The sequence below is a fragment of the Ovis aries genome, chromosome 1 (assembly GCF_016772045.2).
Source record: "Ovis aries strain OAR_USU_Benz2616 breed Rambouillet chromosome 1, ARS-UI_Ramb_v3.0, whole genome shotgun sequence".
Lineage (NCBI taxonomy): Eukaryota > Metazoa > Chordata > Mammalia > Artiodactyla > Bovidae > Ovis > Ovis aries.
In genome coordinates, this window is record NC_056054.1 from 156,468,771 (window position 1) to 156,540,859 (window position 72,089).

The window sequence follows — 72,089 nt, forward strand, 5'->3', positions numbered from 1 at the left end:
ATTGCAGTTTAGAATTCTAAATAACATTTACCATTTTCTATTTTTAAGGAAGCCAATATCTATTAAAATACTGTCTAAATAGTTAGAAAATATAGTCTCAAAACTCATTTATACAAATGAGTTAATAGCAAACACCAGTACATTTACAACTGGTAAATAACTAGTAATAAGGGACTAGTAGTAGTATTATTACTAGTAATAAATAGTAAATAAGGGATTGCTATTTCAATATTAAATATTGCCTCGATGTATTTTAGGGAGAAAAACTGGTTTCCAATGCTAACTGTATCTAAAGTTGGAAAGAATGACCTTATAGAAGAATGTCTGATTATAATCTAAACATCTGTAATGATGACTGAGGCACATATCCGTGCTTGTTTTTGCTATATAGAGTCAGATTGAACATTCCCAGAAGCTTCATATTTAAGTGCAAAGAGTCACTATTCTAGATTTATAATGCATTACATTTGCTTTTATTTGCAAGTTTTAACAGCACGCATGCATGTATTTTTAGGAGTGTTGGTCTGTATGTACATTTTGCTCTGCCTTTTACAAACTAATGAATCACTTCCCCAACTAATGCATGTTTTAAGCAAATGAATTATCAAGAGAAAAGTTATAAATCCACACAGCTGAATAATTTGGAATTAACTCTTATGAAAAGTCTTTATATATACAAAGTATACATAAATATATGTATATATGTATGTATGTATCTGTATATTATTTAACACCTCCTGGGTAGTAGATGTGTACTTAAGCATGGATTATCAGGCCACTGAAAACTGATTTTTTTTTGGTTTGCTTTTAATAATATATCAATGTTTCCAGCTATCCAATTGATGTTAATTATGTGCACACATGTATATATAATCTACATATATTATGATCTGCATAATCCTTAGTCTTTATTAATATTACAAAAAGCAAGAGACAGGACAGTATAGTTTATTTAGTAAGCATTCTAAATAAAGAAATTTATCTGTTCCCATTTTTTGTTATATAAAATAAGTTAGGTAAACCTTGCCAGCAGATTGACATTCAAAACACAAAACAAAGTCGCTATTTGATAGTGGTAACGCATCACAGTTTGCTTCTAGCTACAAGTTTTAAAGAAGTGCATTCTTTTTTAAATTGAAGTATAGTTGATTTACAATATGTTAATTTCAGGTGTACAACTGATTCAATATTTCTATATATTCCATTTAAAGTTACTATATACTATTGGCTATATTCCATATGCTGTACAGTGGTGCACAGTCTTATTAATTAAATACATGTTCCTTAAGGTGCAACTCCCTGAATTGAAAAGCTCAATACAGCAAACTTTTTCATTAACAATTAATCATATTCTAACTAATTAAACCAAAAATGATCCTCTTTTCTGATGGGACCCCAGATGATTTTCTAGGTTGTGAGATTTCAAAAATGAGCTCTGGTATTAAATTTGACTCTCTTCAAGTTTGTAGCCACTGTTAAGAGTAAAATCCCTTGTTCATTTAACAAAGATTTCTTTCCACTGTGAGCAAAGGCTTTCCCAGGCACTGGAGAAATAGCAAGTAAGCTAGACATCTTCCTTGTACTTTTATAGCTTATAGAAAGAGTAGTGTGGGGCTCAAGAATCCATAAAGCATATTTTCCACAGCTAAACATCAAAAAGCTAATGTCTGGGAAGAATAAAAAGATCATAAATTAATATTTCTACAAATTTCTTTTGAAACACTTCTTTGGGCTCTGTGCCCTAATTATTACTTCAAAGGTGTCGCTTCTGATTAAGATTTATTCCTAAATGCAATAATAAAATTCTAAGGCACCTCTGGTTCTTAAGTGCAACACTTTTAGTTCAAACAAACTATTAAAATTGATGGCAAGCAGGGCATCAGGTAAGGAATTTTCTAATTGGATCTTCTCTACTGATATTCTTTATGTGACAGAACTGGCCAAAATATTAAAAAGCAGATATACAGCCTTTGCAAAAAGAAAAAAGACCACATGTGCATACTCGTGTGTGTGTGTGTGTGTGTGTGTGTGTGTGTGTGTGTGTGTGTTAGGGAGAGAGGGAAAGATATAGTGAGAGAGACAGAATCATTGTTTTAATCCTATTAGTTTTTGGCTTAAAATGTACAATATGCCTTCTGAGAATAATTCATCAACATAATTTAAATTGTATTTGTTTTTAAAGTAGAAGAGAAACACTTCTGCAAACATTACTGATGTGACGTTTGGAAGCTAACCAAATAACTGATTTCTACTTTGGCTGGAGAAGGGAAAGGAATGGAAAGCAGAAAAGCTCGCTGTTACACAACGGGAGACCTATCTGCATTCAAGATGCTCCTTAGAAATAGGAAATAAACTCTGATTCAGGCTTGTTTTCACCCGTTTTTCTCTCTGTCTTCGGTTACAAAACCAAACCCTCACCACTTCTTTCTCCAGGTTTAGTTCTTCAGCCATCCTCAGGATCTCCTGAGAGGAAGGCTTATTCTGTTCTCCAAAGTGTCTCTCCAGGGCGTCTTTAGCAGCAATACTGGGAGATGGGGAGTTGGCAGGAAAGAAGAAGGGAGATGATCAAAATCAAGTTAGGTTAAATTTCCTAAACATTAGTATTAGCATTAACGTAAAAAGGAAACCTAAAGACTCTGAAAACACCTTCCAAGCTCTTCAACAATAATAAATGTGAAGTTTTTTTTGAACATTTAGATGCTTGTCTCATGTAGGCTCCTTTTACCAGAGTCACAGGAAGAAATTAAGGAGGGCAACCCAGACATTGTTTACCCACTTTCTGCCACAAGAGGGCACTGACTTACTGAGAAGAAAATAATTCTGCATGCATTTCTAAATGTCCCCCAGAACTCAGGTTATTGAAGTGTTTAGTGTACAACTAACCAACCAAAACAAAACCTGTATTTTAGCAATTCCTCCATGAACCTTATGGAAACTACAAAAAGATAAATAAACAATCTGGCTTGAAGTGCTAGAAGTCACTTTGAACTTTAAGCAACTAAAATACTAGTGACCAGTTTTGTTAATTTGTAATAACATAGATAACATATTGACTTCCCTGGTGGTTCAGATGGTAAAGCATCTGCCTACAATGTGGAAGATCCGAGTTCAATCCCTGGGTCGGGAAGATCTCCTGGAGAAGGAAATGGCAACCCACTCCAGTATTCTTGCCTGGAAAATCCCATGGACGGAGGAGCCTGTAGGCTACAGTCCATGGGGTCTTTCCCGAAGCAAGACTTATGTCTAAACCGACAGTAGAAACAGCCATTCTTTTTAGCTGTGATTGTACAGCTTCTGTTTTATCCAAAGCCTGCAGAGCAAAACTGTTCTTGAATCAAACAATACATATTTTTTCCATCAAATTTTAAATGTCCAGCTGTTTCTCAGCAGTACTTTATTGAATGTTGTGCTTTTTCACCTATCTTATTTTCTCAATTGGCTCTATTCATTTTCATGTTATATTGAACCTATATTATACTCAAATGCTCATTCCATTTTAAAATATCATTTTCTTCTCCACTAACTTTTAATATCTCAAAAGTATACCTGATAGTTGTTCTCCGTTTCCTTTTTCTTTCATTTGCACCAACTTTCTCATTGTATAAAGCTGTGTTGCGAAAACAGTGAATAATTACAAAAACAAAGCAGGTTTTTTTTTTAACTATCAGATTTGGATTTAAAGTTTCTTTATAAAATAATACAAAATAGAATTATCATACATTTTTGTTTTAAATTTTGCAGTACACATCATTTTAGATTAAAAGCCCTAGGTTAAAATGTTAACACAGAAAAAAAATACTAACTTTATAAATATTAACAGTTGTCTTTAAATCATACCCTATCTTTGTTGAAACAGTTGCTCTAAACGCTATCAAACCTTGCTCTTTAGCCAGCCTTGACATTAATATAAGTAAATAATTTTATCACATTAAATTGTTCATCTAGTAATTGCTTGTTATTCACTAGAAAGAACGGTGTGTGCGAATGGTCTGGCTACACTTATATTAGGTTATAAAAATGATTCATGAATAATTACTACAGTATATAGCACAGCAGGAAAAAACCTGGATACATTAAAAAGAATCATTTCACCACTTTACACCTTTGCCACATTGTGTAGAAACTTTCCCTATATATTTTATTCTCTGATTATTTACCTTCTCAATACCTTTATTTCTACACTTTCGCTGGCCTTGCTTTTCTTTATAGTGTGATGAAACAAGATACTTATTTTTCATGTCAAAGAGAAAAATCAAACCAAACTTCAAACCTCTCGCTTTAGCACAAATTCAACCGAGGGAAACCATTGTTTTCAGGTTAAAATATCACTGTTTCCAGAAACACAGCTTTTGTACCTCCTACTTGCTCAGCTTCCTCCAGCCATTTGGATAATATTGCTTTTAGTTTGCATGCATTCTTGAAGCTGAGCTGCAGGTTTTCAAATCGGCAGATAGTTGTTTGACTGAATTCAGAGCCATGCACAGCTGCCAGAGCTTCCCCAACATTTGTCTGGGTGTATCCTGTGAAAGAACAACAAAGGCCATCAGCTTCAGTTTTGCAAGAAACACTGATTTTGGTCCACTATTGTGTAAATGTGTGTATGTATCTTTGTCAACTATTAAATATTGCTTTTAACAATATATTTGTTGGCAATTTAGAATAACAGTAATGTTACTCAGTGTAGAATTGCCTGGTATTTTAAAAAATTCCTTCTAGTTAATAAGTTAATACTTTAGAAGTCAAAAGAATTCAGATAGGAACATCTGCCATTCATATTTAGCCAAACTAGATAAATGTGTTATACATACTTTGCAAAAATATATAAGAAATGTTTCTAGACAATATAGCATAGGTGTAAAGTAGTAAAATGATTCTTTTTAATGTATCCAGTGTTTTTTTTTTTTGCCACTGTGCTATATACTGTAGTAATTATACATGAATCATTTTTATAACCTAATATAAATGTAGCCAGACCATTCTTTGCAACCCCATGGACTATACAGTACATGGAATTCTCCAGGCCAGAATACTGGAGTGGGTAGCTGTTCTCATCTCCAGGGGATCTTGCCAATCCAGGGACTGAACCCAGATCGCTTGGAGAGCAGGCACATTCTTTACCAGCTGAACCACTGGGAAGCTGAAGAATACTGGAGTGGGTAGCCTATCCCCTCTCCAAGGGATCTTTCTGACCCTGGGATCTCCTGCATTGCAGGTAGATTTTTTTTACCAGCTGTTCTACCAGGGAATCCTTAACACACACTTTAGAAGACATTTAAAATTTCTCTCTAATCATTATTATTAGGCATCTGTTGAAATATGCTCAAAATCTATAGATATTAAAATATAATACGTAAAATACATGGTGATATATCAAATATTTTTATCTCAACTGTAAAAGTGAAAAATTCAACATGTTGAAGTTACCAAATAAAACTAAGAACTGTGTTTACTTTCCCTAAAAGCATGTTTATTATGAGACTTTGGTCACACAACATTTTATGTATATCACCAAGCATTTATTATATCATTTGGCAATGCTTCTATCTCCAGGCAAAAAGTTTTCATAGATTGTCTCAAACATTCTCAGAATATAAGTTGATAAATGTCATCAATGTAGAATTTGAAACACTCACAGTCATATAAAAAGTAAATTGAAAATAAATGTTATAAAGATGCCTACTGCTGTGTTTATGACAAATAGTAACTACATATTAATTCAGGGCCCAAGGCTATATACCTGTATGCATAAAATGATTACATATGATGCCCATCAATTGATATCATTAAAAGTTACCAATGGCTCAGTCCACAAATGCAGAAGTTTGTACTATGAGTTCAATCCATTAAAAATATATTTCATGCATTTAAATCAAGGTTAATTATTATGATTATTTATATTAACACTTCACCCTAGAAAGTGAGCAAAGGCTATGAACAGATCGCTCACAGAAAAGGAATTACAAATGCCTGTCCAACACATGAAAGAACTTCTTTCACTCTTCACTCATAAGGGAAATTTAAAATGAAACTACTACTTTCATCTAACTGATTTGCAAAGGTCCAAAAGATTAATAGCATCTTTTCCCTTCAATAACTATTTTTTATTCTACATGCCAGTCACTCTTCCAAGTGCTGAGGGCATGCCATTAAGGAGAAAGCTAAAGGAAATAAACAAAAAACAAAAAACTTCTGCCTTAACAGAATTCATATTCTGAAGAGTGGCAAAGGAGATACTCATGGTGGCAATAAGATTTGTTAGAACTTACATAGAGACCAATTTGACATCTATTGAAATTACAAATACACATACTCTTCAATCAAGCAATTTTGCTTTTAACACTTTCCCTACACATATATTTTTATAGGTGCAAAATGCTATTTATGAAGTTAATCACTGCATCATTGTCTTCAGTAACATAAGATTGAAGACCATATAAATTCCATCAGTAGGAGACTGGTAATATATTCATAAAATGGAATTGAGAGATGCATTAAAAAGAAGAGTTCTCTAAAAAACTAATACTGAAAGCTCTCTAAAATAGTCAAATGAAAAATGTCTATATGAAGAAATACATGAATTGGCTTATATGAATATGCATAGAATAGAAGGATACACAGAAACTAATAACATTGATAAATAGGAAGGATAAGCAGAGGGATACAATTCACACAGCTTTTTAGCCTTTGAATCACACAAAGGTATTAATTCAAATAAAACAAAGGTATTTCTGAACTTATGTTTGAAAAAGAGGCCATTAATTTAGAAATCTATACATTTTGGCTGCTAAGAATTTAGAAGGAAGTGAAGGTTTCTGTAGGTTTTCATAATTCAAGTAACTTACATCCACAGTAGAGATGTAGAATGAGAATTGTCTTGGATTTCTGAGCAGCGTGTAAGACATGAAACAGTAATAGCGTAAGACTTTGCAGATGGGGTTGTGTGTCCCACAGCTGTTAACAAGCACCTACCTAGCTTAATTCTTCTCACTTTAAACTCATTGGCAAACTTTTCAAGTTCTCGAATTTCTGGAGAATCCATGTCTATTGGCTCTTCAATCAATTTGCTTTTCCGCCTGAGCTCCTGCTTGAAATCAGCGGCAGTGGGATCCTCTGAAAGGAGAGGCTGATGCATGGGAGGAAAACCATGACTCAGCGTGTGGTCAGGAAACTTATAAAGACAAGGGGTTAAGCTCCCTGTAACAACAAGAAAAGGACCATTTGTAATTATCCCTCATTTTGATACATGGAAAATTTTGGCCCATCAGATTGTTCTGTGAAGGCCAGTCTCAGTTCTAAAAGGTTACCTGACATTCAGTTTTCTGAAGTAGAAGTCAGTGTAGCTTAGTATAAATGGAATCATTTTTTTCCACCTTCCTGGGAGCAGCGAAAACAAAGATAATGCAAAGCCAAAGGAAAGAACCAGGGACTTGCAAATAATTTAAATAGAAATAAGCAAATTTCAAAAAAGTGTGAGTTTTTCATCAATGTTTTTCTCTTAAAAGACATCTAGGGACTTCCCTTGCGGTCCAGTGGTTAAGACGTCATCCTTCCAGTAGAGGGGGCCTGGGTTTGATTCCTGGTTATGGAATTCAGCCTGGCTCCCCAAAAACAAACAAACAAAAATCTATTCATCTGTTATTGTGAATCTGAGGTTCAACTCTACCAGAATGTATATTTTGATCTCTATTTTCTTAATTATAATCAAGGTGTATGTTAAGTGCTCTGCTGGGAAATTTTTATAGCATTGAAAAATTGATATTACAGCATTAAGAAATCCAATGTTTTATCAGTAAATGCTTAATTAGGTAAAGGCAGGTAAAAAGAAAATTATGAGAACACAAAATACATTAATAAGGTTTAAATAGATTTAATGGTAATGATGGATGTTGACAAAAAGTAACTTTTAAAGATCTATTAGAAGGTCAGCAACAAGATTCTTAAACATATACTATGATGGAATCATTTCTTGATTACTATTTAAGAAGAAAAAGTAAATGTCAAGGAAGGGTGCAATTCTAGATATGATACATAATCCCTCATAAATGATGAAGCATTGAATCCATTGAGTTAGTTAAATGAGAAATCTCAAAAAACTACATGATTTAATTGTTTAATTGCTTCTAGATTTCATTCTTCACTTGGAAAGAGGAGACTGTCTCAGTCAGGGAATATGGGTGACAGGATGGTATAAGCTAAATTCCCACACATTTTATTTCTGTTTTCTTCAGCAGTATATTACATTTTTATTCCTAAGGATTTCACTTTATATTAAATGACATGGGTATAACTAAGACATTTTGATATAAATAAAATATTCAATAATTAATCATTTTTCTTATGAGTATAAATTAAATTTAAATGACTATAGAATATAGGCAGTAATCATTCTTAGAAACGTACTAAAAAATACATCAGTTTTATGCTATTTATAATTTCTCTATAAATACAGTCAGAAATCAGACATGAGTAATAGTGTATTTTGCCAGAATATATAAATCTTAAATTAATATATCAATATGTAATGAGCAAAGAATATTGCAAGTCAGTAAATTGTTGGCTCATATTATTTATATGAGAAAATATAATTTTGAAGTGTACCCCTATCCAGTAGACTATTATTTTTCTGAAACAAAATACATACAAGTGAGAAATTAAGCAAAATATCATGAAATAAGCTTAGCTGTTTCACAGATATAAAAAATGTACAAAAAGAAACTATTTCTGTCTAAAGCAATTCTTATTACTTTCAAAAATCAAAACTATCCAGTTTTTGTTGTTGTTGTTGTTAATAATCCACTTTTTGCTTTAGTGGGTGGTACATTGAATAGACCAGTTAAAATTTTAAAGAACAATTTTATCAATTTTTAATTTATTACAAAATTCAATTTTTAAAATGTTTGTTACATTTTAACAAAGCTTATTTTTGGCCTAATATTAGTTTTAGATTTCTACTAGTTAAGTAAAATACTAGTATATAAAAAATGTATCACCTTTATGTTAACATTTACTTAATATTTATCTAAGGACTTTTGCTTTATTTTCAGAGGAAAAAAATGTGTATTTTTTAAATCCACAATTTAAAATCCATATAAAAACAAATAACTTTCCTTGGGTGCTAAGATGAATTCACTATACAATTGAAACTAGAAGTGAAGCCCAGTGAACACCGCAATAAGCCACATCAATAATCAGTTCATTTTTCAGGTAATCTGTACTCAGGAAAATCAAATGACTCAAGGATTCTGCATCTTAAATATATTTGGCCACATCAAACAAATGCTTTCAAACAAAAGATGCGTTCAAACAAAGGATGCTTTCAAACGAAAGTATTATAAGTATTTACTAAAATATTGGAAGTGTGCCATCTCTATTTATGGAAAGATTTAAAGCTAGTGTATACATTATAAATACTCTGGAGAAATGGACATTTAGAAAATGAATTTGAACATGAGTCCATAAAGAGTACACAAGAAATACCATGTTCAAAAGTTTGGCATCCAGAGGAGAAAGGAAAACACAATGTGTGTTGCATTATTTTTCATTAACTGAAAGTATCCACAATTATCCACAGGGACACAGTTTTCCTGAAGCTAATGTTAAACAGAAATTTGGGACAGTCACAAGCACAGTCAGACAAACTGATTTCTATTATATGATCCTATATTTGGGGGGAAATGGGGTTTGATTGGTATGGTATATGTGACAAGGTATTTTAAAAGGTTTTTCTAAAGCCTGGAATATTAAAAAGTCAGGGTTTGAGCACGGAGAGAATAGATGCAGAAAGTTGTGTGCCGCAGAAGTTTCATGAATATTTTCCAAAACACTGATAAACCAAACTTGTCTATAAGCCTAGAACAAGTGCACACCTAAATAGCTTTGAAGGGTTTGTACATTCTTTACAGTCCAAGATGGATTTCCACTCTGCAGATTAATCCGCCATAGCCTCTCTGAACTGCTCTGCATGGACTTCTGGACAGCAGAGGAGGGAGAGGAACAGAGGTTAAGTCTTTGAAAGCAGATCATGGGAAGCTGAGGTCCAGCGCGCCTTACAGGCACCTGATTCAAGGTCCCATGATACGGGACAGACTGCTTTTCTGCAGCACGTGGCTCAGCTAGATGCTAACTGACAACATCTCTGAGGTTGTGGGCTAGAAGCTTTAAAAGAGCAGACAGGGGAAGCAGAAGGACGCAGTAAAATACCCCCACCTTGCTGTAGATATGCACAGCAAAGTTCATTTAAATATTTCCATTTATTTTCTTTGTTTACGTTCATGCATGACAATGTGAAACAAATCATAAATTTGAATTGTGATTTTTTTTCTCATTTGTGCATTGCTGCATCCTATCCACATATAAACAGGTCTTCTGCCTAGTTCTGTAAATTAGGTTGATTTGGAGCACAGCCATGGCCATTTGATTACAGATTGCCTGTGGCGGCTTTTGAGTTGTGAAGTTGAGACAGATGCTACATAATTTAAGGAAAATACACAGTGTCCATGCTACTGCAGGCGCCTTGCATGATCCAGAGGCAAAAGATGGTCAGAATTACTTCTTCCCTTAGTGTCAACACATCCAGAATAAGTGAGGCAAAAATAAAACTAAATAAAACAAAAAAGAAAAAAGGAAATAGAAAAAAGACAAGAACGAAGAGATGGCCTCCAAAGTAGACTGTTTTCCTATGTAAATGTGAAACATATTTCTGGTACCTTTTGTCCTAGCCCAGGTGCAAAAGACACTTTTCAGCTATACTCATCCTTTATTCGTATTATCTACATCTCATTAAAAAAGAGCATTCATCTCCTTGAATAATTTTCCAGCATCAGCTATTTTGCTTTCCTCTTAAGATCAGTTTTTAATCAAGGACTCTTACTGTACATCTTGGGTGGCCATCATGACGCATAACCTTGCTGGCTTTAGCAATCATTACAATGTAGCTGATTGGCCCAGTTTACACAGGATAGTGGACAAGGTACACAGCTCATTAAGTCTGCTTTCCAACTTTCACCCAGCTTTACAAATGAGAACAGACACCACCTTGTATACCCAGAAATCAGAATTTTGAAAGGTTTTTGTTATTAGTTTTCTTTTGTGTTTATCTAGAAGAGATTTGTGAATAGTATTTGTAATTCCCTCTTTCCTATCATCCATCCTGTAGGCTGTTGAATTATTTAAGTACTTAGGAGAGAAGAGACAGAAGAAGAAATTTAACTACGAATGTATCTGAAGAGAAGATCAAGGAGAAAATCAGGCTGAGTTGGTAGAAAGCTGCCACAACTCAACTCCGATAGAGCTATGTATGGTACCCATCTCAACTTGGATGTGAAGAGACTAACACTTTGAGATGCTCATTTGAACGAGATTTATAATTAGCTCCTGGTGTGGCTAATTCATTTCACCCCACCAATCATTCTCTTTGATATCCCCACAACTGGACTATGAGGCACAGAGGATTCATCTGATGATTAGAATTCTTCCTACCAACCTTAGCTTAAAATATGAGCTGTAGCTCTTGCTTTCCAGTGGGTTATTAATTTAATGAAATGCTCAGACTAAATATAAGCATCAGAGTATAGGGATAAAATAACCATATTCAAATAAAGCAATTTCACACCCTTTGAAATATGGCTCTTTCTGCAGCTTCTCTTTTATATGGAGTATGTGACAATGCACCTTTGTTGTTGGTGATTAGACGCTTCTGTGGATTGTGTGGAAGTGGCTGATTTGATGAATGCCTGAGACTTCTCAGAAAATTCAAATGACATTACCAGGTTTCTCTTGTGTATTTTAAACCTTTTCTGAATTCCTGAATACTTCTGAATCCCTGTGTTTTATAACTCAATTTGTGTAGCTTCTCTGGGGATGACAGCAGAAAGGTTCAGATTCTCTGAGATTTAATCTGCCGTGATGCAAAGGCTAATACTGAATATATGTCAAAATAGTGACATTGTAACAAATTACAAAGCACATCACATTTTAATGATCTCCCTCTCAAAAATATTCAAATATAATCTCTATGTTTGCCATGGTGAATTTTTCTTTCAGCGACAAAATATATGTAATTTTGGGTTAAGACTACAGCGATACCTCTAAAGCTTAGGACATCAATTTTTTTTGTTATTATCACCAACCAGGGCTTTGAATCATTTTAAAAGGTTTTTCCAAAGACCTCTCCTTTTTAACTTTTAATGAAGATGAGAGTTTGCTGAGGGCCTGCTGAGGAAACCTGGACCAGCACAACCTGAGTTGCCTGTGGACTCTCATTGTGAACCTGGGCTTGTTATCTGCAACCCTGGAAACGGGAGGGATGTCAGATTTCTCAGGCCAGCTGTGAACTCAGCAGCTTCTACCTAGATCTGGTGTTCTACCTAGATCTCACAGTGTTTGGTCTGAGGGCTAACCTCCACTCATTGCTGCCCCCTGCAGGGTGCAGAGTTGACTTAATTTGCCCCTGGGTTCCTGGGAATTACTGTGAAGGAACAGCAAGGACTCTCTCCTCCAAGAAAGAGTAGCGCATGTCTATGAGCTCGTCATTTCTTGTCTCTGTAATCCAAGTGTGGTGGAGGCCACAGAAAGCATTTGACCAGCAGCGCTAGTGGCTAAATGCACATTATTCTACTATTTTTATAATGAAAGTAGTTCATCTTCAATGAGAGATCCTCTCATTAACCATGGAAACTGATTAACAGCTAAGTACACGAATCATAAATGGTCCGTTTTCACAGAGGAAGAAAAATATGACTTTCCTTATTTTTTAATTATTGAAGAGAGACATTAGGATTTAAAGGTAACCATTAAGAACATCAGTTTTCACTTCATCATAAAGGTGAGGATATGAGTTTGTTCAGAATGCTTTATAACAGAATGTAGGGAAAGCTAATTTGTTCTGTAATATATCATTTTAAAGTTTTAATGTTTTATTTAGTGTTAATCTGAGAAATTTTTAGAAATTAAAGGTTGGTGAAATAAATTCTTTGTTCAATTTAATTTCAAATTTATAGGCATAAATCTATGTTTGATTTTTTAAATTACCTATTTAGATAACAACTATCACAGAAGCATGCACACACACATTTATATTTTTCACATAGAACATTAGTAGTTTATTGTCACTGAAATTATTTCTTGCTGCAGAAATAAAAGATTAAGAGATTTCTGAATAATTTCTGTGCACAAAAAAATTACTGTATAGCCATAGTCTAAAATTAAGTCATAAATTTTGTGATGAGTGGATCTCTTAGGTCAGATTTTCTTTTCCTTAAGAAATTTGCTAACAATACCTTCATTTAAGTGTCAACAAACAAGATAGTTTATCTTGATCTAGTGATGCTTTCTTTATCCAGAGGGAAATAAGTATGTAACTTATACTATTTCAGTCTTATCCAAGACTCAGAGCATCTCAGACAGGGCTGCCAAAGATTCAACTATTGCTAAAGCAGCTGCAAATCTCTCTTAGCCTTCAATGTCTTATTTATCTTTATAGACCAAATGGCCAAAAGAAATACTGTGATGAGGAAAATGCTCTATAAGTTAGTCTGTCTGCTTTGGTAGCCACAAAAGATTATTAAACACTTTCCTGTTTTATTTTAAATTCAGGAACTGAAGGAACAGCCAAAATCTCAAGGGAAATGATGACTATTAAGTTCCGTACCTCATAATCATTAACCCTGTTGGTATGGAGGCGGGCAATGAAGTGGTCATTTAAAGATTTTGCTGACTTGCTTACTGTTGGCAACTGAGGAATTTTAAATCTGACCTTATTTTAGTTAATTTACTTTTAAATTTAAATAGTTACATAAAGCTACCTTATTATTACTGGAGGCAAGCCCACCAATGGCATAAAAAAGTGACAATTAGCAGTTTGGCAACAGAGAATTAGAATAAAAATCATACAAAGCAAACACAGGAGTTAAGAAGCATAGCAGTTCATTTCAGACTTGTAGAGAACAGCAGTGATCAGGTATAACCATTATGATCTCTGAAGGTGTCACAGATCAGGGACCATTATAGTAAGTGGTGGATTTAGCAGCAATTTCTAAGGTTAGGAGATCTGAATTTCATGATACACTCTGGTCAAGATTCCCTTTGACCCAGAAAATGCATCCAAGCGTCCCCAAACTCAATCTTACATGTAAAGACAATTTTTCTTACCTGCCATCACGCCATAGGTCGATGACTGGTTTCCGTAATGACAGGAAGGAACAGAATAATGAAGTCCTGTTGCTGCGTTTCCCAATGTTGCCACCACAAAACATGTGCACAAACATTTAGGAGTTTGGATCAAAGACAAAATAGACGGGACTGGTAAGAAAATGTATGAGGATTCAAGACACATTCGTTTCATTTCAAAAGTACACATTTATGCTATTCTTAAAGTTATATGCCAATAATTTGTTCTCATTTGGGGGCAGTTCTCTGATGAGTATGCTAAAACTAGGAGTTGAAAATTTTCCCAAGTAATGAGTTCATGAATCATCACAGTGGACTAAAGCCTTCATTAATTATATCCAGTGCTCTGGGTTGGCGTGACTGACCAGTTTTAACCTTGGGGGCTACAGTCCATGAGGTTGCCAAGTGTCGGACATGACTGAGTAAGCACACGCACACTACCAGAAGCTGCAGAATTTTTGCAGGTTTCACCCAATGTAGACATTGCAAAGAACTGACCAGAGGATAGTCTCTTAAAATTCTCATATAACATGGTACTATAAAATTGTCTCTTTCTGGAGCAATGAATGCAGAAATCAACTCTCCATCTGTCTTTACTTTTACTTCTGCTTATTCACCTAACAAATTTCTTCAATCAAAGAGGAAGTGGCAGAGCCACTAGTCTTTTATTGGGTATGATCATAAAACTCCATTAAATTCAGAGGCTTACAAAAACTCTGTGACAATGTACAATGTATTTAGGCTGATACTGAAACCATGAGCTTGTAGATTTTCTGCATGCACACAATTAATTGAATAATTCTAATGATGAAGCTGGTCAAACTAGAGGTTTATAAAGGTTGAATCCAGCATATAATTTAACTTCATTTGGGCTTCCCTGGTGGCTCAGAGGTTAAAGCATCTGCCCGCAATGCGGGAGACGTGGGTTCGATTCCTGGGTTGGGTAAGATCCCCTGGAGAAGGAAATGGCAACCCACTATTCTTGCCTGGAGAACCCCATGGACGGAGGAGCCTGGTGGGCTATATATAGTTCACGGGGTCGAAAAGAGTTGGACACGACTGAGCGACTTAAAAAATAAATAAATAAATAGCTACAAGTATCACTGAATTGAGGTGTACTTTGAAATTAAATTTGAATTATTTAACTTTTATCAAGCTTTCAACTTGAATTACAATGAACTGCTAACAATAAAATCACTAATCAATGTTTTCTTATGTATCTTATTTTTTACTTTTCCCCATTATATCCTGAATAGAGTAGTGGATTTTCAAAAATATAATTGTGTCTTCTTGAATAATATGATATTAGAAGATATTTATAGTCCTTCTTGAAAATATGTAGTCTATCAATTAAAGACATAAAGTAAAACATTTTCTCTAACTATAACTCATTTTTAATATTTTAAAGTATCTGTATAAATTTTCATTTTACAACTGACACATAGAACTGAAGTCATTTTGTGTTATAATGATTTCTATGCATTCCAAAATTAAACAAACATGAAACGCATTGAATATCCAACTGCTTCTCTCATTATGCTGCTGCTGCTGCGAAGTTGCTTCAGTCGTGTCCGACTCTGTGTGACCCCATAGATGGCAGCCCACCAGGCTCCCCCGTCCCTGGGATTCTCCAGGCAAGAACACTGGAGTGTGTTGCCATTTCCCCCTCATTATAATCATTTCTAATTCTTTACCTAGACAATTAGATCTATATGATTACAATTTGATGGAGAAATTATAAAATCAATGCTATTGCTATTTAAAACAATAACAATAGACATTTAGGACATTTTTACTAATTATGATTTTTTTTACTTCCAAGGTTTAAATTCCTTTTGTTTTGCTGATTTGGGGAAGTTGTATAAATGAGAAACTAATTTACTAGATACATTATTTATTTAATTTTATTTATTTTAAAGTAAATAGGGTTTTGAGCTTAAACCTGCTTAATTTTAACCTCAATTCCAATTTTTATTCTAGCCAAATACTATCCACATACAGTATATTATGCAAACAATGCGTTATCCATCTCATTCTCAATCTATTTAAACGTCCATTATTTAAAATACACAATTAGCTATGTGATAATTGTATGGGAAGACTCCAGGAGATAAGGAAGGACAGGGAGGTCTGGCATGCTGCAGTCCATGGGGTTGTAAAGAGTTGGACATGACTTAACGACTGAACAATACAACAATATGTGATAATTGTTTAAATTTACTTATACCACACCTCTTCGTAAAAATACTTTATTACAATTTTTTAAAACCATGTTTGAGGATATTTGCATCAATATATGTTTAATTAAATTCTAAGACTCTTCAGTAGATAAAAACATCTCTATATTAGTTATTTTCCCAAAATCTAGATATATGATCTTCATATACTTGAAAATCCTGTTGAAGATTAATACCAAACTTACATATTACTTTCAAAGCTGCTTAATTTTATAAAATATAAGGCTAAAATATTTTAAATTGGCATATAAATGTATCAACTCAAATTAATTTTTAAATTTATAAAATTTAGTTCATACTTAAATTGCTTTACAAGTGAAAAGTGTTATTTAACAGACATTTACCCAAGACATTGTTTATTAATCAAAACCCTTTGTTACTGAGTAAAAAGTGGACACATTAACAAAACATACTTATTTGCTTGGTTGTGTTTGAGACAATATATTTGAATTAATTTTAAGTTTCATCTACGAAAGTTATATAAGAAAATATAAAAGCTTGGTTAACGGTTGAAATCTCTTCAGAACTAAATTTTGAAAAAATTCAAATCAGTTCATGGGTTCTAAATATTATATTGCCTCTAGCCTAGATGAGAGAGGAGTTTGGGTATAAATGGATATAGTATATGTCTGGCTGAATTCCTCTGCTATCCATCTGAAAATATCAAAACATTGCTAACCGGCTGTACTCCAATATAAAATAAAAAGTTTTAAAAATAAACAAATAAATATTATACTGCCTCTAGACTTGATTTCTGAGTTTTTAGTTATTCTAAAGAAGTTAAGTGTATTTAAAGTGAAAGTGTTAGTCGTTCAATTGTGTCCGACTCTTTGCGACCCCATGGACTGTAACCTCCCAGGCTCCTCTGTCCTTGGACTTCTCCAGGCAAGAATAGTGGAGCGGGTTGCCATTCCCTTCTCCATGGGATCTTCCTGACCCAGGGATCAGACCTGGGTCTCCTGCATTGTAGGCAGATTCTTTATCATCTGAGTCAAGTGTATTTAAACATCTAATTATTTTATTCTTTGAAACACACTGTTGTTGGTATTAGGAATCATTCAGTTGTGTTTACTATGAGGTGTACGGCATTTTTTAGACATGGTAATAAATGTAATCTAAAAACCAAATAAATCTCTAAGATGAAAAAAAAATCACCTTTTAAATTATTTTACATTATTTCTTTAGTTTAACACTTTATCCATACATATTTGCATAGAAATAGTTTTCAGACTCCTGTTTACTTATATAGAAGACAGATATTTATAATAAAATCAACAATACTTGAAATTACTACACTTACTAATATTTCTTGAATATTTTCTTAGGCATTTTGGCTTCTTTAATATCCTGAATATTTAACTTAATACACATTAAATTTTTTTTTTTTAATGAGATTCTAAACTAACAAGATTCAAAGCACCCATCCTGACATCTTAAGGTGCAGCCGCGTGTAGACTGTTATAAAGTTAGTACCTGTGGACATCACGTTGGTGGCGTGGTTGGAGACCGGTAGGCACTCCGCAGCACTGGGATGCATTATCAGAGGCAGAGTTGCAGAAGACTCAGAATTCAGAGGTATAAAGGTATCAGTCGAAGTAAAAGGTTGGCAACTCATTCCCACAAAAGAATAGAAAACGGAGAAGAGGTGCCACTCCTCAAGTCAGTTTTATTATATTACCATCTCAAAGGGCCGTTTCAGATCTCACTACCTGCATATATACATCAGGGAGGCTCTGAAGCACCAAGAGAGCGCATGCTGGTATTTATACTGCAGGGAAATCCCTTTATACATGTTAATCATCTTTTCCCAGGGGTATTGCTTTATCAATCTGGACAGTCTTCCTTCTTACCCAAACACAATCCATGCCCAAGAGGGGAAGCTGGTTCTTGGGTAGGGAATGAAGGCAAAGGAGAAATCTGAAACTTAATTTGACGACTTCAGTGATTCAGACCTTTTAGAGAGGAATCAAGAACTTAAAAATAAAAAAAGTGTCCCTCAAAGAAATAATGCTGCAATGAATTGAAAGACACCGGGTGCCTCTTTGCTACGAACACAATGACGAATGTATATGTATGAGATTTGTTTTTTCCTTTTTTCTGATGACTGCATTAAATCTGAAAAATAATATAAAAGTACAGGACACAATTTTAAGAAGCAGAGTCTTTAAAAAGAAGCATAGAAGACTAAATGTGAGAATGACTATATTACTGACTACTGATTCATACACAGTGCAATCCTGAAAAACTGTAGGAACAATTGAACTTTTCCTATATCATAAATAGGAAATGATAAAATATTAAAGTTGGAGTCATTTGTAGACAAGATGAACATGAGCGACAGTATCTCTCTCTTGATTTCAATTTGCTCAACCAGACGTACTCACTTAGTGAACTCTTACTAGATGGCAACACTGTTCTAGTCACTTTCCACAGTTAGGTCAGCAAATTTCACAGCATCTTTGTGAGATCTGTACCATTCTCACTGAGCTTAATTCTGCCAGAGCCTCTGATCTTAGCCATTCTGCTCCAGAACCTTCAATGGGCACAAACTTTCCACACAAAGTATATCGACATTATAAGACTATGAAAAAAAAATACTATAAATAATTGTTTTGATGATAATTATCTGTACGACAATTTCACAATGATCATGGTTTCTACATATAAATAAATGACTGCAATACTATCTTTAGAATGTATACTAGGGGCGATATAGGGATGAGATGTAACTTGACAAACATAGATATTATTGACATAAGCAGGAACTGATGCTCCATTCAATTCTTTTGAAATTTTATATCACAGAATGTTTAACTTGGAATTGGTTGCTTCATGCTAAATTTAATATTAATGTTGATGAGAATACACTTTCAAAAATGGAAATTTGAATGCGTTATCGTTAACCAATTATTTTGTAGAAAAAAAGGTCATGAGATATTGTGTGAAAAATATTTGTTCTAAAATGGCATATTTTTCATTCTGAATTCTCTTTTAAGTTCCATTAGCCTTCACTAATGAGAGAAGAAGGTTGCAAGTAATCAAGTATTTATTTTACTCTTGCAGAATTCTTGTAATTTTTAGACTTCACATATACAAAAATGTATTTGAAATACATGTTAATTTTTTAAAATTTAAGAAAATTTTTATAAACAGAATTTGCTAAGAAAATTTAGTTTAAAAATTAAACTAAATGGTATTTAGAAAGAATAGCACTTTAAAATTTCTCCTAACAATTTTTCTATAGTGTAGGTCATTGGAGTATGTCAGTAAATTATAGCAACCCAATAATAAAGAGGAGCACTGTAAAACTTGCCTGGAACAGCAACGAAGGACTTCACCAGTATTTGCCATGCTACCTAATATTCTAAAATTGCATTTTTCCACATCATTTCCTTAGTAATGATTTATTACTTTTTGACTATTTGTGCTATGAAGTGGAAACCACACTGTTAGAGTTAAAATTATGTATAGCCAGGAAATAGATGTTCCCATTATAATCTTTACTTAGCACTGTAAATTATTAGTTCATCAGATTTTTAAATCATCTTTTGTAAATAGTTTTCCTTTTGCTGATTATTGAACTACATAAATCTATCACAATTTAGCCAGCTGTCTACATCTTTATTAATTTTTTATTGTTTGTATTGCTTTTTGCTTTTCACTTCTATATGTGTGTCAAGTTGCTTCAGTCATATCCAACTCTTTGTGATCCTATGGACTGTAGCCCACCAGGCTCCTCTGTCCATGGGATTTCTCAGGCAAGAATACTGGAGTGGGCTGCCGTGCCCTCCTCCAAGGGATATTCCCAACCCAGGGATCAAACCTACATCTCTTAAGTCTCCTGCATTGGCAGGCAGGTTCTTTACCACTAGCGCCACTTATATATATGCTGCTAAGTCACTTCAGTCATGTCCAACTCTGTGCAACCCCATAGACGGCAGCCCACCAGGCTCCGCCATCCCTGGGATTCTCCAGGCAAGAACACTGGAGTGGGTTGCCATTTCCTTCTCCAATGCATGAAAGTGAAAAGTGAAAGTGAAGTCGCTCAGTCGTGTCTGACTCTTGGCGACCTCATGGACTGCATGCAGCCTACCAGGCTCCTCCATCCATGAGATTTTCCAGGCAAGAGTACTGGAGTGGGGTGCCACTGCCTTCTCTGATATATATATATATATATATATATACACATATATATATATACACACACACACATATACACACACACACACACACACACAACAATGCAATTAACTCTTTGTCCAAAATATATTTTTTTACGCAATGCATTTTTAAAACTTATCTGTAGACTTGTTTTGAATATCCATCATTCAGGATGGGTTATTAGAAATGGAATTATGAGTTTCCCCTATGATATTTTTAAAGTTCTTGAAAACAGTCTCAAATTGCTATAAAAACAAAAGATTTTTAAAAGGACACTTTTAGGTTCACAGCAAAGTGGAGCAGAAAGTACTAAAGGTTCTTGTATGCACTCTGCCTCCACATACGCACAGTCCTCCTCAATATCAATATCTTGCACCAGAGTGATATACTTGTTACAACTGATGAACTGATTTGTTGTAACTGATTTGTTACAACTGATAATGATACATCATTATCACCCAAAGTCCACAGCTTATATGAAGTTCACTCCTGTGTCTTCTACTAGCTTGAACAAATGTTTAATGACCTGTATCAACTATTGTAGAATCATACAGAATAGTTTCACTGCTCTAAAAATGCTCCCTTTGCTCGGCCTATGATTCTTCCCTTCTTCCTAACCCCTGGCTCCACTAATCTCCATAGTTCTGTCTTTTCAGAATGACAGTTGTTTGGATTCATACAGTATGTAGAGTTTTCACATTGGCTTCTTTCACTTGGTAATATGCATTTGTGTTTTCCCTAGATCTTTTTAGGGTTTGTAGATCCTTTCTCTTTAGCTCTGAATAATATTCCATTGTTTGGATGTACCGCAGTTTATCTGTTAACCTGCTGAAGGACATCTTGTTACTTCCAAGTTTGGATGATTATGAATGTGTATGCTCAGTTGCTTCAGCTGTGTCCGGCTCTTTGCTACCCTATGGGCTATAGCCCACCAGGGTCCTCTGTCCATGGAATTCTCCAGGCAAGAATACTGGAGTGGGTTGCCATGACCCTCCTCTAGGGGATCTTCCTGACCCAAAGATTGAACCTGCATCCCCTGTGTTTCTTTCACTGCAGGCGTGTTCTTTACCCGCTGAGCCACGTGGGAAGCCTGATGAATATGGCTACTATAAATACCGGGCTTCCCTTGTGGCTCAGCGGATAAAGAATCTGCCTGCAATGCAGGAGACCTGGGTTCGATGCTTGTGTTGGGAAGATCCTCTGGAAAAGGGAAAGGCTACCCACTCCAGTATTCTGGCCTGGAGAATTCCATGGGCTGTATAGTACATGGTGTCGCAAAGAGTCGGACATGACTGAGAGACTTTCACTTTCACTATAAACACCTGTGTGCAAGATTTTGTGTGGACATTAAGTTTTCAACTCTTTAGTGTACATACCAAGGAGCAAGATCGCTGGATTGTATGGTAAGAATACGTGTAATTTTGTAAGAAACTAACAAACTGTTTTCCAAAATGGCTGTACCACTTTTTATTTCCACCAGCAATGATGAGAGTTCTTGTTGCTCTACATCCTCACCAACATTCAGTGTTGCCAGTATTTTGGATTTTGACCGTTCTTATAGATATGCAGTGGTATTTCACTGTTTTCTTTATTTACCATTCCTTTCGTTGAATTTTAAGGGTTCATTATGTATTTTGGATAACAATTCATTATCAGGTATGTCTTTTCTCAGCCTGTGGCTTGTCTTTCAAGCTGGTTTTCAAACAATTTGTTCTATTATGATTTGGTTTCTTTCAAATATCAGGATCAAATTGAACAAAAAATAGTTGTTTGTTATTAAGTAACACAGAGGTTTCTTAGAACTCACAGAGGCCGGGCCACAGGGAGAGACTGAAGAGGAAATGAAAGTCATCTGCAACGTCTCTCTGATGCTCCTCTTTGCTTTACTCTGTGTCTCTCACTTTCTCACTCTTTAAACCACAGCCTGTGTGTGGCCACCACACAGATCTCCAGATGATACCTTAAACTTTTAACCCAAAGATTACTCTTCTATTCCTCAATCTACATTTATGAGAAAAACAGTCTGACTGGCCGTGGCTTTTGTTGTGTTCCGAAAGAACAACATGGTTCCCTCTGTTCACCCTTGTGAGTGGATTGGTTTGCCCTGAACACTTTCAGGCATTTGTAGACAATGAGGGATAGAAGGATTGTTAACTGGGAAGACATCCTTATAAGGTGACTGATCCTGTTCCACAACTTCAAAATAGCATTAGTAAACTAAAACTTTCACTTTTGCTGCATTCTCAGTGGCATTAATAAACTGAAGTTTAATCACTTAGCTCTATTTGTCTCTTAAGACAATAGCATTTTATTAATTTAATTCGTATTTTATTGTTAATATGCTATTTTTGCATATTTACATTAGCTATATGTATTTATTGTTTTGTTAACGAAATGTTATATTTGCCTTTTTACTTAATATTTATTTTATTATAAATTAATGATTTTAATATATATTAAGAATAATAATTTTCATTGTTTCAATCATTTTATGGTTAAATTTTTAAAATTTTTCTGTCTGTCACATTTGTTTTAGACATTGGCATAAATAATGTTTTGCACATGAACTAAATATGTTGACCATTTCCTTTGTGCATTTCTTACTGATTTTAAGTTTTAAAATTCATGTTTTGTCTAGAGGTTTTGTTTTTGTTCTTGTCATTGTTTTTATTATTTTGAAGGCTTAAAAAATTCCTCTAACATTTTAAGCTGGCGCATACATTATGTTTCTAGAGTTGATTGATTTAAAATCTTTTTCTTCCACTTTTACTGAGATACAATTGATATATAGCACTGTATAAGTTTAAGGTGTACAACATTATGATTTGACTTAAATATCAATTCATAATGAAATGTTTACCACAATAGGTTTACTGAACATCCATCATCCCTTATAGATATAATATTAAAGAAAGAAAAAATTTCCCTTGTGATGAGAACTCTTTAGATTTACATTTTTAACAACTTTCATATATAACAAATAGTAGTGTGAATTCTTTATCATGCTGTACATTATGCTCCTACTATTTACTTATTTTATAACTGGAAGTTTGTACATTTTAACTGTGTTGTGCTGTGCTCAGTCACTCAGTGATGTCTCTTTGCAACCTCTTGGACTATAGCTCACAAGGCTTCTCTGTCCATGGGGATTCTCCAGGCAAGAATAATAGAGGGGGCTGCCATTCCCTCTTCTAGGGGATCTTCCCAACCCAGGGATCGAAGCCAGGTCTCCAGCATTGCAAACAGATTCTTTACTGTCTGAGCCACCAGGGAAGCCCTACCTTCAACCAGTTTCTCTTTCGCCTAAACCCCACCTCTAGTATCCTCAAGTCATATCTCTTTTACTATGTTTTGTTTGTTTTTGAAGTACAGTTGACCTATAACACTATTTTAGTTCCTGGTATACAACATAGAGATTTAATATTTCTATGCATTTCAAAATGATCACGTTGATAAATCCGTTTGTCATCTGTTACCATACAAAATACTACATACTATTGACCATATTTCCCATACTATATATTTCCTACCCGTGACTTAATTTGTAACTGAACTTTGTACTTCCTAATCTCCCTCACCTATTTCTCTCCTCCCTCCTCTCGCCTCCCCTCTGGTACACACTTGTTTGTTCTCTGTATTATGACTCTGTTTCTGCTTCAGTTCAGTTCAGTTAAATCTCTCAGTCATGTCTGACTCTTTGTAACCCCATGAATTGCAGCACGCCAGGCCTCTCTGTCCATGACCAACTCCCGGAGTTTGCTCAGATTAATGTCCATCGAGTCTGTGATGCCATCCAGCCATCTCATCCTCGGTCGTCCCCTTCTCCTCCTGCCCCCAATCCCTCCCAGCATCAGAGTCTTTTCCAATGAGTCAACTCTTCGCATGAGGTGGCCAAAGTACTGGAGTTTCAGCTTCAGCATCATTTCTTCCAAAGAAATCCCAGGGTTGATCTCCTTTAGAATGGACTGGTTGGATCTCCTTGCAATCCAAGGGACTCTCAAGAGTCTTCTCCAACACCACAGTTCAAACGCATCAATTCTTTGGCACTCAGCTTTCTTCACAGTCCAACTCTCACATCCATACATGACCACAGGAAAAACCATAGCCTTGACTAGATGGACCTTTGTTGGCAAAGTAATGTCTCTGCTTTTCAATAAGATGTCTAGGTTGGTCATAACTTTCTTCCAAGGAATAAGCGTCTTTTAATTTCATGGCTGCAATCACCATCTGCAGTGATTTTGGAGCCCCCCAAAATAAAGTCTGACACTGTTTCCACTGTTTCCCCATCTATTTCCCATGAAGTGATGGGACCAAATGCCATGATCTTAGTTTTCTGAATGTTGAGCTTTAAGCCAACTTTTTCACTCTCCTCTTTCACTTTCATCAAGAGGTGCTTTAGTTCCTCTTTACTTTCTGCCATAAGGGTGGTGTCATCTGCATATCTGAGGTTATTGATATCTCTCCCGGCAATCTTGACTCCAACTTGTGCTTCTTCCAGCCAGCGTTTCTCATGATGTACTCTGCATAGAAGTTAAATAAGCAGGGTGACAATATACAGCCTTGACGTACTCCTTTTCCTATTTGGAACCAGTCTGTTGTTCCATGTCCAGTTCTAACTGTTGCTTCCTGACTTGCATACAGGTTTCTCAAGAGGCAGGTCAGGTGCTCTGATATTCGCATCTCTTTTAGAATTTTCCACAGTTTCTTGTGATCCACATAGTCAAAGGCTTTGGCATAGTCAATAAAGCAGAAAGAGATGATTTTCTGGAACTCTCTTGCTTTTTCCACGATCCAGCGGATGTTGGCAATTTGATCTCTGGTTCCTCTGCCTTTTCTAAAACCAGCTTGAACATCTGGAAATTCACAGTTCATGTACTGCTGAAGCCTAGCTTGGAGAATTTTGAGCATTATTTTACTAGCATGTGAGATGAGTGCAATTGTGCAGTATTTTGAGCATCCTTTGGCATTGCATTTCTTTGGGATTGGAATGAAAACTGACCTTTTCCAGTCCTGTGGCCACTGCTGAGTTTTCCAAATTTGCTGGCATATTGAGTGCAGCACTTTCAAGGCATCACTTTTCAGGATTTGAAATAGCTCAACTGGAATTCCATCACCTCCGCTAGCTTTGTTTGTGGTGATGCTTTCTAAGGCCCACTTGACTTCACATTCCAGGATGTCTGGCTCTAGGTGAGTGATCACACCATCATGATTATCTGGGTCGTGAAGATCTTTTTTGCATAGTTCTTCCAGATATTCTTGCCACCTCTTCTTAATATCTTCTGTTTCTGTTAGGTCCAGACCATTTCTGTCCTTTATCGAGCCCATCTTTGCATGAGATGTTCCCTTGGTATCTCTAACTTTCTTGAAGAGATCTCTAGTCTTTCCCATTTTATTGTTTGCCTCTATTTCTTTGCATTGATCGCTGAGGAAGGCTTTCTTATCTCTTCTTGCTATTCTTTGGAACTCTGCATTCAGATATCTCCTTTACTTTTCACTTCTCTTCTTTTCACAGCTATTTGTAAGGCCTCCCCAGACCACCATTTTGCTTTTTTGCATTTCTTTTCCATGGGAATGGTCTTGATCCCTGTCTCCTGTACAATGTCATGAACCTCCATCCATAGTTTATCAGGCACTCTATCTATCAGATCTAGTCCCTTAAATCTATTTCTCACTTCCACTGTATAATCATAAATGATTTGATTTAGGTCATACCTGAATGGTCTAGTGGTTTTCCCTACTTTCTTCAATTTCAGTCTGAATTTGGTAATAAGGAGCTCATGATCTGAGCCACAGTCAGCTCCTGGTCTTGTTTTTGTTGACTGTATAGAGCTTCTCCATCTTTGGCTGCAAAGGATATAATCAATCTGATTTCGGTGTTGACCATCTGTTGATGTCCATGTGTAGAGTCTTCTCTTGTGTTGTTGGAAGAGGGTGTTTGCTATGATCAGTGCATTTTCTTGGCAAAACTCTATTAGTCTTTGCTTAGTTCTGTTCATATATTTTATTTTTTTTAACTTTCACATATAAATGAAATCATACAGTATGTGTCTCTTTCTGCATGTCTTATTTCCCTTAGAATAATACACTCTTTGTCCATTCATGTTGTCACAAATGACAAGATTTCATTCTTTCTTATGGCTGAGTAGTATTTGACTGTATACAGATACCATACATTATTCATTCATCTAATTATGGACACTTAAGTTGCTTCCATATCTTGGCCATTGTAAGTAATGTTGCAATAGAGTTCACTTATAATTGCTTAGATACAAATAAAAACTATAACACAGTTTGAAAACTATCAGGTAAATAAGTAAAATTCACTTCAAATTAAAGTAATAAAATAGAGTAGATACTTAGGTCAGGCATATTTTTTAGTTTGGGTCATTCTGTGGCTTCTCCTCAAGTAAATAGTTATTTTTTAAAATACATTAAGTTTTGACAAAATAATCATATTTTGACAAAAATATATAAACCTAGGAAAAATGCTATTAGGAAATAATATTTAAATCTATTTACTTTCAGGTAATAGAATTTAAATAATTTTTTTCTGGTTTCACATCTTTGTTTTCTTGCTTCTCTCCATTTTTGCATGAGTTGAGAAATGTAGTAGTCATTCAGCATGAATTGGGTTGGCCAAAATTTCATTCGGTTAGTAATTATGTTGTTCAATAAAGTTCTTCATTTTTCTCCACACCCTCTCACCACTCATTGTTTGTAGATTTTTAAATGATGGCCATTCTGACTGGTGTGAGGTGATATCTCATTGTAGTTTCAATTTGCGTTTCTCTAATAATGAGCCATGTTGAGCATCTTTTCATGCATTTATTAGCCATCTGTATGTCTTCTTTGGAAAAATGTCAGTTTAGGGCTTCTACTCACTTTTTGTTTGGGTTGTTTGTTTTTCTGGTATTGAGTTGAATGAAGTGCTTGTGTATTTTGGAAAGTAGTCCTTTGTCAGTTGTTTCATTTGCTATTATTTTCTTCCATTCTGAGGATTGTCTTATCATCTTCTTTATAGTTTTCTTTGTTGTGCAATAGTTCTTAAGTTTAATTAGGTCCCACTTGTTTATTTTTGTTTTTACTTCCATTACTCTAGGAGGTGGGTCATATAGGATTGTGTTGTGATTTATGTCATACAGTGTTCTGCCTATGTTTTCCTGTAAGAGTTTCTGATCTTAAATTTAGGTTTTTAATTAATTTTATCTTTGTGTATGGTGTTAAGAAGTGTTCTAATTTCATTATTTTATACATAGCTGTCCAGTTTTCACAACACCATATATTGAAAATATTATCTTTTCTCCATGGTATATCTTTCCTCCTTTGTCAAAGATAAGGTGCCCATAGGGGCATGGGTTTATCTATGTGCTTTCTATCTTGTTCCATTGGTCTATACCTTTGTTTTTGTGCTAGTACCATACTGTATTGATGACTGTAGTTTTACAGTATAGTCTGAAGTCAGGAAGGTTGATTCCTCCTGCTCCATTCTTCTTTCTCAAGATTGCTTTGGCTATTCATGGTCTTTTGTATTTCCAAATAAATTGTGAAATTTTTGTTCTAGTTCTGTGAAAAATACCATTGGAAAGCTATGAAAAATTAAGACAGCATATTAAAAACCACAGACATCATTTTTTATTCCTTTTTCCCAAAAATAGAGACATCAATTTGCTAACAAAGGCCTGTATGGTCAGAGCTATGGTTTCTCCAGCAGTCATATATGGATGTAAGAGTTAGACCATAAAAAAGGCTGAATGCCAAAGAATTGATGCTTTCAAACTGTGGTGATGGAGAAGACACCTGAGAGTTCCTTGGACTGCAAGATCAAACCAGTCAGTCCTAAAGGATATCAACCCTGAATATTCATTGGAAGGACTGATGCTGAATCTGAAGCTCCAATACTTGGCCACTTGATGTGAAGAGCTGACTCACTGGAAAAGACTCTGATTCTGGGAAAGATTGAGGACAGGAGAATAAAGGGGCAACAGAGGATGAGATGGTTGGATGTCATCACCAACTCAATGGACATGAGTTTGAGAAAACTCCAGGAGATAGTGAAGGACAGGGAAACCTCGTGTACTGCAGTTGATGGAATCACGAAGAATTGGACACGACCTAATGACTATTGTATTTGGTAGTATAGTCATTTTCACAATATTCATTCTTCCAACCCAGGAACATGGAATATGTCTCCATCTATTTATGTCATCTTTGATGTCCTGCAATGTTGGTGGGAATGTAAATTGAAACAGGCACTATGGAAGACAGTATGGAGTTTCCTTTAAAAAGCTAGGGGAAAAAATATCATATGACCCAACAATCCCACTATTGGGCATATACACTGAGAAAATAATAAGTGAAGGTGACATGTGTACCCCAATGTTCATCCCAGCACTATTTACAATAGCCAAGACATGGAAGCAACCTAGATGTCCACTGACAGATGAATAGATAAAGAAGCTATAAAGAAGCCATGCATGATGGAATATTACTCAACCACAACAAGGAACATATCTGAGTCAGTTCTAATGAGGTAGATGAACCTAGAATCTATTACACAGAGTGAAGTAAGTTAGAAAGAGAAAAACAACATTGTATATTAATGCATATATATAGAATCTAGAAATATGGTACTGATGAACTTATTTGCAGGGCATAAACATAGAAAACAGACTTTTGGACACAGGTAGGGAAGGAGAGGGTGGGATGAATGGAAAGAATAGCATGGAAACGTATAGATTAACACGTGTAAAATAGACAGACAGTGGGAATTTGTTGTATGACCCAAGGAACTCAAACCAGAGCTCTGTGACAACCTAGAGGGGTGGAATAGGGTGGGAGGAAGGTTCAAGAGGGAAGAGATGTATTTATATCTATGACTGATTCATGCTGATGTATGTCAGAAACCAACACAATATTTTAAAGCAATTATCCTTCAATTTGGAGAAGGAAATGGCAACCCACTCCAGTATTCTTGCCTGGAGAATTCCATGGACAGAGGAGCCTGGCAGGCTGTAGTCCATGGGGTCACAAAGAGTTGGACACAACTCAGTGACTTTCACTGCAAGACAGGAAAAAAGACACAGATGTGTATAACGGACTTTTGGACTCAGAGGGAGAGGGAGAGGGTGGGATGATTTGGGAGAATGGGAATCCTAACATGTATACTATCATGTAAGAATTGAATCGCCAGTCCATGTCTGACGTAGGGTGCAGCATGCTTGGGGCTGGTGCATGGGGATGACCCAGAGAGATGTTGTGGGGAGGGAGGTGGGAGGGGGGGTCATGTTTGGGAACGCATGTAAGAATTAAAGATTTTAAAATTAAAAAATAAATAAATAAATAAATAAAAATTAAAAAAAAATCAATTTAAAATAATAAATTTCTTCATGAAAATGAAAAAATGTCTTTTATTTTTATTTAAAACCAAAGGAACTTTTTGGCCAACTCAGTAGATATATATTAGAGCCAAACTCTTTGGCCTTGAACTCAAGATTGACACCTTAATATCTGCAAAATGACAGGGAAATAACATCACCTTACAGTGTCTCAGTTTACCTTTTCTGCAAAATGGATATAATACTAATATTCATTTTACTTAAGACAATGCCAGGCAGGTAATAAGTTCTCAATAAGTGTTAATAATTATTAATCAATGAATTTTAAAGTAATAAATATTTATGTGTATTAAGCCCATGTGCTGTATGGATATTATTTCATTTGATTCTCACTAATCCAGTTAGCTAGGCAACATTTTACAGACTGGGAAACTGAGGAATAGAGAGGGTGAAGACTTACCAAAAGTCATATGATAAGTAGTGGAGCTGATATAGAAATCCAAGCCCTTCATTTGAAGCTACATAATACTGCCTTTTATTGTATAAGCAAAAAGTATAATGATTTTGAGACTTATTGAACTCTAGTTCCATATCTCTAGTTATGTATCTCTGTATTCCGATTTTTGCTTGTCACATGACTTCAGGGAGAAAACATTGCAAAAGAGCTAATTCTCTATAAGATGCAGTGTTCTCATCTTTTTAATATGTGGATCTCTCTAAAAACCTATATTGGGTTTATTATAATAGTATATTACCAGCACGTGCATGTGTGCATGCTAAGTCACTTCAGTCATGTCTGACTCTGTGTGACCCTATGGACTGCAGCCCACCAGGCTCCTCTGTTCATAAGATTCTCTAGGCAAGAATACCGGAGTGGGTTGCCACACCCTCCTCCAGGGGATCTTCCTGACCCAGGGACTGAACCCATGTCTCTTATGTCTCCTGTATTGGCAGGTGGGTTTTCTACAACTAGCACCACCTGGGAAGTCCCATATTACCAGTGTACTACATGACTAATATAAATATTATTTCTCATTGGGTAACGGACTGGCACTGCTGAATATGTTAACCCTATTCAATAATCTGTTCAATTGGTGTTAAAATTCTTTCTTTACCAACTTGTCATTTAAGTCACTTTGAACTAATTAGAATTTGTAGATATATGTTACACACACACACACACACACACACACACATATATATAATATATACAGAGCGAGATTTATTGAGAGCGGAGAGAGAAAGGAGTTAAGACAGGGGATTCCCATCAGGATATGAAAATGAATCTAAATTAATTTATTCAGTTGGTCTAAGTGACAATAAAGTGTAGTATTCCCACAACTCAAAAAGATGATAAATTTTACTCAAAGCGGTTTTTAAAGAAAAGATTATACAGCCATATGGCTTGAAAAGAAACTTTGTTACATTGGAAACAGACATTATTCAAAACATGCGTCCATCATGCATGTCATATTTAGCTCTTTATAGATAGTGAAAGCAGCAACGAATGTGGGCATTATGCAGTTTATTCTCACTTACATCCTTTCGTATCTAGAAATCAAGATTCTTTATTGCCCAAGGAAGAGATAATGTCAATGACTTGCAGCCTTGCTGAAGATGAATGCTTTCTTAATGCTGTCTAAAGGGTAAACTGGGTACTTATGGAAAATAAACGTCAAGGTGAGACACTGACTTAGGAATGATGCTCGCCCACAAGGGTAGTATCCCTGCTGTACTACAGCTTATGGGTAGATTTATTATTTGCCTCACTCACTTAAACCAGAGTAAGTCTAGTCTAAACAACAGACTGCTGTGCTTGAATTAATTTAGTTGAAAAAAATCTCTTTGCTCCGAGTTTAATTATACGCATTAACACACGATGCTTATACATTTTAGAGTGAGTAAATCTTTCATGAGACATGTTTGCTATTTGAACCTAAATTAGAAGTTATATTGTTATTTCTTATACTCATGGTGTTAAAAAAAAAAAAAAAAGATTAGCTCCTTAGCAGCCTTATTGGGTGACACAAGGATATCATGTGGTGTAACAAGAAATGTATACAGAGCACAACCAATTAATTGATACTGTGCCGAGTAAGTCTGACTCCTTTTTTTCATTTAGGCATCTCTGAAGATGAAAGAAGCAAACGCTTTCCTTAGTTACTGCAGTGAGATTATTTAATTATGATCATCTGGCTGCGGCTTAGTTCATGACACAAGATAATCTATTGTAGGGATTGTAAAGGGAGGACAAGGTAAACAGGGGTGCAAAGTAGGAGAGGGCAAGGTGTTTCATTTCCTCTGATAGAGATCAAAGGCTCCCTTTGATTATTTGGGATAGCCTCAGTGTTCTGTGCTGTTTTTGAGGGGGGCTGCAATATGTCAACTGAAAAATCCAGTCATTTATGTGTAACTCACAACATTTGCTTAAAAAAAATACTTCTGTAACATCAATGTGGTAATCATTTCACAGTGCATATAAATAGTAAAATCATTATACTGTACACCTTAAACTTAAATAATGCTGTATGTCAATTATATTTCAATAAAACTGGAAGAAAAAATTCATAAAAGTGAATATAAGCACAGTATTACAGATCATAATGAAAAATTAGAAGGCTTTCAAAAAGCAAATTCATACTATGTGCTGCTTTAAGACTACCTAGCCTGAAATGTCAACTATACCATCTCCTCTTGTGCTTATCCTTGTTTTTTTTTTTTTTTTTACTATCATGTTTATGCTGCTTTTATATTTTCTATTTATAAGATAGTGGAGGATAGTGAAGCCTGGCATGCTGCAGTTCATGGGGTCACAAAGAGTCATACATGGCTTAGCAACTGAAAAACAAGAACAACTTATCAGGCAGTAATGTCATGAGCAGATAAAGTGTTTTGAAAACTTTCATAAATCTGTACTAGTCTAAATCAGATGTGGCTAAATCTTTCAATTAATGATTAAAATGGGGGAAAACTGAATGGCTTGGTGAAGGTGGGAGAACTAATTTACTGAAAAACCTCCTTGTCTGATGGCCTCTCTTGGCCCAAAGGCACATAGTACTGCTTTGAGCCCAATTATTAGGATAAAACATTTTTGTATGGTAAATAATAAGACTTTTTTCTAATTTGAATTTAGATTCAATTATTGTTTGTCATACTTTGTGACCCATTTTTGCTGTGCTTTGAAGTATGTTTTCCCACCATAAGTTATTTAAAAGACTGTAGTTTTATAATAGCCAAGTGATTTTATGTTGATCTCTTTTCTATATTTTCCCAGGATTGTCAGATATATAGATTATTAAATATAAATTTTTATATACATTTAGTTGAAAATATTTCCTATATATTTTTTAGTGTTACTATCACAGAAATACCCAAATACTCTGATTTGTACTTGCTTCAAAAATCTTAATCCCTTCATATATTTTCATCAAGTACAAAAACCCTTTCAGTGTAGTAATTGAACAAGTCTGTGGAGGTAATTTCAATTCTTTATTAGGCTTCTTATTAAGCAAGTAAAATGCACTTGTTTCTTCAGAGGAAAATGGAGACAACAGATTAAAACAATTTATAGAATTCTTTCCTATGCCCTGAAAAATAGCAATTTACCATAAATGTGTGTGTCTCATATGTATGTATGGATATACACATATATTTTTATGACTTATTAGCTGCCTAGATCTTAGATCTCTGAATAAAAATGAAAGTGATTACATGACTCTTGACAGGAACCTAGAAGTTTAATTATGAAAAATGAAGGTTTCAATAAAGGGTAAATAAAATTAGAATTTCTTTCACTGAGACACCTGCCGTGCACCAGACTGATTCTGCAAATGAAAACCACTCTGTTGTACATTAAAGAAAGGAGCTATCTCTGAGGATAAAGCTGTTCTTCCCACGGTTCTCAGAGAACAGGTAAAGTATAAACAAAGTGTTTTGACAGAATTTTTTAAAGCCAGATCAGCTAAATTTTGCATTTTAAATCATGATAAATAATGAATCACAGTAACATAATAACTGACCTGGATTGTTTATGATTATAAAGTTGAACACATAAAATAAATAAAACCAATAAAAGTGATAAAACCAATGACACTGATATTGTTAGGATCTTTGAAAATTAAACAGTGAGTTTTAATGGAATCATAAATTAAATATGGTCAGAATCACCTAATTATTTCTCTCTATGAAATAAGATCACTGAAAAATACATTGTACATTAAACTGAATATGATCATTATATTTATAATGAAAGATTGAATCAATGATTGAAAAGTCATGAATGATGAGTGATAAAAATATTGATAATACATATAAGACAAAAAATACATGACAATTTTTTGCAAAATAGATTTACCTTTAATACAAATATATTGACTAGTTGATATACAGTGGAATAAACATTTTTCTTACTTGTCTTACTTTAACTCTATATATTTTCCAAGGGGTCAAATAGGTTGGAGAGGGTGAGGGGAAAGGTGAAGGGGATGGTAAGGAAGAAAGAGTTACGGGAAGGGAGATGGATGCACCAGAGAGAGTTAATGATATACTATGTGTTTAAAAGATCTGCTTGTATAATGGGAGAATCTAGTGTAACGTTAGGTAGAAACAGACACACGAGACATATATAGCAGGGAATTCTGGTCATTCTTCACATTTGGTAAATATTAATATAAAAGATAAGTACATCATATCATATGATTCACTTAATTATGATATAGTAAGCATAATGTAAAATATTACAAAGAATTTTGTCTTTTAAAATCATTCTTAGTATATCCTCTACTAGTAGTTAATATCCATAATCTAGATAGAAATTTTAGGGAAATAAGAAGGATGAAAATAGGAATAGAACACGATCCTAGAATTAGCCAGTTGCGCAAATTTGCAAAGCTAACTAAGTACAGAATTCCAGTTTAAAAATGGTTAGTAATGAGAACAAAAGTTCCTCAGAGTTCACAGAAGCTTTGTAATATTTTAATTGCTTTTTTATATTGAAGAACAAAGTACAAATCAGAAAGGTATTGAGAAATGATGACCTAATGGAGATTAACATGTAAGCAACAGAGAAAATCCATTTCATTTTTATTCATACCTGAACTTTGGACACATATATCTGTTTAATGAATATTGGTGCATTAGGCAGAAAAACATCATCTGTTCAAACACAGTTGGTAGTTTAAGGTTTCATTTTTTTATCAAACATTTCTCAAACCAAGTGATTTCATCAGCATATTCAACTCAATACCCATCACCTGTAAAAGGTCACTTGTAACACTTTGAAAAATAAAAAAGAAGGTAAGATTTTACCCTAAAAACATTATAACAGAATTATTTTCTGATAAAACATTTTTAATATTTTTATATTTACAATAATTTGTCAAATTCTATTAACAATTTCAAAATCATTTTTATATAATATATATAATCAAGTATCAAGATGAAGATTTTGTTTCTGATGTTAGATACTTTTACATATCAGTAGGGAAATAAAACATTGTTTAATAAGTGACTCTGTGACATGGCTCACTTTTGAAAAATATGTTGGAAAAAAGCTTCACTCTGAATCATATATTAAGCAAGTAAGCATAGACAAAGGGCCTATTATTTTTAAAAATGTAGTCTTACAAGTAGAATATATGGGTGATTATTTTATCTCATGATAGAAAATTTAAAGAAAAAATAAAATGATTTTTAAAAGACATTCAGATTTAACTTTCCATGCATATATAAAAGTCTGTATATCAAAATCATCATAAATACACTAATTTGAATACTTTCAGTTCTGAAAAAAATGGTATTCAACCCAGAAACGGAGAAGGCAATGGCACCCCACTCCAGTACTCTTTTGCCTAGAAAATCCCATGGACAGAGGAGCCTGGCAGGCTTCAGTCCATGGGGTCACTAAGAGTTGGACACAACTGAGCAACTTGATTTTCTCTTTTCACTTTCATGCATTGGAGAAGGAAATGGCAACCCACTCCAGTGTTCGTGCCTGGAGAATCCCAGGGATGGGGGAACCTGGTGGGCTGCCGTCTATGGGGTCGCACAGAGTCAGACACGACTGAAGCGACTTAGCAGCAGCAGCAGCAACCCAGAAAAATTTCTGCAACTAATGGAAATGCTATATAAGGGGATTTTAAACATATATAAGTAAGATTGAGAGAGAGAAGGAAGGAAGGAAGAGAAATAAGAAAGAAAAAGAAAACAAATCTCAAGATAATAGAAACAAACAAGGATAAATATGTTGTTGATACTGTACCAGACTTGTGTTGCTGTTATGGTAAAGTGAATGTCTGGCTTCATAATAGTTGGGACCCTGGGTTTAGGGGCCACACTATACTATTGGGTTGGCCAAAAAGTTCATTTTGGTTTTTCCATAACATCTTACAGGAAAAATTTAAGGACTGTTTTGGCCAATCCAATATATATATTCACACAATGAACAGAAGGTATAGCCATCCAAAGAAATATTGAAGTTTAATTAAAGAAAATGAGGATGTTGGGCAAGAAAAATCAGGCATTATCCGATATAAAACTGGATCACTTGGAGTGAAAGCAAGATTCGAAATAGAAAGCAGAAAATCAGACTTTTAAAGAGAAGTTCGTATCCAATTAAAACAAAACAAAACAAAACCCTGGGGAGGGGAAAAAAAGTTTGGAGTAGAGGAAAGTAAAGAAACTGAGTGGTAATTGGTGTAGGTAAGGATAGTCATAAAAAGCAAACCACATAGAGACTCAGGATGGGAGCCTAGAAATCTTTGCACTATCCCTGTTCCATGTTTCCTTTCCTCTTTACTCTCACCGCAAGGACCCACCTTCACCTTGTGAGTTTGAAGGCAGCACGATCTGGGAGAGACTTGCCTGCTACTTCCAGGAAGAACAACAGTGCCTATGACATTGGGAAAGGAGCATCTACAAGGCAAAGCAAGTTCAATCAAAGACAGCAATCACCTGCCAGAACAAAACTTCAATGAGTTACTTCCTCTAAAAGACTTCTCAAAAAAAAAATAAAAAATAAAAATAAAAAAAAATAAAAGACTTCTCTCCCCATCCACACCACCTAGTAGAAGTTGGAAAAAATACATTTGTGGGGAAGGGATCTGAGATTTGACCTTATCCATGTAACCCAGAGCAAGAGATCAAACACAGCAGGTTCAGAGAGGTTAAATAGCGTCATCAAGTTCTCACAATGAGGAAATGGCAGACCTGGATTACCACCCAGGTGTCTGAACTCTAAAGCTGGTGTACTTTCTTCCTCAGGATGAGACTTAAGGCATCATGGAATTTGTTAGAAACTGCTTCCCGCCAGCTCTACTTTAATGTGAAGAATCATGATAAGGCACAATTTCTTCCCAAATAAGATTCTATAAAACAATTTCAGAGACATTACTTTGCCAACAAAGGTTTGTCTAGTCAAGGCTATAGTTTTCCAGTAGTCATGTATGGATGTGACAGTTGGACTGTGAAGAAAGCTGAGCACTGAAGAACTGATGCTTTTGAACTGTGGTGTTGGAGAAGACTCTTGAGAGTCCCTTGGTCTGCAAGGAGATCCAACCAGTCCATTCTAAAGGAGATCAGTCCTGGGTGTTCTTTGGAAGGAATGATGCTAAAGCTGAAACTCCAGTACTTTGGTCACCTCATGCAAAGAGTTGACTCATTGGAAAAGACTCTGATGCTGGGAGGGATTGGGGGCAGGAGGAGAAGGGGACGACAGAGGATGAGATGGCTGGATGGCATCACCGACTCGATGGACGTGAATTTGAGTGAACTCCGGGAGTTGGTGATGGACAGGGAGGCCTGGCGTACTGCAATTCATGGGGTCACAAAGAGTCAGACACGACTGAGTGACTTAACTGAAATGAACTGAACTGAAAACAATTTCAAACAAAACAATACATTTTCATTCAGAAATTCAGCTGTACAAGAAAGACTGTAATTGATCATTTCTACAAGTAGTAGAGTACTTGTAGTAGTAGTACAAGTAGTAGTCCTTTTAAACTCAAAGATCCCATCTCATAAGGCTGGAAGGAATGTAATTTGACACATTCTTAAAAATCCTCACCCCCTCTAGTGATCCGATCACACTGGTTACTGCGTAGATATGTTTTGTTCCAACCTATATGGTCACTTCAAGCCTTCATTATTACACTTATGCCGTTACTGAGAAACAGAAATCTTTGGCTCAGAGCTCTGGATATGAACTGAACCTCTTCAAGCACTTCTGTGTATCCTTCCTGCTGTCCTTGGCTCCTACCAGAGACTTGTCTGCAAGTCCCCTCTTCAGCACCACTCTATTCTCTTGGCCTGAAGACTTTGAAGGCTCACCTCTCCCTTCCCTCAGGTGCCTAGAGTTTTGGAAGCATAATCCACAAAGCCTTGCCATAAAAGTCATGGAAGTACCTGAAGAGATGTTAGAAAAGATGGAAAATGGAAGAACAATACAAGGTCTTCAAAACATACTTCAGCCTAAATTCTAAGACTTACTCAAAGGAGATTGTGAAAAGAAAATATTGTTCAAATTGAAGTCATTATGAAAGTTATGTATGGCTGAAATCCAGCATTAAAAATGAGCAGTAATTGAACTGGAGGAAAGGCAATTAGGATAGCAGAGCTCTAAGACCAAATGAGAAATGGAGAAATCCTGCAGAGGATGTGCGGGAAATGCAGGGAGCAGTGGGGACTGCTCTCTCACCCAAGGGCCGCTAGGGCAATGTCCTAATTACACCAGCATGTTCAAACACTGATTCTTTCTAAAAAAATCCAAATGTAACTTTATCCAAGTAAATAAGCAAAGAACTAATCTGGGATGTGGAGAGGAGCTGGAGCTTGTTGAATATTTTTTTAAAAAAGAAGACTAAAAAGAATATTACTATCATACAACTCTTTAAAAATCTCTTCACATGTATTTTTTTCTTTAGAATAAATGTTTTTCTATGTTTTCTAAATTACACCTTTGAGATAAGGAAGAATCATGTCTGTTTCTATCTACTCCCTGGCCTCATTCATTGCATTGGAAGGAGCTAGATGCTGGCATCTGGTGGTTTTAAATGTGCATTTGTGATGCTGTATTATCCTATTTACTGAATGCATAGCTTGGAGAGAAAGAACATCTACACTCTGTTCAATTAATATTTAGCATTAAAATCTAAAAGATTATATTTGAAAATGAAATGAATAATTTCATAGGAAGTTTAAAAAATTCTAACTTAACCCCTTTGGCTAGTAGGAAATTAGGCTTCTTAGGAAGACACAGAATAAGTTATAATGCTTCATGGAAGTACAAAGAATGAGATGCATTAATTAAAAAATAGAAGTAACCAAAGTAGATGCGACAGAAAGAGGCAAGTCTTTGAAAATAATGTTACATATTTTCTCTTCCAATGAACTTAAGATGAACAGTTTACTAAACTACACAATTCATTGGGGGCAATTAGTATAAGCTATTAGTCTTAGTTAAAGATGAGGAAATCAAGCTTCAAAAATTTAATCAGTCACAAAAAATAGAATGAAAAAATTATCATAATGCACTGAATAATACAATTTCTAACACTAAGCCAATATCAAGACTAGTTCTACATAAAAGATTTTAATACCTGTTTTACATTATGTTACTGACCACATCTTTCTTATGTCCTGGTAATTACCTCCACTGACAAGTCTTTGATGGTATCAACTAGCTATCTGTTTATTAAAATAGTCCCTTTTGTTATGATTAAGGTGATCATATAACTTATCACCCAAATATGGACAGCCCTTAGAAGTAAAATGGATTCTATTAAAAATTATCCTGGGTAACAGGAGTGAACTGAATAAGCTGGGATAGAGTGCTCTATGTGAGGCATCTCCGGCATGGTTGAAGAAACATAATTATGGACCATCATAACCATAACCTGTCCGAAGTGTTTAGAATAGAAGTCCAAGTAGACATATATGAGGCATATACTGACTTGGATTTTACGATTAAATGGTGGGAACACTTAATTTGGGCCCCCTGGTGGCACAGCTCATGACTGCTAAGAACACAGGTGAGGCATGGAGGAGGGCGATGACCTTCACCTTCTAAAGCTTAATGGGAACAAAATAAAAGCAACCTAACCATTATCAACCTCAGATATGCAGATAATACCACTCTTATGGCAGAAAGTGAAGAAGAACTAAAGAGCCTCTTGATCAAAGTGAAAGAGGAGAGCGAAAAAGTTGGCTTTAAACTCAACATTGAGAAGACTACGATCATAGCATCCGGTCCCATCACTTCATGGCAAATAGATGGGGCAACAGTGGCTGACTTTAGTTTTTTGGGGCTCGAAAATCACTGCAGATGGTGACTGCAGCCATGAAATTAAAAGACGCTTACTCCTTGGAAGGAAAGTTATGACCAACCTAGATAATGTATTCAAAAGCAGAGACATTACTTTGCCAACAAAGTCCGTCTAGTCAAGACTATGGTTTTTCCAGTAGTCATGTATGGATGTGAGAGTTGGACTATAAAGAAAACTGAGCACTGAATAAATTGACGCTTTTGAACTGTGGTGTTGAAGACTCTTGAAAGTCCCTTGGACTGCAAGGAGATCCAGTCAATCCATCCTAAAGGAGATCAGTCCTGAGTGTTCGTTGGAAGGAACGATGTTGAAGCTGAAACTCCAACATTTTGGCCACCTGATGCGAAGAACTGACTCATTGGAAAAGACCCTGATGCAGGGAAAGATTGAGGGCAGGAGGAGAAGGGGATGACAGAGGATGAGATGGTTGGATGGCATCACTGATTCGATGGACATGAGTTTGGGTAAACTCTGAGAGTTGGCGATGGTAGGGAGGCCTGGCGTGCTGTGGTCCATGGGGTCACAAAAAGTCAGATGCAACTGTGCAACTGAACTGAACTCAACTGAACCATTACCAAGACTTGCCTATGTAAATGTTTATCACATTTAGTGTTTGAGATCTAACTTTATGTAAATGTACATGAGTTTTTATTATAATCTGTTTCATTTGTCGAGTAATTTCAGAGTTTCACAGATCCTTTATGAAGACCACCTCTACAACACAACTCTCCTATCTCTTAGACAGGTATACTTTCATCCCTGGAGAGAAAGATAGCATAAATTTTATATATACACATGTGTATGTGTGTGTGTGTGTGTGTGTGTGTGTGTGTGTGTGTGTGTGTGTGTGGTGTGTAATATATATATGTGTGTGTGGTATATATATATATGGTTTATTGACAAGTAAAAGTAAATATCATTATTAGCAAACAAAATGTTAAGGGTAAAGGAAGATTTTGATTAAAGAAAATAAAGTCTTAAACTTAGTTTCTCCATAGTTGTAATATATATATAGATTTATTATTATACATATATTTTTATATGTATATATAATTGATGTAACTTACCTAATGCTTTCACACTGATTTTTTTCTTCTCTGTTCAGGATTGAAGTTAGGTGTTTAGTTAGAGCATATGATCTGGCATTGTTGGGAGCAATAGTAACCATCTTAATTCTAGGCTCCTTCTCTGGTGATCAGAAAGGCTATTTTTAACTTCTTCCATTCCAGTCTCCTGTCTCATAGCTTCTACTTTTCCAAATGACATTTCCCTTTAAGAAAGGAAAGACCAAGACAGGAGAGGCATGAAAAACATTAAGACATATCTGTTTAGTCAGTCAAATATAACTTGGTTAATAATTTCTGTCACTGTATATTCATATCATTTTTTATGTAACACTATGAACATTTCTCTATTTATTAAAATGAAGTCTGAAAAACACATCCAATGTCTACATCATGTTTCCTCATTATTAACTTGTCTGTCAATAATTATTGAACATTTAAAGCAATTTAAATATTTAATTATACTTAATGCTGCAATGAAAATTTTGTATATAAATATTTGCTAATATCAATGATTGCTTCCTTCAGCTAGACTACTAAAAATGAATTGTTAGGGAAATGAAAACGAATTCTTAAAAAAATAAGAATATTTTAAGAGTTGAGATATGTATTACCAAATTACATTCATAAAGACCTTTTAAATTTACTCTCTAGCTATTGATGTTTGTGAAGTTTTCGACATACTCTTGAAGTGTAGAATAATAGGTAGAAATGGAAAAAATACAGTATCTGATTATTGCTCTTTGATTCTTTTTCATCACTAATGAGGATGTTTATTGATTATTTGTTTATTAATAATTAATTTTTTTGGCCTTCCCATTATTTAATTCGTTTTTTTGGCCTCTTATTTTTAATCTGAATAGACTAATATGGAAGAATATCAAACACTGTCAATATTATTATACATGTAATTTCATCGCTCTTCCCTCTCCAATAATACACATATAACTAATCTTTAAGGCTGACATTCAGGAAGGAAATATTAAAAATATCTAACAGGCACAATCATGCTAATATTGCTTAGGAACATTAAAGCCAGAAGGGACTTTTGAAGTTATCTAGACCTCTGAGAAATCACCAGATTCCTTAGGTGTTAAACTCAGTTTGAGAAGACATTTCAGAAGGAGTCTTGTACCCTAGTCCCACAGTTTAGTTGTTGTTGATGTAGTTAAAAGTGTCTATAGATGTTAATTGTCACACTCGTTAATACCGAACTATTTGCTTGCAGCATCGGCATAATGGAAGAAAGAAAATTGGGCAGATGAGATTTCAGTGAGGGTGAAAGGACAACTGGCAGTTTGAGTCTGTTCATTGTTTTCAGTTGTGGTACGTGGGGAGCGAGCAAGTTAGCCAACATGGATTGTTCAGGCTCTCTCACCCCCGTGCTGTGCTGTACTTAATTGTGTCCGCTCTTTGCAGTCCTCTGGACTGCAGCCCGCCAGGCTCCTCTGTCCATGGGGATTCTCCAAGCAGGGATTCTGCAGTGAGTTGCCATTTCCTTCTTTGGGGAATCTTCTACCCCAGAGATCGAACCAAGGTCTCCTGCATTGCAGGTGGATTCTTTACCAACTGAGCCACTAGGGAAGCCTTTGTGAATAACTACTGCGTAAGCGAGGAGGTCATTTGTAGCACTGCGCATGTGCGTCAGGAGGTTCTCGCCAGGTCATGGGTTGGGATTGTGGGCGGTATGCATTTGTGAGCTCCACCTAGAAAGTGGTGGAATTTTATGCTGCATCACTGCTGCTGTGTCCATTGGGTCAACCATGCGAGGAGAGAATACAGCATGTCTGCTACTATAACTGATGCCTCAGCTAGGAGAGAATACTGCTATGGCTGCTGGGCCAGCCAGGAGAGAATAAACTTGTCTGCAGTTCCTGCAGCTCCTGGAGTCTCCTCCCAGCCTCTTAGCTTGCCCTTTGCCCACCAAGGGTTCAGTGAACAGTGAGGGCAAAGTGACCAGCAAGATAATTGGCGTCACAAACAAGATCAGCAATACTTGATACTATCAGAAATATTCTTTTATAAGTATTCTAACAGTGAGTTGATCTACCATCCTGGGATATTAATAAAAGCTCACAATATTTGTCTCAGAGACTTTGCAGAGGTGAATCCTGGGGCATGCACATATTTTCAGAATGCTTGTTGAATCAAACCATCATGATAATGCAGAGCAGGTGTAAAGAATGCCATCTGTGCCATGTAGGAATTAGTTCTTATTTAGAAAGTGAAACAAACGTGCATATTTCTCAACATTTGGTCTAACCAAATATTCCCAAATCTCTACTGCCTCAATAATAAAAAAATACATAGATTAGGAAAAAAAAACAACAACAGGGTATTTTTCCTGTAAGTTATGCCACTGACCAGTTCAGGTCCTTCATTTGGATAATGGCTCTTTTAAAGTTTTTATTTTTGCAACTTGTTAAAAACAGACTCTTCTTTCTACAATGGTGTCTTTTAGATTAGTCATTCCATTTTCAGAGCATTTATAGTTTTCTATTTTTCACTTCTGTCCAAGCCAGTTTTTTAAACAAAAATCAAGTAAAATAATTATTATTTAAGGAAAGTAATTTCATTTTAACAAAAACTGAAGTGTATCAGCTTTTCAAAACTAGTAACCTCCCCTTATGAGATACTGTTTTGTCATTTCACTCAAGCTTTGGAGAAATTAATAGAAAAAATGGTAATAAAGAGAAATTAATCCCATTAGGTACTGTGATGGTTATTTTTTTATGTCATTTTGGCTAGGTTGTAGCTTCCCTGGTGGCTCAGATGGTAAAAAATCCTCCTACAATGTGGGAGGTCTGTTTTCAATCCCTGGGTCAGGAAGATCCCCTGGAGAAGGGCATGGCAACCCACTCCAGTATTCTTGTCTGGAGAATCCCATGGACAGAGGAGCCTGGCGGCCTGCAGTCCATGGAGTCACAGAAGTCGGACACGACTGAAGGGTCTAAGCAGCAGCAGCAGTGCATCCTAAGTCACTTCAGTCTTGTCTGACTCTGAGACCCCATGGACTGTAGCCTGACAGGGTCCTCTGTCCATGGGATTCTCCAGGCAAGAATACTGGAGTGGGTTGCCATGCCCTTCTCCAGGGGATCTTCCTGACCCAGGGATCGAACCCATGTTTCTTTGTCTTCTGCATTGGCAGGTGGGTTCTTTACCACTAGCGTCACCTGGGAAGCCCATACCCTAACAATGATAATGACATATTCCAGATGATCAGATATGTGATTGTTTCTTCTATTTGTCAATGTCTTTTATGTCATATCACATCTAGAGAGTTGTAAATCTTACAGTAGAACAAGACATTCATGATAAAACAAGCTTAAGCCAAAATATTACTGTGAAAAAGGATTTGAAATTTAAAAAAAAAAACCTGCCACCAATGTTACCATACCATCCTACAATCTGATTTTACAAATATGTGCTTAGAATGAAGCACCGTCCAAAGCTAATTTTTCGTCGTCTTCCCTAAGGTATGACTCAAGTCATCTATATGGTTACTTGAAACATTTTTGCAATTTCCTCTCAAACTGCAAATATTGCTAAAGCATTACCAAGTCAAATGCAACTCAGGAAAGGTCCCTTTTGAGGACACAGATGTCAGAAAGAGGATAGGCTTATTTATAGACTGCACAGTTATTGCTTGAGGGAAGAACAGATTAACACTGTCACATTTCTCCATCTTGTAAATATTCCATCAAAATGTTTTTAAAAGTTATTATGAATAAGAAAATTGATTAAATACTGCCATTCTTGGTAAACATAATCCGTAAAACATAATGTGAATGTCTACCTAGGTGAGCTGGCAGTTTTAAGCTGCAAACAACTTGATTTGAACACTTGAGAAAACACATCATTTCAAAGTCAAGGGTTGTTTACCACAATGTCATTCATTGCTTTTAAGTTTGGTGGGCTCTATATTTGCGTGAACTGTGAACTTCCAGATGTTCAAGCTGGCTTTAGAAAAGGCAGAGGAACCAGAGATCAAATTGCCAACACCTGGTGGATCACAGAAAGAAGCAAGAGAGTTCCAGAAAAACATCTACTTCTGCTTTACTGACTACACCAAAACCTTTAACTGTGTGGATCACAACAAACTGTGAAAATTCTTCAAGAGATGGGAATACTAGGCTACCATACCTGCCTTCTAAGAAATCTGTATGCAGTTCAAGAAGAAACAGTTAGGATTGGACTTGAAACAATGGACTGGTTCAAAATCAGGGAAGGAGTACGTCAAGGCTGTATATTGTCACCCTGCTTATTTAACTTACATGCAGAGTACATCATGAGAAACCCTGGACTGGATGAAGCACAAGCTGGAATCAAGATTGCCAGGAGAAATATCAATAACCTCAGATATGCAGATGACATCATCCTTATGGCAGAAAGAAAAGAACTAAAGAGCCTCTTGATAAAAGTGAAAGAAGAGAGTGAAAAATCTGGCTTAAAACTCAACATTCAGAAAACGAAGATCACGGCATCCAGTGCCACCATTTCATGACAAATAGATGGAAAACAATGGAAACAGTGAGAGACTATTTTCTTGGGCTCAAAAATCACTGCAGATGGTGACTACAGCCGTGGAAGTAAAACACACTTGCTGCTTAGAAGAAAAGCTATGACCAACTTAGACAGCTTATTAAAAAGCAGAGACATTTCTATGCCAACAAAGGTCCATCTAGTCAAAGGTATGGTTTTTCCAGCAGTCATCTATGAATGTGAGAGTTGGACCATAAACAAAGCTGAGCACCGAAGAATTGATGCTTTTGAACTGTGGTGTTGGAGAAGACTCTTGAGAGTCCCTTACACTGCACGGAGATCAAACCAGTCCATCCTAAAGGAAATCAGTCCTGAGTGTTCATTGGAAGGACTGATGCTGAAGCTGAAACTCCAATAGTTTGGCCACCTGATGCAAAGAACTGGCTCATCTGAAAAGACCCTGATGCTGGGAAAGAGTGAAGGGAGGAGGAGGAGGGGATGACAGAGGATGAGATGGTTGGATGGCATTACGAACTTGATGAACATGAGTTTGAACAAGCTACAGGAACTGGTGATGGGCAGGAAAGCGTGGTGTGCTACAGTTCATGGAGTCACATAAAGTCAGACAAGACTGAGCAACAGAACTGAACGGATATTTACCTATAATCTCCATGGTAAGTTGGTGTTAAAACTTCACATACCAAATCAGCATCCACAATGGTAAAGTATACCAGCACTGATCACAGCTTAGGTAGGCAAATGGGCCAACAATTGAGTCTTTGTATTTCCTAGCATAGGACTTTTATGATTTGGGAAAAACTCAGTGTACTTTGGGAGGTCCCAAGTTTTGGCATTTGGCCATCAGGATGTTGACCGGACATTCACTTCTCTAGGCACTCTTGCACTTAACCTTCTTACCTTTGAAGTAGTCTATGAGTTACTCACACTAAGCATTAATAACATACAGCAGAAAATCTGTCATCGTCTCCTTATAGTAAATAACCTTCTGTCAGATAGGCAGGCACTTCTTGATAAATTAGTATTCATTTTTACTAAATCTCATTCTTCTAGTTTTGGTAGTCCACACATCTTCAAAGGTATCCAATTTACTCCGACAGAGTCATTTTTCATGATGTGAGCATACATTGTGTCCTGTCAAGGATAGGCTAGACAGTTTCCAAGGACAGGTTTAGAATTTTAAATGTAATGGGATACACTGAAGCTTTTACTTGAGTCTAAACCTATCTTTTAAAATGGCTCTTTAGAGACAGAAGAAGTACTATTAGCAAACTTACATAAAGAGATAAGTTGTTTAGGAAATGAAAGAAGGCTTCCTCAATGACATGCCAACTCAATTCCTCAACAAATTAGCATTAAATAGAATTAGTCACTTTTCCTGTTGCTCATCAGGCAGATGGCCAGCATTGACCACCATTTAATGACAAAGCAACACAGGATAAGAGTGTGAGTTTTCTCCTCCAAAGGAGATTAATTCTTTGAATCAATATACAGTGTTCTCTATTCAGGTCAAGCCATGTCTCTCCACAGTGATAGATGATGATGCATGGCTTTGCCACATTTTGGTAGATTAAATGCTTTGTATAAGAATTACAAAGTGTTTCCCCCGCCCCGCCCCCCGCCCTACCGGCTGTGTTTTATTTATTTATTTTTTTCATTATTTATTTATTTATTTTTATTTTACTTGACAATACTGTATTGGTTTTGCCATACATTGACAATGGCACCCCACTCCAGTACTCTTGCCTGGAAAATCCCATGGATGGAGGAGCCTGGTGGGCTGCAGTCCATGGGGTCGCTACAAGTCGGACACGACTGAGCGACTTCACTTTGACTTTTCACTTTCATGCATTGGAGAAGGAAATGGCAACTCACTCCAGTGTTCTTGCCAGGAGAATCCCAGGGACGAGGGAGCCTGGTGGGCTGCCATCTATGGGGTCGCACAGAGTCAGACACAACTGAAGCGACTTAGCAGCAGTAGCAGCAGCAGACATGAATCCGCCACGGGTGTACATCAGTTCCCAATCCTGAGCCCCCTTCCCACCTCTCTCCCCATTTTATCTCTCTGGGTCATCCCAGTGCACCAGCCCCAAGCATCCTGTATCCTGTATCGAACCTAGACTGGTGATTCGTTTCTTACATGATAGTATACATATTTTTTCCTGTAGAAATCACATTAGATTTGGTTTACATCAGCAAGCCTATGGAACTTTCAAAATTCTGTTTGTTTGTTTTGTCAAAATGGGCTGAGATAACAATAGAAACCAAGGTGAGGTTAGGCCTGGCAACTTCACTGTTAAATTCAGCTCTGATTTGGGGTTCTAAAAACAATAAACAAATTGTGAACTTCCCCAAGACCTTGTTTCTTACCCAAAACCTGATACTAACATATCAAGTAGGTCAAAAACTCACATTCATTTAACTCCTTTTGGTTTATGCGGTGTTTTGAAAAGGGTCAACAATGCAAAGCCTTAGCCAGGAATTTATTAATTCACTAGTCCTAATGATCATTTTTCAGGAAAAGGTCTTCAGGGGAAATAAAAACCTACAACAGGTATTTACTTATTGACTATGTTTAATCTTTATACCTAGGCTATTTTTAAAGGAATTTAAGGTAGCTTATGGCAAAAGCACTTAAAATTTTACTATTAAAAATGGAGTAGGGGACTTCCCTGGCAGTACAGTTGTTAAGACTTCATGCTTCCACTGCAGGGGGGTGTAGGGGTGGGGGAAAGTTCAATCCCTGCTCGTGGCATTAAGATCCCTCAAGCCTCAGGGAGCAGCTAAAACAAATCCCCAAAAATGGAGTAAAAAACAAATTATTGGAAGCCATGTAGCAAAAGGAAGGCAGAGAGTGGTGCCACAGTTTTTGGTCCAAGGAAGGTAATAACACACTGCTGCTGCTGCTAAGTCACTTCAGTCGTGTTTGACTCTGTGCGACCCCATAGAAGGTAGCCCGCCAGGCTCCCCCGTCCCTGGGATTCTCCAGGCAAGAACACTGGAGTGGGTTGCCATTTCCTTCTCCAATGCATGAAAGTGAAAAGTCAAAGTGAAGTCTCTCAGTCGTGTCCGACTCTTCGCGACCCCATGGACTGCAGCCCACCAGGCCCCTCCATCCATGAGATTTTCCAGGCAAGAGTACTGAAGTGGGGTGCCATTGCCTTCTCCAATAACATACTGATGACTGCATTAATGGAGACAGTGAATATTCCAGTGGTGGATATTTAGTGAAGGTCACTGTGTAACTGGAGAGCAGGATAAAGACATGGATACTAAATGCAGAATCGTTACCAGAGAGGGCTCTAGAAATGCTCAGAAAGTTGATGTGAGGAAACTACTACATTTATATAAACTTGTCTGCTACACTATTTTACCTTCAGGCTGAATCTGATCTGTGGGTTTTTCCTCTATTTTTCTGCCCCAAGAAAAGAGCAGTTAACTGTCGTTGGAAAGATGTTGAAGGAATGGGGAGAAGAATGTTGGAGTCAGTTACCAAGAGTAAATGGGCTTTCCCACTGGCTCAGCAGTAAAGAATCTGCCTGCAATACAGGAGAAGGTCCCGGGGTCAGGAAGATCCCATGGAGAAGGAAATGACAACCCGCTCTAGTATTCTTGCCTGGAGAATCCCATGGACATAGGAACCTGGTGGGCTAGAGTCCATAGGGTCACAAAGAGGACCTTAGCATGCACTGAGATTGAACATATGGTGCTTAAACTTTTGGTTCCTTCATCTATTACAAAAAAAGAAAAGATGAAAACTTTCTAAGGTAGAGATCTGTCTTCTCTCCTCCTTCTACAAATACTCTACTATTAAATGGAACTTTTTTTTTTTTGCATTCTGACACTAATACTTCCATTCTGATCGTTTCAGATTTTTAATTTAAAAGCAGTTTTTCACTGGTTAGGTAGTTTCCATGAATATAAGAGGTTATAAAAAGAAAATTGAAGGGGAAGAGAGTGGCTAATATCATGAAATTCTCTGACGGGCAGGCAGTGATTGCTCATCAGTTGACTTGGGAAACAGAGTGGAAAGTTGATTGAGGGCATGCTTGCCATTCATGAGTAAGTTCAGTTCAGTTCAGTTCAGCTGCTCAGTTGTGTCTGACTCTCTGCGACCTCATGAATTGCAGCACGCCAGGCCTCCCTGTCCATCACCAACTCCCAGAGTTCACTCAGACTCATGTCCATCGAGTCGGTGATGCCATCCAGCCATCTCATCCTCTGTCGTCCCCTTCTCCTCCTGCCCCCAATCCTTCCCAGCATCAGAGTCTTTTCCAATGAGTCAACTCTTTGCATGAGGTGGCCAAAGTATTGGAGTTTCAGCTTTAGCATCATTCCTTCCAAAGAAACCCCAGGGCTGATCTCCTTCAGAATGGACTGGTTGGATCTCCTTGCAGTCCAAGGAACTCTCAAGAGTCTTCTCCAACACCACAGTTCAAAGGCATCACTTCTTCGGTACTCAGCTTTCTTCACAGTCCAACTCTCACATCCATACATGACTACTGGAAAAACCATAGCCTTGACTAGATGGACAACTATTGGCAAAGTAATGTCTCTGCTTTTGAATATGCTGTCTAGGTTGGTCATAACTTTTCTTCCAAGGAGTAAGCGTCTTTTAATTTCACGGCTGCAGTCACCATCTGCAGTGATTTTGGAGCCCCCCAAAATAATGTCTGACACTGTTTCTACTGTTTCCCCATCTATTTCCCATGAAGTGACGGGACCAGATGCCATGATCTTCGTTTTCTGAATGCTGAGCTTTAAGACAACTTTTTCACTCTCCTCTTTCACTTTCATCAAGAGGTTTTTAGCTCCTCTTCATTTTCTGCCATAGGGTGGTGTCATCTGCATATCTGAGGTTATTGATATTTCTCCTGGCAATCTTGATTTCAGCTTGTGCTTCTTCCAGCCCAGTGTTTCTCATGATGTACACTGCATATAAGTTAAATAAGCAGGGTGACAGTATACAGCCTTGATGTACTCCATTTCCTATTTGGAACCAGTCTGTTGTTCCATGTCTAGTTCTAATCCTTGCCTCCTTACCTGCATACAGGTTTCTCAAGAGGCAGGTCAGGTGCTCTGATATTCCCATCTCTTTCAGAATTTTCCACAGTTTATTGTGATCCACACAGTCAAAGGCTTTGGCATAGTCAATAAACCTTTCAATATCACAGTAACCTAAGTCTATGCCCCAACCAGTAACACTGAAAAAGCTGAAGTTGAATGGTTCTATGAACAGGAAAATTTGGCCTTGGAATACAGAACGAAGCAGGGAAAAGGCTAATAGAGTTTTGCCAAGAGAACGCACTGGTCATAGCAAACACCCTCTTCCAACAACACAAGAGAAGACTCTACACAAGGACATCACCAGATGGTCAACACTGAAATCAGACTGATTATATTCTTTGCAGCCAAAGATGGAGAAGCTCTATACAATCAGCAATAACAAGACCAGGAGCTGACTGTAGTTCAGATCATGAGCTCCTTATTGCCAAATTCAGACTTAAATTGAAGAAAGTAGGGAAAACCAGTAGACCATTCAGGTATGACCTAAATCAAATCCCTTATGACTGATAAGTAAGCATCGGCTAAATTATGTTCTGAATGTTCTGTTTTAGAAAGTTGAGAAGTATAGAGAAATATTTTTAAATTTCAAAGCAAAAAATCTGAATGAAAACAATTTTAGTAACTAAAGTTGGAAACTACTCATGAAGAAATTTAGAAAGTTTTACAGTTATAAAAAAACTTTGCTAAAGGTCTAAGATAGACAATTTCACTGCATTTAATAGTGAGTCTCTGAAAAATAAAATACATACTAACTAGGTGAAGTAACTTTGCATACCTCAAGGTAGTATTCAAGATTATTCAATTTTCTAGCTCCTCCTAATGCATTTTAAAAGCATTTCTATCTCCTCCTAATGCATATAAAAAGCAGAGACATGACTTTGCCAACAAAGGTCAGTCTAGTCAAAGCTACGGTTTTTCTAGTAGTCATGTATGGATGTGAGAATTGGAATATAAAGAAGCTGAGTGCTGAAGAACTGATGCTTTTGAACCGTGGTGATGGAGAACTCTTGAGAGTCCCTTGGACTTCAAGGAGACCCAACCAATCAATCCTAAAGGAAATCAGTCCTGAATATTCATGGGAAGGACTGACGCTGAAGCTGGAACTAAAATACTTTGGCCATCTGATGCGAAAAACTGATCCTTTTGGAAAGACCCTGATGCTGGGAAAGATTCAAGTCAAGGGGAGATGACAGAGGATGAGATGGTTGGATGGCATCACCGACTAGATGGACATGAGTTTGAATAAGTTCCAGGAGTTGGTGATGGACAGGGAAGCCTGGCGTGCTGCAGTCCAGGGGGTCGCAAAGAGTTGGATAGGACTAAGGGACTGAACTGAACGCATTTTTACACTATGTTCCACATGTAATTGCTTTTATTCATGATACTGACATTTCTTCAACTATACCAGCAGGTGGCAGTACCACACATCAAGAGCCAAGCAAACAAATTATTAAAATTTACCTGAAACTATTAACTACTGTCAGGAAAACAAACTTTTCTCAAAAATGAGACAAATATTATTTTAAAAATAATAGCTGTAAATAAATGTCAAAGCTTAACTTTGGACAAACTCAGTATGTTTTGAATTAAACAGATGATTATCTAACTGTGATCTTTTCTGAAGAAAATCTGGAGCCACATCAGAGAGAGAAAAAGAATGCACATCAAATGTCCTTCTAAGACAAACAGGATGAAGGGAGATAGTTGTATAGTTTTCCCGGTGCCTGGAATAACCCTTAAAGTGGCATTTGTTTAATTTAATAGATTCCCAAATGTATTTATTAATTAATAAAAAAATGATGTTTTTCAGTTCCTCAGTCATGTCTGACTCTTTGTGACCCCATGGACTGCAGCATGCCATGCTTCCCTGTCCTTCACTGTCTCCCTGAGTCTGCTCAAACTCATGTCCATCAAGTCAGTGATGCCATCCAAACATCTCGTCCTTTGTTGACCCCTTCTCCTCCTGCCTTCAATCTTTTCCAGCAGCAAGATCTTTTCCAATGAATTGGCTCTTTGCATCAGGTGGCCAAAGTATTGGAGCTTCAGCTTCAGCATCAGTCCTTCCAATGAATATTCAGGATTGATTTCCTTTAGGATTGACTTGATCTCCTTGCAGTCCAAGGAACTCTCAAGAGTCTTCTCCAATGCCACAGTTCAAACACATCAATTCTTTGGCACTAAGCCTTATTTATGGTTCAGTTCTCACATCCATACATGCTGCATGCTAAGTCACTTCAATTGTGTCCGACTCTTAGCGATTCTATGGACTGTAGCCCACCACGCTCCTATGTCCATGAGATTCCCTAGGCAAGAATACTGAAGTGGGTTGCCATTTCCTTTTCCAGGGGATCTTCCTGTTCCAGGGATCAAACCCGCATCTCTTATGTCTCCTGCATTGGCAGACAGGTTGTTTATCACTAGGGCTACCTGGAATGTGTGATTTTGGAGTCTAAGAAAATAAAGTTTGTCACTGTTTCCATTGTTTCTCCATTTATTTGCCATGAAGTATAATAAAAAATTATATTTAATGATTAAAATGAACTCTGAATCAGGAGTAAATATCAATTGGCCGTTTCAATTCTCAATAACACTTATTTTATTTTTTTATATAAATAATCTTACCACTAAAACCACAGGTTCATGAGGGAGTATACTTTTAAAACAAAGAAAAGTTATGCTGTACCACAAGGTATTTTCAAATATTTACAGTTCCAAAGCCTGCATTAAACTTGTTTGCTAGCATAAACTTTGCTGAATATGAGGGAGCATGTGAGAAAAACTCTACTGAGTGAATACTGGTTAATATATTCCATAGACCTAAGTGAAGTGAAGTGGTAGTTTCTCAGTTGTGTCCAACTCTTTGTGACACCATGGACTGTAGCCTGCCAGGCTCCTCTGTTTATGGAATTCTCCAGGCAAGAATACTGAAATGGGTTGTCATTTCCTTCTCCAGGGAATCTACCAGACCCAGGGATCTAACTCAGGTCTCCTATATTCCAGGCAGATTCTTTACAAGCTGAGCCAACAGGGAAGTTCAGTTCAGTTCATTTCAGTCGCTCAATCATGTCCGACTCTTTGTGACCCCATGAATCCAAGTGCTGAGTACAGATGAAACAAGATGTATGTTTTTTTGGGTTAATACATCCTGGTCAACACTCTAGAACCACATACTAGGTTAGGCAGAAGAATCTATTCTACCACCTGCTTTGTTTAATATAGTTTTATTGAAAAATAACTCTGCTTATTTATTTGTGCAAGGTCTGTGGATGTTCTCACACTTAACAGCTGAGCTGAGCAGTTGCAACAGAGATAATATAGCTGGCAAAATCTAAAATATTTATTATCTGACCCTTTAGAGAATTAACCAAACTAGCTCTAAAATACACATTTTATTTATCTTTTCCCCTTCAAATTACATGAAGACATTACATAAACAAAAGTACAACAATAAAGCATGTATATGTATATTTGTGATTTCTTCTTATCAATCATCATACAATTTAATTCGCCTCAAAATCCATTACTCTGTAGTGAATTCCTCTGACTTCCAATAATCACAATTGGATACCATGTGAGGCCCAGGGAATACAGTTATAAGACTCAGTTCCCAAGATCCAAGAGTTTATGATTTTTTGGGAGAGACATAACACATAAAAGACGAGCAAGTGGGTGTTAGTCACTCAGTCGTGTCTGACTCTTTGTGACCCCATGGACTGTAGTCCACCAGGCTCCTCTGTCCATGGAATTTCCCAGGCAAGAGTCCTGGAGTGGGGTGCCATTCCCTTCTTCACAGGATCTTCCTGATCCAGGGATTGTACCCAGGCTCCCACATTGTGGGCAGATTCTGTACTGTCTGAGCCACGAGAGAAGCCCCTATAAAAGATAACTAAAATACAAACCAACATCAGCTAAATTTCAAAGAGAAGTCGTAGTCAGTAAACACTCTAAGAACTCAGAGAAATGAAAGAATTATTTAAGGTAAGTAAATTTAGAGATTTTTATTATCAATAACTATCTAAGCCACCAGCGAAGCCCCACCCCTGTTAGCTCAGATGGTACAGAATCTGCCTGCATTACGAGAGACCTGAGTTCAATCTGGTTCAGGAAGATCCCTTGGAGAAAGGAATGGCTACCAACTCCAGTGTTCTTGCCTAGAGAATTCCATGGATAGAGGACCCTGGCAGGCTACAGTTCATGGAGTTGCAGAGTCAGACATGACTGAGTGACTAATATTTATTATCAATAACAATTTTAAAGGTGAAAAATAAACTTGTTCATCACTAATAAGATTCACAGTTTTGGCAAGATAAGGAAAGAAAATTCTAAAGAAAGGAAATAGCTTAAATGATTTTGATATGTGTACATGTATTCGGAACTCACTATAGTTTTATCATTAATATGTTAATATATACTTTAGTTTGGGGGCATTTGTTGGTATTTCAACTTACAATATAAATTCATGTCCAGTTTATAAGGAATAATACATAAAATAAATATATTTTATAGAAATATAATGATTGCATTGTGACTATAAAAACCTTTCACTTGTAACTAAATTTCTCCTTTCCCCTTCCAAAATGAATAGCTTTTCAATTCAGTGAAATATAATTTAAATAATATTCGTAGAGCTTGTCATACAATTTACCCTAATTTTTAAATACAGCCATACCTCAGAGATAATTGCTGGTTCAGTTCTAGACCACTGCAATAAAACAAATATTGCTAATAAAGTAAATTGCTTTTTAACTAAATTTCAGTGCAGATAAAACTTATGTTTACCTTATGCTGTAGTCTGCTAAATGTGCAATAACATTATGTCTAAAAATACACATATCTTAATTTTAAAATACTTTATTGCTTAAAAATGCTAAGCATCATCTAAATCTTTAGCAAGTCATAATCCTTTTTGCTGGTGGTGGGTCTTCACTTGATGTTGATGGCTGATGACTGATTAATGATGGCTGGTGAAGGTTGGAAAGGCTGCGGCATATTCTAAGTGGAGTGACTGTGACATCAACTAAGTTTATCTCATATTCTAAGCACTGTGATGCTATTTCCAGTCTTCACAGCATCTTTACCAGGAGTAGATTTCGTCTCAAGAAACCACTTTCTTTGCTGATCTAGAAGAAACAACTCCTTGTCCATTCAAGTTCTATCATGAGGTTGCATCAGTTCAGTCACATCACCAAGTTCCATTTCTAATTTTAGCTCTCCTGTGGTTTCCACCACATCTGCAGTTACTTCCTCCACTAAAGTCTTGGATCCTTCAAAGTCATCCATCAGAGTTGAAATCAATTTCTTTCAAACTCCTCTTAATGTTGATATTTTGGCCTCTTCCCATGAATCACAAGTGTTCTTAAAAGCATCTGGAATTGTAAATCCTTTCCAGAAGGTTTTAAATTTACTCTGACCTAAATTCATCAGATAAATCACTATGTATGGCAGCTATAACCCTACAAAATATACTTCTTAAATAATAAGATTCAAAAGTCAAAATTACTCCTTGATCTATGGTTGCAGAATGGATGCTTTGCTAGCAAGAATGAAAATGACATTAATCTTGTACATCTCCATCAGAGCTCTTGGGTGACCAGGTGCATTGTCAATGTGCAGTAATATTTGGAAGGGAATCTTCTTTTCTGAGCAATAGGTCTCAAATTTGGGGTTAAAATATTTAGCAGGCTATATTATAAGCAGATGTGCTGTCATTCAGGCTTTGTGGTTTCATTTATAGAGCACAGAGTAGATTTAGCACAATTCTTAAGGGCTCTAGGGTTTTCACAATGATAAGTGAGCATTGGCTTCAACTTTAAGTCACCAGCGGCATTAGCCCCAAACAGGACAGTTAACCTGTCTTTTGATCCTTTGAAATCAGGCACTGACTTCTCTTGAGAGAACTAGAATGGCATCTTCTTCCAATACAAGGCTGTTTTGTATACATTGAAAATCTGTTTTTTTTTTTTTTTGCGATTCGATTCTTACATGATAGTACACATGTTAGAATGCCATTCTCCCAAGCAAAAAAAAGACACAGATGTGTATAACGGACTTTTGGACTCAGAGGGAGAGGGAGAGGGTGGGATGATTTGGGATGAAAATCTGTTTTGTGAAAGTGAAAGTGAAAGTGTTAGTTAGTCATTCAGCTGTGTCCCAATCTTTGCAACCCCGCGGGCTGTAGCCCACCAGGCTCCTCTGTCCATGGGATTCTCCAAGCAAGAATACTGGAGTGGGTTGCCTTGCCCTTCTCCAGGGGATATTCCCTACCCAGAGATCCAACCTCGGTTTCCCACATTTCAGGCAGATTCTTTACTGTTGGAGCGTAGCACTAATTATCTTAGCTAGATCTTCTGGATAACACGCTTTAACTTCTACATTAGCACTTGCTGCTTCACCTTGTACTTTTATGTTACGGAGATGTCTTCTTTCCTTAAGTCTCCTGGACTAAACTCGGGGAGCTTCAGATGTTTTTCTGCCAAACCTTCACAGTCTTAACAGAAATAGAGTTAAGATCTCTGAATTAAGCTTTGACTCAAGGGAAAGTTGAGGCTGGTTTGATCTTCTATCCAAACAACTAAAACTTTCTTCATGTCAGTAAGAAGACTGTTTTGCTTTCTTATCATTCAGGTGATCACTAGAGTAGCACTTCTAATTTCCTTCAAGAACTTTTTCTTTGCATTCATAAATTGGCTAACTCTTTGGTACAAGAAGCCAACTTTTGCTCTATCTTTGCTTTCCACGTCTTCCTTACTAAGCTTAATCATTTCTGGCTTTTGATTGGAAGTGAGGGGGGTGTGACTGTTCCTTTCACTTGATTACCTAGAGGCCATTTTCTGGTTGTTAATTGGCCCAGTTTTAATACTGTTCTATCTCAGGAAGTGGGGAGGCCCAAGGAGAGATAGAAAGATGGAGGAATGGCCAGTCAGTAGAGTAGTCAGAACTCACACCACATTCACTGGGTAAGTTCACTGTCTTATATGGGTGGCATGGATCATGACTCCACAAAACAATTACAGTCAAAATCAAAGGTCACGGATTACAGATCACCATAGCAAATATAATAATAATGGAAAAGCTTGAAATATTTGGGGAATTACCGAAATGTGACAGAGAAAGATGAAGTGAGCAAATGCTGTTGGAAAAATGGTGCTGATGTACTTGCTTGAAGTAAGTGTTGCCAGAAACATTCAACCTGAAAAAAAAAAAAAGCCCTCAGAATCTGCAAAGCACAATAAAGTGAAGCACAAAACCAGGTATTCCTGTACCTAGGCATGTGTGTTAAGTTGCTTCAGTCATGTCAGAATCTTTGTGACTTTATGGGCTGTAACCCACCAGGCTCCTCTGTCCATGAGATTCTCCAGGCAAGAATACTGTAGTGGGTTGCTGTGCCCTCCTCCAGGAAGGCTTCCCAACCCAGGGATCGAACCCCTATCTCTTATATCTCCTGCACTGGCAGGCAGGTTCTTTACCACTAGAGACAACTAGAAAGCTTAACCATATTATATCCTAACACATCAAAAGAGACAAGGGGCTAGAGAGAACAGTAGTATTTATTTTATTTCCAACTTAATTCATGTGTTTTAATTTCATGGACCACAATTGTTAAGAACATTCAAAAGTTTCATAATATGTAAAATGAATTATTATTAGAGTGAAAGTTATGGCTACAATCTTTGAAAACGCTGTTTTGTTACTCCTGGTTGACAACCTTGGGAGTTCTGCAGGTGGAAACTGGCCCCTATATATGGGAGGCAAGTAGAGACAGAAAAGACAGGCAGATCATTTTAGATTTGTAGGTGTCAGGTTTAATAAGCAAGGGAACTGACAGACAAAAGAGGTTTGTTTTGGGCAGATGCCCTTGCCAATCAGAATCTGTATATAAACGTTTATACAGAGGTCTAAATACTGGATTCAGTCACATAAACCATCCAGATGGTTTCAACAACATATTGCTCTTTCATGCCTATGTCCCAAAAGCAACTCCTAGACAGGGAAAGTGGGCAGAACTTACAGTCCAAAGACAAGGAGCAGGTGAGGAGACTCCAGTTCCTCAGGTCACATTCAAACATCAGAAGGCAGTCAAGTCTTCTTGATGATTTTCTCCAATAGTTACAAGTTCAAAGGAAAAGAAACATGTTAAAAGCATATTAAATACTGTTTCAGTATGGTGGAGTGGAAGTATGGGCAGTTTTGAATGCTTATGTTTTCCTTATTTTAGAATATATTTCTAGAATTTCCTTAGATAAAATTAAAATTAAGAAAATTAAGAAAACCACCAATACAGTATACTAACACATATATATGGAATTTAGGAAGATGGCAATGACGACCCTGTATGCAAGACAGGAAAAAAGACACAGATGTGTATAACGGACTTTTTGGACTCAGAGGGAGAGGGAGAGGGTGGGATGATTTGGGAGAATGGGAATTCTAACATGTATACTATCATGTAAGAATTGAATCGCCAGTCCATGTCTGACGTAGGGTGCAGCATGCTTGGGGCTGGAGCATGGGGATGACCCAGAGAGATGTTGTGGGGAGGGAGGTGGGAGGGGGGGTCATGTTTGGGAACGCATGTAAGAATTAAAGATTTTAAAATTAAAAAAATAAATAAATTAATTTTAAAAAAAGAAAATATCTCTTTTTTTTAAAGTTCAGCTCTACTACAGTTTTAGTGTGAATATAGAGAAAAATCTGAACAATGTGATTTCGGAGTATAGGAATCATAGTCTTAAATAGGATATTAGAAGCAGGTTTTAATTAAGTGCAATAGTATCAATTATATGGCATCATAACAAAAAATAATTGTTTGGTGAAATTAGAGACAATCGTTTTTGGTGTTTAAATGTTTTTAAAACATTTTGATGTGCTAAAGAACTAAAATTATTGAACATTATGCAATGTTTTCTAAATGATTCAAGATCATCTATCTTTAATTCGTTACGTACCATATATGCCACCCCAAGTGTGTCCACAGATTTGGTCAATCCATGGGATTTGTCCAGCTGTGAGTACATGGGAATACTGTTTGCTATTCTTTACTTCTGTCCTCTGCATGTGACCTTGCAGGGACCTTGAGTCTGTGAAATACAGTGCCCTCTCCCATGCATGTTAGTTTTGACTTGTTTCAGCAAGTGCAGTATGGTTTGTCTTGCCATGCGTGCTACTTCAGTCGTATCTGACTCTTTGCAACCCCATGATCTATAGCTCATCAGGCTCCTCTGTCCATGGAATTCTCCAGGCAAGAATACTGGATTGCATGGCCATTCCCTTCTCCAGGTCTTACCAGGTCTTAACAAATATTGTGCACTTCTGCTTGCCTTCTGATGCCCTTATTAGCTCTCCAAAGAAGCATATGCCTTGGATACCTGCTGGTCCTAGAATGAGACCCATGGAGAACACGGGAACCCCCTCCACAGCCCAGCTGACCCACACCCTGAATCAGAGCTTCCCTGGTGGCCCCATAGGTCTGTGAGCAACAAGAATAAACATAATTTTAATATTATTACATATTATTTTTATTATAATGCATAATCTGTTGCTGCCCACTGAATTTCAGTGATAGCTCTCTAATACATGAGATATTCTGCATGAGCCAAAAACTTTATTTTTATTGACCTTAGCATATATTGATCTATAGATTATGAAAAAATCATGATGCCTGCTATTGAAATTTGGTAGTGGTAAGTCACTAAGATTTTATATATAAATAATGCAGAGTGGAACTGTTAGTGGGGAAAGTCCTGAGTATTTTTCTAGATAAAGAATTAGCTTTGCCTACTCTGCTAGTCAGCCTTACTGCTATAAGGAAATTTATAGACTGACTGACTTAAATAACATACATACATTTACTTCTCACAATTTGGGGGCTAGGAAGTCCAAGATCAAGGTGTCAATAGATTTGGTTTCTGTGACAGTACTTTTCCTGACTTGAAGACAAATGCCTTTTCTCTGTCCTTACATGGAAGAGAAAACAAGCTCTGGTCTTCTTTTTTCTTCTTATTATAAAGACACTAATCCATCGTGGAAGCTCCATCCTCTTTACCTCATCTAAACCTGATTACCTCCCAAAGACTCACCTCTAAACACCACCATAATGGGAGTTAGAACCTCAACATGTGAATTCTGGGGAACACAAATATGGTCTATAAAATCTATATCTTGATTAGATGGTTCCAGGGAGCATCCACTATCACTAAAAAATTCTGCTAATTTGATAAGGTTTGGAATTTCTTTAAGGGAACACAGTAATACTTTGATTTCACAATTATAGATAAAGTTGCAATTGAATAGAATTATAGAAAAAGATTCTTTTCTGGTAGATTATTTCCAAAAATGGGCAGCAGAAATAACTTCCATTCCTGCACATGTATGCTGTTCTTCTCATCATGAAATAGAGTTAATATCCCCTTTCTTTAATATATGTTGCCATGCGACTTGTTTTGACCCAAAGAATGTGGCAAAGTGACCCTATTGCAGTCTAGGACAAGCGAATAATAGACCTGATAGCTTTCATTTTTGCTGTTTGGAAAGCTGAGCCCCATGTTAGAAGCTGAATCTGTTGGGAAGAAAAGACCAGTTAAACACAAGCAGTTTCATCCACCCACCCCAGCTGAGGTACCAGATATGTAACTGCTGCTGCTGCTGCTAAGTCGCTTCAGTCGCGTCCAACTCTGTGCAACCCCATAAACGGCAGCACACCAGGCTCCCCCGTCCCTGGGATTCTCCAAGCAAGAACACTGGAGTGGGTTGCCATTTCTTTCTCCAATGCATGAAAGTGAAAAGTGAAAATGAAGTCGCTCAGTCGTGTCTGACTCTTCCCGACCCCATGGACTGCAGCTCACCAGGCTCCTCCATCCATGGGATTTTCCAGGCAAGAGTACTGGAGTGGGGTGCCATTGCCTTCCTTGAGACGTGTAACTGAGACCACCTTTACTATCCCCTTACAGCCCCATTCTCAGTGGAAGGCAGATACATAAGTTACCTCAGCTGATACTTTCTAGACCTGAAGAACCATCCAGTTGAACCCAGACAATCCAAAAAATCATGAAAACAATATATCATTTTTGTTCTATGCAGTACATTTCCAAAACAATTGAAACTATTTAAACTGTAGTGTCAGAACATTTCTCAGAATTTGAATAGGAAAGAATACAATGGAGGCAGGGAAAGGGCCCAAAATTCTAGGCCTAGGGTATTTGAAGTAGAAGTTCACTTCCTTCATAATTTGTCTTGCTATTCTGTGGAATTTTCCTAAGAAGAGAGACTAGGCTGAACCACATGAGCCTTTGAGCTTCTAAGCCTTGCATTATACAATTCAAATGTTTCCAACCCTTGTGTTCTGTGAGAGTATACTTAGTGTCATATATTCAAATTGCCAAGTCATAAGAAAGCCACAGAAGAAAGAGAACCTGACTTTCTTTAACTTGATCACTATCCTACATGAAATAGCTTTAGATTAACATCCAACTGGATTTGTACAGGAACTACCTTGGATTGTAAGGGCTTCAGTTTTTTTCAAAGCTCTCATCTTGGTACAGGTTTTTCTTGTAGAATAACTTCTCCTTTATGTGAGGAGATAAGCATCTATGAATTGATAAGTAGCTCTCAACATAGACTTGGCATGCCTTTATTCTCATTAAGATTCTGAGAATGTATGTAATCAACAATTCTCTTTCTGGTTACTAGCACTATAACTCCATGAGTTAATCACAGATCAGTTCAGTTCAGTCGCTCTGTTGTGTCCGACTCTTTGCAACCCCATGGACTGCAGCACACCAGGCTTCCCTGTCCATCACCAACTCCTGGAGCTTGCTCAATCTCATGCCCATCAGGTAGGTGATGCACAAGAAAAAGAGCAAACGAGACAATACTTTTAAAAGGATAAATCAAGTATGTAGAGTTGGCATGCCTTTACATTTTAATTTTTGAGAAAAATGTATACTTCTAGCTTACTAAAACCAAGTCAACATATTTTCTCATAGCAAATAGGGATCTTGGGAATTTGCACATGTTTAAGGAAGTTCTAAATTTATTGCCCACCATTTGTAGGAGAAATTAAAATCTGAAATATAAAAGACCATCTTTGCTATACTTGTACATATATCCATTTAAAAAAATATTTCCCATATTTTGCTGTACTTTTCCTCCATATGTTGCCTGAAACTAATGCAACATTGTAAATCAACTATACTACAGTAATAAAAAAAAAGAGCATTTTTGTATTCTTTTTCTTTTGCAAACATTCAGAGTTGAAAAAGTCTACATTTTCTCCATAAAAACAGAAATTGATGATGGGAAGAATGTTTCTTGCTTACTTGAGCATTTTAACAATGCATTAAAAGATTCAGCAATGATCTGAAAAATGGCAATGATACAGCAAACATACCTTTTAAAAGCTGAAAGGAATGTATTGTATATTAAGAATGCTAAGCCACTATTTACTTCACCATGATAGCACTGGTAAAGAGGAAGCTAATGCAGTGAGGTTCACAGAGTGTTTAATCATATTTTATAGTGTGCACAATGGAAGCCACTAGGAACTTGATTGAACTTATGCTTTTAAAAAGGTCATTCTGAAAACAGCATAGAGAATGGGTCAGAGACTAGTATAAGTGGAAAGAGGCCCTCTGCAATGGCCCAAAGTTAGAACTCAGGCTGTAGGGATGGGGAAAAGGGGACAAACAACTTCAATCTGGAGTCCTTTTTCCTACTTTTGCTTCTCATACAAGGGTTCAAATGTCACTTTATCAGAAAGGTTCATCCTGACCACCGTATTAAGTAGCTTAACTAGCACTCTCTTCTCCCTTTGTACCATGCCTATTTACTTCTTATTTTTTTCACAATTCCTATTTTTTCTGTATATCTGTTCATTTCCTGTCTCCTTTTATTACGGTATAAGCTACTTGAGACCATGACCTCAGGTCACCATAGCATCTTGGCTCCTAGATTTCCTAGCATCTTGCTCCTCCAATTATAGTCTGTGGACCAGACACTTTGGCATCTTTTTGGGGCTTATTAAAAATGCAGAATTCCTCAGAACTACCTCAATTATTAGCCAAACAAGATCTCAGTGATTTGTATACACATTAAAGAATGTGAAGTACTGGCCTAGAAACTTTAGGTTCTGAATAAATGGTGGAGGACAGCATGTACTTCTGGGTTTCTTGTTGTTGTTCAATCACTCAGTCATGTCCAACTCTTTGGGACTATATGGACTGCAGCAGATTTCCCTAGCCTTCACTATCTCCCAGAGTTTGCTTAAACTCATGTCCATTGAATTGGTGGTGTCATCCAACCATCTCATCCTCTGTCATCCCCTTCTCCTCCTGCCTTCGATCTTTCCCAGTATCAGGGTCTTTTCAAATGAGTTGGCTCTTAGCATCAGGTGGCCAAAATATTGGAAATTCAGCTTTAGCATCAGTCCTTCCAATGACTATTCAGGGATGATTTTCTCTAGGATTGACTGGTTTGATCTCCTTCCTATCAAAGGGACTCTCAAGAGTCTTCTCCAACACCTCAGTTCAAAAGCATCAATTCTTCGGTGCCTTTCTTACGACCCAAACTCACATCCATATATGACTACTGGAAAAACCATAGCTTTTATTAGATGGACATTTGTTGGCAAAGTGAGGTCTCTGCTTTTTAATATGCTGTCTAGGTTGGTCATAGTTTTTCTTTCAAGGAGTAAGCATCTGTTAGTTTCATAGCTGCAATCACCATCTTCAGTGATTTTGGAGCCCAAGAAAATAAAGTCTGTTACTGTTTACATTGTTTCCCCATCTATTTGCTATGAATTGATGGGACCGGATGCCATGATCTTAGTTTTCTGAATGCTGAGTTTTAAGCCAACTTTTTCACTCTCCTCCTTCACTTTCATCAAGAGGCTCTTTAGTTCTTTACTTTCTGCCATAAGGATGGTGTCATCTGCAGACCTGAGGTTATCGATATTGTTCCTGGCAATCTTGATTCCAGCTTGTGCTTCATTCAGCCCGGCATTTCACATAATGTACTCTGATTATATGTTAAATAAGCAAGGTGACAATATACAGCCTTGACAAACTTCTTTCCCAGTTCGGAACCAGTCTGCTGTTTCATGTCAGGTTCTAACTGTTGCATCTTGACCTGCATTCAGATTTCTCAGGAGGCAGGTCACATAGCCTGGTATTCCCATCTCTTGAAGAATTTTCCAGTTTGTTGTGATCCAGACAGACAAAGGCTTTAGCATAGTCAATGAAGCAGTAGATGTTTTTTCTGGAACTCTTGCTTTTTCTATGATCCAGTTGACCTTGGCAATTTGATCTCTTGTTCCTCTGCCTTTTCTAGATCCAGCTTGAACATCTGGAAGTTCTCAATTCATGTACTGCTGAAGCCTAAGTTAGAGAATTTTGAGCATTACTTTGCTAACATGTGAGATATGTATAACTGTGTGGTAGTCTGAACATTTTTTTTTTTTTGGCATTGCCTTTCTTAGGGTTTGGAATGAAAACTGACCACTGCTGAGTTTTCCAAATTTGCTGGCATATTGAGTGCAACACTTTCACAGCATCATCTTTTAAGATTTGAAATAACTCAACTGGGATTTCATCACCTCCACTAGCTTTGTTCTTGGTAATGCTTCCAAAGTCCTACCTGATTTCAGACTCCAGGATGTCTGGCTCTAGGTGAGGAATCACACCATCGTGGTTATCTGGGTCAGAAGATCTTTTTTGTATCATTCTTCTGGGTTCTGAATTAAGTAGTTAGGAAGGTGGTGAAGCCACTCAGTGAGATAGGGAATACTAGGCATAAGCAAAGTTGTGAGTGGAAAGATGAAAATTCAACTTTGAATATTTGGAATTTGATTCTCTTAACAACAGCCACTAGGTAATTGAACATAGAATTCAAAAGAGAGATCAAGATTATTCAGATTTTCTATAGGTATAGAGTAGAAAAATTCTGAGACACACTTTGCATGTCTCCCAACATACACTTGCATCATGGGCATACAGAGATAAACAGGAGCAGTCATGAAAAACTATTTAAATGTTGAACTAATAGGAAAGTGGTTTCATCTGTAAATCCCATGGACTTAACTTTGCACATCATGATTTGGAAGGAGAGAAAACTTCTGCTACTCATTACTCAAAATCTTGAATCATTGTAATTTACTGTTTATACTATTTAGTCAATATCAACTGATACTAATTAAATTTGTGGTCATCACTGACTGCTTGATGCTAAGATTTAGAGACAGTTCTGCTCAGGGTTGTTATTCTAAAACTCATGCCTTAGCTATGTATGCATTATACTCTTGGCATGTAATCATGATAAATATTTAGGGGGCAATTCTTTCAGCTTCACTGAAGCATTTAACTTAATTGACTACACTCGACTTTTATAGATAATGAGAACTCCCTGGTTGTAAATTGCTCAGAGGACTATTCTCAATGGATGATGATATAATTGAACAATAATTTTTGTTTCAAATGAGAAATGTACACAAACAATAGGAGGCTTCCACTTACTTTTTGACAAAATAATTTAGGAAAAGTACAGAACATCATATCAAAAAGCAGCAGGTGTAAGAGAGGATGCTCATCATTGTGAGGTCAGTTTTTACTTTAACTACTAAATCAGCAAACTTAAAAAAAAGGCAATGCTGGCTATAATGAAGACAGTCTGGTGTGTTAATTAATCTCTGTGAATACATTATGGAGTTCAGCTTGCTAGTGTGTCTCAAATGGTGCACTTTTTTTTTTTCTAATTTTGCTTCATCTCTTCAAGAAAATTTGAGATACCAAGGGAACATTTCATGCAAAGATGGGCACAATAAAGGACAGAAATTGTATGGACCTAAAAGAAGCAGAAGATACTAAGAAAAGGTAGCAAGAATAACCAGAAGAACTATACAAAAAAGATCTTCATGACCCAGATAACCATAATCATGTGATCACTCACCTAGTGCTAGACATCCTGGAAAGCAGAGTCAAGAGGGCCTTAGGAAGCATCACTACAAACAATGCTAGTGGAGGTGATGGAATTCCAGTTCAGTCATTTGAAATCCTAAAAAATGATGACTTGGAAGTGCTGCACTCAATACGCCAGCAAATTTGGAAAACTCAGCAGTGGCCACAGGACTGGAAAAGGTCAGTTTTCATTCCAATTCCAAAGCAAGGCAGTACCAAAGAATGTTCAAACTAATGTGCAATTGCACTCATCTAACAGCTAGCAAAGTAGTGCTCAAAATTCTCCAAGCCAGGCTTCCACAGTAGTGAACCGTGAACTTCCAAATGTTCAAGCTGAATTTAGAAAAGGCAGAGGAACCAGAAATCAAAATGCAAACATCTGTTGGACCATCAAAAAAGCAAGAGAGTTCCAGAAAAACATCTACTTCTGCTTTATTGACCACGTCAAAGCCTTTGACTGTGTGGATCACAACAAATTGTGTGCAAATTCTTGAAGAGATGGGAATACCAGACCACCTGACCTGCCCTCTGAGAAATCTGTATGTGGGTCAAGAAGCAACAGTTAGAACTGGACATGGAACAACACACCGATTCCAAATTGGGAAAGGAGTACGTCAAGACTGTATATTGTCACCCTGCTTATTTAACTTATATGCAGAGTACATCATGAGAAATGCTAGACTGGATGAAGCACAAGCTGGAATCAAGATTGCCAGGAGAAATATCAATAACCTCAGATATGCAGATGACACCCAACTTACAGCAGAAAGTGAAGAAGAACCTCTTGATGAAAGTGAAAGAGGAGAGTGAAAAAGTTGGCTTAAAACTCAACATTCAGAAAACGAAGATCATGGCATCTGGTCCCATCACTTTGTGGCAAATAGATGGGGAAGCAATGGAAACAGTGACAGGCTTTATTTTCTTGGGCTCCAAAATTACTGCAGATGGTGAGTACAGCCATGAAGTTAAAAGATGCTTGCTCCTTGGAAGAAAAGCCATGACCAATCTAACTGCTAAGTCGCTTCAGTCGTGTCTGACTCTGTTAGACCCTATAGATGGCAGCCCACCAGGCTCCGCCGTCCCTGGGATTCTCCAGGCAAGAACACTGGAGTGGGTATGGCCAACCTAGACAGCATATTAAAAAGCAGAGACATTACTTTGTCAACAAAGGTCCGTCTAGTCAAGGCTACGGTTTTTCCAGTGGTCATGTATGGATGTGTGATTTGGACTATAAAGAAAGCTGAGCTCTTAAGAACTGACGCTTTTGTTGGAACTCTGAGCCATGACCTGTCCATCTTGCGTGGCTTACATGGCATGGCTAATTGTTTCTTTGAATTAGACAAGGCTGTGGTCCATGTGACCAATCTGATTAGCTTTCTGTGACTGTAGTTTTCATTCTGTGTGCCCTCTGATGGATCAAGATAAGAGGCTTATGGAAGTTTTACTGTTTAGCAGGCGAATAAAAATGAGTGAGGAATTTCTAACTTTGTTAAATGATGTTTCAATAATAAAATTTATAATACTATTTCCTTACAGCTGTTGATTAGCTATTATTAGACTATGCAGTCACCTTTTTAACATTAAGTATTCATCAAGTGACCTATGGTTTATAATAAGGAGAAAATGACTTAAACTGCAAGAGATTTGCACTTGGTGCCATTAGAAGGTTCATAAAAGTGCAATTTGCTTTAAATTTAAGCATTAGCATTTTCTAATCTTGAGCACTTTGATTACCTCCTCTAAGAGCATTAACATATAATAGTTAATGCAAAAAGGTAAGCCCTTTTGTTCCTTGATTTCCATTTTTTGAACCTGAGTAATTATCTGAATCAAAACGTATGAAACAAAAAGACAGAATTTGCCCTCAAAGACTGCTTAAAATGTTTATCAGTTAACAAGTCAAAGATCCCCAAAGAGCCCCCATTCTGTTGTAGCCACGCATTCCGGGAAACAAGCTCACTCAGAAGGACAATGCAGATAGTGGAGTACAGTTTATTACACCAGAGGGCCCAAGGCAGAGTCTCCCCTTAGCCAAGGACCCCGACCAGCATTTGTGACAATCTTTTATACCCCATGTGCACGTGTCTGAACCCACCACCCCAAATTCCTTGAGACTTACATAAACCAAGGAAAATACAATCCCAATAACCCCATCATTCACGTGCTATGTGCTCATGTGCTCAAACAGTCAAACAGGCAATAGTCAATAAACCCGAGGTTACACTCTGATAGATACAGAAAAATGTATGGCCTGTCTGGAGGAAGGCGTGATTAGTGTATGTTTTCTTTTAGGCAATGAATAATCTAGATACGATCTTCAAGGTTCCCCTGTCTGGAGGGGTTCTTATCCTTCTGTTGTTGTTTTCATAGGCACTAAACACAGAGTTCCGAGTCCATTGGAAACGTGGCCGAGCATGATCAGCATGAACAGGCCTAAGATGGAGTCCAGGCCCTATGAATTCCTTCTTCAATTCTACAGATCAGGGGTGGGAGGACCGGTTATAAATTATAAACACAAGTAATAAGCAAGAAGGTAAATTTAAAGCTAATAATTGCCAAGAGATGAAAAAAACAGAAAGGTTCAGGGATTGAGTTTGTGAGGGATCAAAGCTGTGAAGGTTTGAGAGTGTTGACTTGAAACAGACTGACAGATATTTCTCCAGCAGAGATGGATGCATTCAAAATCTGTGTGTGTGTGTGTGTGTGTGTGTGTGTGTGTGTGTGTGTGTGTGTGTGTTAGTTGCTCAGTCGTGTCTGACTCTTTGTGACCCCATGAACTGTAACCCAACCGGCTTTTCTATCCATGGAATTCTCCAAGCAAAAACACTGGAGTGGGAAGTCATCCTCTGTTCCAGGGGATCTTCCCGATTCAGGGACCGAATCCAGATCTCTTGAAATGTGGGTGGACTCTAATCATCTGAGCCACCAGGGAAGCCCCATTCAAAATCAGCAGAGAACTGCAAATCAGAGTTTGCAAATCCTCTCCTCACAAAGGAAGAAGACTTCTCTAAAGGGGAAAGGGAAGTTGGGAGGGCTGTAACACACAAAGAGGCTGTGACTTTTCACTGACTGAGTCCAAGGAGGCTTTCTTTCTGTTGGGCTCTGCTATGGATACAGGACGTGTGATTTCTGTGTATTAATTTCTTCCAACACTTTGGGGTGTAGGGCAGAGGGGGAAGGGCATTGTTGTGATTTTCATGAAAGCAGTCAGTATCTGTCTTTTAGAAATGCAATCTGAACAACGACTTGAAGAAACCTAGGGAAGTAGCATTTCACACAGACAGAAAAGTTAAAGCAAATATGTCTTAAGGCAGGTGGTACCTGGTTTCATGAAAGACTGCCAAAGAAAGGGAAAATAGCAGAAAGGAGCTCAGAGAGGGGTTGTGTGGGTGGCAGGGTGGGTGAGTGCCATGAACAATTACATCTTCTTGGTCTTGTTGCTCTGTAGCTCTGGCCATTGCTGCTTCAGCTGAGCAAGTAGGGCCTGTATCACTGTGTACCTAGAGCTACCTGGTGGGAGGACACTTGTAGGTTCTGCTTTGCTCTGTTGACTCCTGAATACACCTTGAAGTGCCAAGGTATCACCCCTTGGAGAAGCCCATGAGTAATGGGCTGTGACTGCTGATGAATAAATCTTCCCCCATCACACGCAGGCACAGAGGACCTGTGACCTCAAAGGAGCCTGGCAGGATGTAGCTGCTGTTGCCCACGGAGAAAACGACCTTCATAGTATATGCCCTTGGTCATGCTTCTCCATTTTGCTGTCTCTAGTTCTCTCGCTCTGCTTCTCTGGAATCACTTCCCCAAGTAAACTTCCTGCTTGTAAGCATTTTTTCAGGCTTTGCTTTTTGGGAAAATAGAAGTGAAGACAGAGCTGAATGGCCAGGTCATGTAGGACCATGTGAGTGATTTAAGATTTGTAAGACTCTGACCATCTTCCAGTGTGGGGCTTTGGACCAAGGAAGTGCGATGATCTGACTGAACAAAGTACAAATTGAAGAAAAAGAGAAAGAGAGGTGACTGCAGGTCAACCAGTGACTGCAGACAGCTATTTGCCCCCACATACAAGAACACAAACAATCTCTTGTCCTTATTATCTGAGGAAACTAAGATTCAGAGCAGCCCTGCTTAAAGTCTCTTTGGCCCTGTGGAGAAAAAGAAACTGTTCCAATTTTTCTCAGATTGGTACCAGCCAAGTGAAAAATGTCCTAAGTAGGCTCTTGAGAATTTGTAAAATGGATGAAGGAGGAAACAGATTGTAAATGAGACCACTTAATTTTAATTTGCTCAACCTCTGGATGTTACTACTGGTCATAAAAGCAGAAAGCATTTTCAATATACAAAGTATGCAAATAATTTTTAAAAATCCCTATGTTAATAATACAGTTTGTTTCTTATTTAATGTTTCTGTAATAGTTTTTTTTTAATGACTATTTTCCTTTAGTCTTTAAGAATCTCTTACTAGAACTACCCCCCAAAATCTGAATTGTCTTTTTTGTAGAAATACATGAAATTGTGATGCTCCTTATATTCAGTTCAGTTCAGTTCAGTCGCTCAGGCATGTCCGACTCTTTGCAACCCCATGAATTGCAGCATGCCAGGCCTCCCTGTCCATCACCAACTCCCGGAGTTCACTCAAACTCACCTCCATCGAGTCGGTGATGCCATCCAGTCATCTCATCCTCTGTTGTCCCCTTCTCCTCCTGCCCCCAATCCCTCCCCGCATCAGAGTCTTTTCCAATGAGTCAACTCTTCGCATGAGGTGGCCAAAGTACTGGAGTTTCATCTGTAACATCATTCCTTCCAAAGAACACCCAGGACTGATCTCCTTTAGAATAGACTGGTTGGATCTCCTTGCAGTCCAAAGGACTCTCAAGAGTCCTCTCCAACACCCCATTCAAATAGTCTATTGATATATTATATTCTACTTCTACATAGTTTTTTCCCCCCCAATATAATGATAATAGTTGGAGACATTGGTTTTTGACACATTAAAACAAAACATGCTACCATATGTCAGAGACTATTTTAAGTGAACCTCTTTTGGGATACCAACAATCGCTTGGATGCTAAATGCTTCCTTTTTCTCTCCTAATGGACAATTTGATCATTCAGGGTATTTCATTTAACTTTGTATGTCAAATGTTAAATTTATCTATAAAGTCAATTTTTATATAACTTGGATTACAGTCTTATGCATCTTACTTTAATCAAATTTTGTGTCAAGAGCCATGGAGGGGTTTTACTATGCTTGGAAACTAACAACTGAACCTGAAGTTTCATGGTCACTGGCAGA

General features: G+C 37.0%; 1 protein-coding gene across 2 annotated transcripts; it reads right to left on the reverse strand.

The window, feature by feature from the left end:
- Window positions 1-883: 883 nt before the first annotated feature.
- Window positions 884-18,138, reverse strand: POU1F1 (POU class 1 homeobox 1). 2 transcript variants are annotated; one of them, XM_042246949.2, is made up of 6 exons: window positions 17,877-18,138; window positions 14,149-14,220; window positions 6,970-7,194; window positions 4,356-4,520; window positions 3,547-3,607; window positions 884-2,524 (listed from the first exon to the last, which is right to left on the reverse strand). In XM_042246949.2, the coding sequence occupies exons 1-6, from the start codon at window positions 18,016-18,018 to the stop codon at window positions 2,314-2,316; spliced, it is 876 nt and encodes a 291-aa protein (XP_042102883.1). In that variant the 5' UTR covers window positions 18,019-18,138; the 3' UTR covers window positions 884-2,313.
- Window positions 18,139-72,089: the final 53,951 nt, after the last annotated feature.

Coding starts and splice junctions, on each gene's coding strand:
- POU1F1 (XM_042246949.2), bottom strand. CDS start 18,018: ATGAGTTGCCAACCTTTTACTTCGACTGATACCTTTATACCTCTGAAT. Junction 14,221..17,876: donor CACCAACGTGATGTCCACAG/GTACTAACTTTA, acceptor TGGGAAACGCAG/CAACAGGACTTCATTATTCT. Junction 2,525..3,546: donor AAACGGAGAACAACTATCAG/GTATACTTTTGA, acceptor CCCATCTCCCAG/TATTGCTGCTAAAGACGCCC.